Source organism: Akebia trifoliata, chromosome 4 (assembly GCF_017979445.1).
Source record: "Akebia trifoliata isolate Shusen 1 chromosome 4, ASM1797944v1, whole genome shotgun sequence".
NCBI lineage: Eukaryota > Viridiplantae > Streptophyta > Magnoliopsida > Ranunculales > Lardizabalaceae > Akebia > Akebia trifoliata.
In genome coordinates, this window is record NC_141378.1 from 26,682,633 (window position 1) to 26,754,721 (window position 72,089).

The following is a 72,089-nucleotide window of genomic DNA, read 5'->3' on the forward strand; positions in this document are numbered from 1 at the left end:
GTATGGGTTTGTCTAGAATCAAAATATCCAAGTATCCACGAAATCAGAAATCCTTAATTACTTTTTATTTTAAATTTCTTCATTATTCTGAGTTTTATATATGTTTAACTGAAAATTTTATAATCCTTATGTGTTTAATTCGAAGAAACGGGTTCGAATGGAAATTCCTATGTGTGTTTTTTTTTTTATTTTATGATTGTTCATGTTCGGATCGGACACCAATTCAACTAAGAAATTCTTGAACAGATAGTGTTGTTTTTAGCCATTGTTTTGCTTGGGTTGTTTCTCAATCTTTGTTTTCCATTATTTATTATGTGGTCATGTTCATCTATTAGGATTGCTTTTTTTCTTCTAAGATATCTGTCAATGATGTATAAAACTATGCACGTATTATCAGATTAACTATGATGATATGTTATTGTCACTACCACTGAGGCATATCTGCAATGAAATGGAGATTCACCCCTTAAAAAAATAAGTTATCATTGAGAATAAGTGAAAATTGAGGTGCCAATAGAAATACACTCTCAAATTTTTTGTTTTGTTTTAGATTTGTATTTGTTAGATTTAAGATTTTATATGGGCCTAATCCTAATTGTAAATAACTGTTGAAGTTATTTCAATGTGTTATAACACTTTGTAATGTTGAGAATAGGTAAAAGTTGGGGTGCCAATAGAAACACACTCTCTCATTATTTATTAGATTTAGGATTTTATATAAGCCTAATCCTAATTGTGAACGACTGCTAAAGTTGTTTCAATGTGTTATGACGCTTTGTAATGTTGAAATAATTAGTTGAACCAAACTTTTGTAATGTTTGGATTGTGTGTTTTAATATTTAACTAGGATGTGATAAATTATATATGAAATTGGGGATGTAATAAGTCAATGTAGATCACTTACTCATTCATTACAAGTGGCCTTAGAGATTTGGTCATACTTTCTAAGGCTTTTTGGGGTAAGTTAACTAGCTATTTGACACACATGCCACTAATCCTTTTGAGGATTTTAGAAATGGCTTTCCATTTATTCTTTTAAATAGCTTCGAGTATTATTGATTTGAATGTAAGAAATATGAGTTGGCAACTCCTTTTGTATTATTATTTAGATGTTGAATAAATATAAATTTCAATATATTTAGTTAACCTCAACTGGGACTTTGTTAATTTGTTTTAGATAATTCTTCATGGATGCGATTGACATTTATAAGTGTGAAAGTGTGCATGTGAATGAAAATGTGGGATCATCTTCGATTATGGAAGTAGATATTGGGGAACGTGTTGATTGCCTCAGTCCTAACAAAGATGTTCGAAAGTTAAATGCACCATATGTTGGGATGGTTTTTGATCAAGTGAGGAAGCAAAAAAATACTATGAAGAATACGGACGTCAGGAAGGGTTTTGCATTCGTGTACGCAGTAGTTTAAGGACGATAAGAGGTTCAAATGCGGTGACTGGGATAAGATATGTTTGCATACATGAAGGCAAACATACATTGAGGATGAAAGAAGATGTGATAACAGATGAGAATGAAAAGGGGAAGAAGAGAATTGTAAGAAATTGTTCTACTTTTAAATGTGGATGTGAAGCAAACATGCGTATTGTATTCGACCAACGTGTAGTAAAATGGAGAGTGTCGGTTTTCAACGATGATCATAATCATAAGGTTGTCACGCCATCGAGGAGAATGAAAATGAAGTCGAATCGAAATATGCCAAGCGTAGCTAAGGATCTAACAAAAACATTTCGTAATCAAAACATTCAAATTAATAAAGTTCCATCAATTCTTCGTGGAGATATGATCAGTTTTGATGATAGAGACTGTGACAATCACCTTCGAAATGTTAGGCGACAGGATTTGGAAAGAGGTGATGCACAATGTGTACTTGAGTACTTTATTAAAAAATAGAATGAAAATCCACAATTTTTCTATGGGATACAATGTGATGAAGATGGGAGAGCAGTTAATTTTTTTTGGGTGGATGCGAGGTCAAGATTGTCATATAAATATTTCGGTGATGTGGTTACATTTGACACAACTTATAGGACAAATAAGTACAAGATGCCATTCGCCCCGTTTACTGGAGTCAATCATCATTTTCAATCTATCCAATTTGGATGCGCTCTTCTAGGAGATGAGACAAAGACTACTTTTGTATGATTGTTCGAGATGTGGCTTAAAGCTATGAAGGGAAAACATCCAATTTCAATAATCACAGACCAGGACTTGGCAATGAGGAATGCAATTGCCAAAGTTTTCCCAATAGCCGTTATCGTCTATGTATTTGACACATTCAGAAGAAATTTGCGGAGAAATTATCTCATAAATACTTTGAAAATTCTACTTTCAGAAGTAAAATAGAAAAATGTATTTGGTCGACATATTCTGGGGAAGAGTTCGAAAAACAGTGGCATAATGTGATTCAGGAAAATGGATTAGAAGAAAATGAATGGTTGCAACACCTGTTTGAAATACAGGAATCTTAGGTCCCTACGTATAATCGAACAACTTTTTTTGCTGGTATGAATACCACTGGGCGTAGCGAAAGCATCAATGCATTTTTTTGATGGATTTGTTAATTTGACAACAAGTCTCAGAGAATTTGTTGTGAAGTATGAAGAAGTTTTGAAGAATATTTTGAAAAAGGAGAGTGATGAAGATTATGAGACAGAGCACAAGTTTCGATATGTCAATGACAACGACTTGCTTTTGAAACATGCTGCAACAGTTTATACAAGAAGTATATTTGAAAAATTAAAGGAAGAATGGGTCCAAGTTTTCCGATATAAAGTTGAAAGAAGGAAGATAGAAGAAGGAATTCAGACGTTTTTTGTGAAAACAAAGTTTGGAGAGCCTGATGACTTTATTTTAAAAATAAATGTGGATACCTACGAGGGTACACGCGGGTGTAAAAAATTTGAGTTTCTTGGAATTGTTTGTCGGCATTTTTTAAAGGTGTTCACATATCTTGACATTGATATTATACCATCACACTTTATTATTGAGAGATGGAGACAAGGGGCCAATAAATTTAGGGTGATGGATGTACAAGTAACAATCGATGGTTATGAACCTTCCGAAGCATTGAGATATGGTAATATGTGTAAACAGGCTACTACATTAGCCAGTTATGCATCATCTTCAATGAAAGCATACGCATTTTTCACGAATACCGTAAATGATTTGTCGAAACAAATTTATGCAATTAAAATGGAAGAAATGATAGAAATTGTTGCTCAACCAAATGAAGAGGCACTTGAAAAAGGAAAATGTAACCTATCTCAGTTACTTTTAGACCCGAATGTCACGCAAACAAAGGGTAGAAAGAAGGATGACAAGGGAAAAGAAAAAGTTGATACTACGGGTAGGTTGAAAAGCAGTATTGAGTTGAGCCAACAAAAGAAGAAAAGAAAATGTGCATTCTGTCATAACCTTAGATACGATAAGCGAATATGTCCTGTGAATCCAAATAGAAAGAAAAAAGATTGTATTCAAGGTAATTATAAGTATCTTTATAAACTAATGACTTGATTTAATGCATTTAATTGAATAAATTTTAAATAATGTCTTATTTATTTATTTATGAATTTTTCCTCAGAAATTAATGATATACAAGAATTGGGCAAAGACATGGAGAGCGATCATGAGGCCTTTCATTTGGAATGAGGGTATGTTATGTTTAAATATATTCTCACTTACTGATTTTCTTAGTCTGTTGGAATATAACATATTCTCACTTACTGATTTTCTTAAGTTGCTCTTTTTGGTAATTCCTGAAAGTATGGTTAGTGTTTTTTAGTTGTTTATTGATTGATTTGATTAATAAATTTGTAGAATGTTATAATTGACCAGATACTAGAACCTGAAATACGGGTAACTGTTGCTATGGGTACTAAGATGCGTTATACCAAGATGCTGACATATATCTTTTCGATGATCCTTTTAGTGTTGTGGATGCTCACACGGGAACGTATTTGTTTAAGGTAACTGTTCTTTTTTTTACTTCTAATTCCTTGTTTTTTCGTTGAATAAGATTCTGAGTTGTTGTTCACTAGTAACTGAGATTTTGGTTTTTTCATTTTCTTTTGAAATCTATGTAGGTTTAGCTCATTGGGTATCCTTTCAAAGAGACTATAGCTTTTTATTTTACTTTTTTTTTCCCCACTGTTCTGGTTAAATAAGCATTTAATTATCAAGGGATTCTTATTTGTACAAAAGATATGTCTAGCTTGGAACGAGCATGAAGAAATGAATGATACTTCTTTAATTTTGGGTTTTTCTAATGAATGATTCTTATTTGTACAAAAGATAATTCTTCATTTTTTTTGTTTGCAAGTATAATTGAGGTCCATTTGATGAATTTAAAAAATACTAGTAACAAACCATAGAAGGTGCTTGTCTTGTTGAGTTTGCATTTAAGTGATGAGGTACAAAGTTCTCAAACAATGTTGTTGGGGTTTGTATTGTATCCTGAAATTAAAATGAGGAATAGTTGTTTCAGATCATCTTGTGTTGTATATTTGGTATATGCTGGTGCTTTAAGCTTTGTTCATTGGTTTCTTTATGTATAGTTCCCCCCAAGGCCAAATCACTCTCATTATTACAAATGGTGTAGAACTACTAACATGAAGGTGGTAAAGTATGTGTTAATACCATAGACCTAGGATCGAAAACCTGACTGCATTCTTAAACTTGTCATCAATAAAAGAAAACTAACCACTTCTGTTTCATAAGATGACATTTGCACACGCAATGGATTGGATTAGGATCGGGTCAGTTTCAATCTGGAATCAAATTGATAATAATTGCATTGGATCCAGAATGGCTCTGATACTTTGGATCAAATTCTTATACAATCTCCGTTTTAGGACCCAAATCTACTCTAATGACAATTTGTTAAGATCCAGGTCCAATCAATCCAATTTAATATATGAAATATGGATACACATCATATTTGGATATTGAAATCAAGGATATTAGTCATATAAAACTCAGTTTTCTTTCCTCATGGAAATGCCAACTTAACTAAGTTTGTAAGACACCTGTTTCCATATAATTCTTAGTTCTATAAATTTCTCTTTTTCCATATAATTCTATTAGAATTGGAGCATTTAAGATTTTAACATATTGGATACAGGTTGGAAAAGCATATTTTGAGCTAGTAGATTACTTAGAAGCTGATCTGATTCAACCAAAAAGAAAAAGCGAATCGAATATTGTAGCTACAAGCCTACGTGGGACTTCCTTGATTCGTTAGGTGCACCTTCAACTGCTCCAGCACCCATTAATAATAATAGTGAAAAATGCTCGCTCTCACAGTGGGTTCTGCTTCTGCCCCACCAACAGGAACAAGGACGAAATGCAGATGTTTTAAGAGGTGTAGAGGGGTTGCAGCAGATGGGTTCCCGTCATTTCTTCCGAAGCAAGTGGAGAGAATCAGAGACCCATTTGCTCGAAAGTTGGCTAAAAGGATTGAAAGACTTCCTGTTAAAGGGTGTCATTTAATATGTATATATTTTCCCCTTCTTTGATGTTTTCTTTTGTTCTGAACTTTTTGTTATAATGGGTTTCCTTCAATTGTTTGTTTGATGAAATTATAGTTGTGTGTGTGGGTGAGTGTGGCCTTTTTTTCTCATTGTAAGTGATAATTAGTAAATTTTCTTACGTTTTTGAGTTAGTTGGATTGATTTGAGAAATGGGAATTGAATTACCTTCATTTTAAGTTTTCCTCAAGAAATTTAATATTTTTTTGTAGGAAAAAAAATTCATTAAAGGAGTTTGAGATGGAGATGACTAACCAAAGCTAAATACAAGCCAGACTAACCAAAAGACCCATAACAAAGGAAACTACTTAGCTCTAATGTACAAAATACAAACCCAAATGCCCCAGCGAATTATGCTTTGGAGGGGTCTATTGCTATTGCTCGTGCAGCAGTTCAATGGTTGAGGGACAGTCTTGGAATAATTCAGAGTGCGAGTGAGATTGAAGAGTTGGTGGAAAAGGTGGAGAATTCTGGAGGGGTGTACTTTGTGCCAGCTTTCAATGGACTATTTGCACCGTGGTGGTGTGATGATGCACGTGGGGTGTGTATTGGGATCACAAGGTTTACGAACAAGGCACACATTGCACGAGTTGTTCTTGAGAGTATGTGTTTTCAAGTGAAGGATGTGTTGGACTCAATGCACAAGATGCAAGTGAGAAGGGAGAGTTCTTGCGTAGGGTGGATGGTGGAGCAACTGTTAACAATCTTTTGATTCAGACTCAGGTTTTGTTTCATTGATCCATTCTTGTTTTGGTTTTTGTTAGTTATACTTATGTTATCCAAATTGGCCCTAAGATTAACCCACCAAATCATGGGTTCAAAACTTGGACTAGTTTGATTCAGCTTGGGAAAGTCATCTCAGATTCCCAAGCTGTATTGGATACTCGATACTTGCATGCTTCTAAATTTTTTGTGGGTATCACATTCATGTTGAGCGGAGAAGTTTTCTGATTTAGATACCTTCAGTTCATTGAGGTTAAATAACTAAATTTTCTTGATTTTCAGGCATACTTGTCCCTTCCAGAGGGAACAGCAACTGTAGTTGGACTAATAGCAATGATGACTGATCACTACAATATCATGGTGAGTTAGCTATTGATTTATAAACAAAAAATTTTGATGGTCTGTTTTCCTTCGATAAGTAAATCAATGGTGAAAGAGAACTATAATTATAAGTTATAACTACAAAACTAACTAAAATGCTTAGTTAATTGAAAAAGGTCTTTAGCACTAGTATTTTGCATATTGCCGATAAACACTAGACTTTCTATTAAAATGTTTGTGCAAACTCTATAAGCATTACTCCATCATTAGTGCTAAAGTCACTAGAACCTCTTAAATGACATGTTCTCTCCCTTCTTGTTAGCGTTCCTAAATTAATAATGATCAAATAGAGAACCTTTGAGGCTTAACTTCCATGCATGATGCTCTTTGATCTTTTTTAGGTAGTCGATTTCATGCTTTTGGAAAAAGGACTCCTCGCTTCCCTGTTGACTGGGAAAAGGATGTTTCACCAAGTAAACAAGGTCCAAAATCAGATATAGATTTTGATGAAGTTGCTCATGGGGGCAGCATTAGCACTGGCAGAGGCTTTACAAAGAGGAGGATCTTCCCAAGTATTTCAAACACCAAACAGAAGAATGGAGGGCACGAGACCCTCCCCTGTTTGGAATGGTGAAGAGATGGTATGCTCTTTCAAGTTTTTTTTTTTTTTTTGGGTGCTCTCGCCAATAATGTTTCAAATAGATTAATTAACTTATTTATTTCCTATCCACAAATTTAGCACCCTGAGTCTGAGATGGTTAGTACTAAGCTTATTGGTACTGCAATGAATGAGGGTTGTTGGAAAAGTTGTTTAGGAAGCAGGGAAGCTGAAAATGGAGATTTTTCCAGAGATACAAATGGCCTTGGTACAGTGCAAGATCATGTAAAGGAGAAGAAGTTTCATGGAAACAAGCAAGAAATTTAAAACCTTGAAAGTGATCATATTGACAATGTTGGGGAAGGGGCTAGTGGTACTGGACTCAATTTGATTTCTGTCAAAGAAAAAGTAGAAACTGAAGTTACAAATACTAAGAATGAGTTATTCTCTCATCAGGGTCCAAGGAAGAAAAGTAGGCAACTTTTTGTTGAAGGTAAATCAACTATTGCCTATAAGTTTCTCACTCAGTGTGTTTATGTTTATTATATGTTTTTAACTTTTTTTTTATTTTTTTTTATATATTTGCTTACCTTTTTTTTTTTGGTTTAAAATTAAACCTTTGTTCTATTTGTCAACAGATTAAAACTAGTTTTTCTACCTTGAAAAAACTAACTCGCATGTACTTGTTTTAGCATTTTTTTTCTTCATTTACATAATGTTTATGCAAAAGTTCAGCAATAGAACTATACTGAACTGTCACCATCGTCTTTCTTAACTTTTTCTTCATGTGCAGCCTCTCATTCTAATGCTCTTAATCATGGATTAATCTTTGTTTTTTCATTCTGATTTGTAGGCGGATTTGTTGGGAAGTCTTGTGGTGAGACCCGCTGACATTGAAACAACAGCCCTCAGTGCAGCTTATGCTAATGGATTAGCTGTTGGAATTTGGATTAAAAATTATATTTTTGTTGCCCAAGGGAAAGCCGAGAAAGACACCACTTTCCGACCCAAATTAGATGAGGAACAGAGGAAGAAGAAACTAGAGTCTTGGTGCAAGGCCGTCTCGAGAACTTTTGATTTGGCTGATCTTTCCCTCTAACTTATCTACTCAATGCTTGTACTTAAATCCTTTTCAACTTTCAATTTGATTTTGAATAAAGAATCAAGTGTTTGTGAATGATAAATACTTTCCTTGATCATGTTTCTTTATTTTTTATATTTTATTTTATAGTTTTGCAAATCTTAATTGGTTTCGATTTTAGTCATGATGGGATATGAAAACAGCCATGCCATTCAGATAGATGGATAGTCATGGTGAATTGCTAGGCAATTGAGGCAAGCTGTGAATTGAACCATAAACTGGCCAAGATTTTATAGAATCTTGTAAACCGATTTGCAAGACATTTAAGGTTTTGAAAACCATTTAAGAGTGACTCTGATTGTTAAGAAATGTAGCGTAGAATATATAACTAATAAGACCCTAAAAGAGGTGATCAATGGTATTCATTCTGGATTATGTGTCAAGGACGTAGGCAATTTGCCGAATCACATAAAATCTTATGGGTTCATTTTTCATTTTTCCATATAACAAAATCCTCTTGAAACATGAGAATCTGTACAAGGATTGGGGAAGAAAAAACAATGGCATTTAAAGTCATTTTCGATTAGTATTGCAAAGAACAAAACTCAAGTTGTTCAGGACTTGAGAGGATTTTTAACCAATAAAGAAGATAAAATATCAACTCAAGCATTGTTTAAATTAAAATGAATAACTAATTCATTTAAAAAATAAAATAAAAAGAATCTCCATTTCAAAGCTCAACACAACACTACAACACACCCCACCCACCACAACATAACTTGATAATTTACACATAACCAACAATCCCTAGCAGTAGTTCAAGAGAGAAAAACAAAGAAAATACAAAACAAACTTAGAAGAAAAAAAAATCCATATTTGTTGATGATAGAGAGGGAGGTGTTCTTTTAAGATCTGACCTTGAAAGGGATGGCCCTAATGACAATTTGGTGGTACACTGCAGCAAGAGCAGCTCCAATGAAGGGTCCCACCCAGAATATCCACTGAACCCAAACAAACAAACAAACATTAGTTCCTATTAATAGAATTATGGAAAAATATTTATGTAATATAAAGTATGATAAGAGGGGTGTAGACATACATGGTCATCCCAATCTTAAGATTTTAATGAACATAACCTGAATATGCAGATTTCCATCGATCTATATTGAGATGTTTTAAAGGACAGATATTATGACCCTTTGTTGAGGAGGAGACTATTTTCTATGCCCTAATAGACTTGGGTAGGCTCAAATTAGCTAACAGAAAAGAAAATGATGATCCATCAAGAGGATTACACTGTCATTTTCTTTTTCTTTTTCTTTTTCTTTTTCTTTTTCTTTTTCTTTATTCTTTTTTTTCTTTCCAATGTCTAAATATAGAATAAAAATAGGGAAAATATTACAATTAATGGCATGGTCAAGAAGAAAAACATTTATTGTAAAAAATCTGAGATTTTTCTCAAATGATATGTCATTCATCTATACAAAAGAAGAAAAATCCAGAAGTCATTGAACATATAAGAAAGCAGAAGTTACTATTTTTATCATTCACCAACAGTCCCAAATTCAACAAACCTTATAAGAAATTTATGAAAATTGAGTATTATTTATTTTCAAAAATGTTGAGGGAAACAAAATTGATCTTTTTTTTTTCTTCTTTTGTTCACTTTGTTACTTAAATGGCCAAATTAGTAAAACACAACATTTTATTGGTATCCCCCTCTTTTAACTGTTATGTTTGATGAAAACTTTAACCATTGCACATACATCTAATATCAAAGAGAAAACATGTATATTCAGTAAGGAAAAGATAAAACTTACATCAGATTTTGTTTGCAGGGGGGCAAGTGTCGCAACAAGTTTCTTTGGATGGGGCCTTTCCCGAGGTTCATATTGCAAGCATTGAGAGGCAAAGTCAACAACCACAGTTGATTCTTTTGTTGAAAAGTTTCCCTCTAAATGTGAATCCATTAAGAGAGGGATATTCTTGCCACGTATCATATCAAGAGCCTACATAGATACATAGAAAGATCAATCAAATGAATGGGTGCTCAAATTTTTATTTCAAACTGGAGCGCACATCAGGAAAAATTCTAACTAAACCAAAATTTTCATTCTAGGTAATTGTCATTTTAAACAGATACAATGGAGTACTCAAAGACTAAGATGAAATAACATTTAGGTTCAATGAAGAATTTGGTCTTATAAATACTTCAAAGCTCCTATGTGCAAAGTTTCAAATGAAACAATAGCTTAAAAACCAAAACATTCCATGACTAAATGTTGATATTCAACAATCTCTTCCCTATTATGCAATCTCCTGGAGCTTTTCAAGAAGGTAATTAGAAATCGATCTAGTATAGAGAATCAAATGAAACAATAGCTTTAAAACTAAAACATTCCAAGATTATATGATGTCATTCAACAATCTCATCCCTTTTATGCAAACTCCTTAGAGATTGTCAAGAAGGAATATAAATTGATCTAGAACAAAGATAACAATCCCATATATCATAGCACTCAGTCGAGCCAATCCTAAAGCCAGATGGCACTAATGTGATTGTATAATATAAAATGGCCACACTGAAGGAATTTCAACATAGAGAAGAGAACATTGGACCCATTATTGAATAAGAAATCTTCACAAACTAAGAATGGTCCTCTCATCTGCACTGACTACTTTCCCATGTACTATTCAAAGTACTTAGTCAAACCAATCCTAAAGCAAGAAAGCACCAACAAAAGAATTTGTGCAACTTCGGATATTTGGGTAAATCTCTACAACCTCAGTTATCCAGTTGTAGAAAAATCTAAGAATAGAGGATCAAAGAATAGAGGTTGAAAGCCCTAAGTCACCACCAAATCCTTCAAAATGTCTGTCATATCGATGTCGTGGATACTTGGATATTTTGATTTTAATCCGATGTCGTGCTGCCAAGGGCTTATTCTAGACAAACCCATACGTATAATATACCATCGGAAGGGAAGCGATGCAATTAACTCAATATCCATAGACCATTGATTAATGAAAAATGAAACACACAACAATAACTCAATATCAGTGAAACAAAGCAGCTTTCAAAACAAAATTTGTCGATGATTCGTCATAATCGATACATAAAAAAAAAACAAATGAAATAAAAATATGAAAAAAAAAATTTAAGGGTTTACCTTAGGGTTTCTGTTGGAGAGAGAGAGAGAGAGAGGGAAAGAGATGGGATGAAGCCGAGTTGGTGGAAGAAGAAAGGATTGATCTAAATATTATCTTGATTTGATTCTACTTTCTATTTTTCAATAATATCAAGTTGGTTTCTCTCTTACCCACTGTGAATACAACATGTTGAGCCAAATCTCTATCATGTAAAACTTGTTCAACTTAGATTGAGAAAATCATACAGATTTTATGAAATCGCGTGCTTAATTTAGATTGAGAAAGAAAGAAGAGGAAGAAAAAGACGAAGATCGATCTCGATCTGTCGAAGAGGAAGAGAGTGAAGAAGAAGACGAAGATCGAGCTCTTCGTTTCTTCGCAACGAGTTAGAGAGAGAGAGATGAAGAAGACGACGATGGGTCACAGATGTGAGAAGAAAGAGGACGAAGAAGACGAAGAGGAAGAGAGTTTCTGATTTTTGTTTTTGTTTACGGGGAGGCGTTTGTAAATAACGAATTTTCATTATTTTACAATCGAATGGTTGATCTGGATCGTAGATGCTGTGCGAATCGAACGGCTGACATTGGGTGTCGCGATGGGGGTCGTAGGAACGTCACCAATTGAAAACGCCCTCTATCCGCGGGGTGCGCGGATCCGCTTTTGACCCTTGAGGTTTGGGAGTCGCCACCTAGTTATTACAGTCTAGGAACCAAATTTTGACTCTAAAAGGCAAATAAACAATCTACGAAGAAAAACTGAATCCGGGGATCACATTACGGGGTTGGAAGGTGTTAGGCACCAACCCCGCCCGGCCAATGCCGGTCTTTACTTACCCCAAATAACTCTACATTGCTAACAAAAACCTAGATAGAAAAAGAAAGAAAAAAATAAAATAAAATAAAAGAAACTTCACCTTTGAACGCAACGGTTATATTCCCTCAGATTCAATAAAACTGCTCCTTGTACCGTTCTCCTTACTACGTTCTATCTCCAGATCTGATTTCGGATCTCCGAGGCAAGGTATCTCTTCCTTAGATTTGAATTCTTCAAATTTTATTATCGATTTTGGGGTGTTTTTGAATGGCTTCTAAGTATTTTTAAGGCTAAAATCGAAGTATGGGTGTTAGGTAAGGAGTTAGAACTTCAAAATTAGGGTTTATGAGAGGCTAGGGAGGTTTTTTGACCTACTTTTCTTAGGGTTTTTGATTTGATACGAAAATAGGGTGTGAGAACCTCTATTTATAGATGTTTTTAGGGTTGATTTGGATAGAGTTAGTGTTTAATTAGAGCTCTTTTAATTAGAGTTGTGTTTTAGTTAGAATTGTTTTAGGTAGAATTGTGTTTTATTAGAATTATTTTAGGTAGAATTATTTTTTAGTTAGAAATTTATTAGATAGAGTTATTATTTAATTAGAATTCTATTATGATTTTGAATTTTGATCTTATTTGATTGACTTTTAATATTTTGACTTTAGTCTTACTTGATTGATTTTTAATATTTTGACTTCAGTCTTGCTTGATTGACTTTAATTTTGACTTTAGTCTCATTTGATTGACTTTAATACCTTGACTTTAGTCTTTCTTGATTTACTTTTAATTTTTGGAGACCCCTCCTCCATTATTTCTTTAATTCTTTAAACTCCCAAATGGAGGGGTCCTTAAAGAAATATCCCACGAACCCTCAACAATTTTACTTGAAAGTCCGATTGATCGATTTTTTTAATTCAAAATTTTAAATTAATTTCATCAATGTTTCACTTTAATTATTTAATATTTTATTTATTAATTTCGAAATTTTTAATTATGAGAATTGTGAAATTACTGTTTTACCCCCGGAGAGGACTTTTCACATTTCAAGTCGGTTTTTAATGTTCTACGATGTTTTAGAATCGATTTTTCGTAAGGAATTCAATGGAAATATTATTTTGTGTCATTTATGGAATTTTTTGTGTGAAATGGTTGTGAACTTTATGAGGGACATTTTCGTAATTTTGTCAAATTCTATTAAAATTGGCGAAATGATTTATTTGGTTTCGATTTGTTGTTTTATGTGTTTGAGAGAATTTTCCTAAGCGTAATGTAGGCTCTAGGGTTGTTTTGAGGTTAGGGGTATTTTGGTAATTTAGTAGTTTTTTAGTGATTTTTATCGTGAAGTTTCTTTCTGATCTGCAAGATGATGATTTCTATGTTTCTGGGGTCGTATTTTCCTAGCGTAGCGTGGTTTCTGAGGTTTTGTCAGTTCAAGATACATCATCCGGATTTCTGAAACATATCTGGTAACAAAATAAAGTAATAGAATACACATCCATCATTGGGAATCATTGCGATCGGGTTGACGAGTTGATTAATCAGGCGGATGCAAAAATAGGGTGTCTACAGATACCCCTCTTTGGCAAAGGGTTGAAGCAAACTAGATAGCAAATCTATTTTGCTAGATAGTGCGATATCCGAATGCCAAAGCTAGTGACAGTTCATTTTGCATCCTGATTTAACAATTCATCGAGGTGTTTGGATCCTTGAGCGTAAACTGTCCCTGAACTAAAAGAAAATGTCAGGTCCTTGAGCGCAAGCTCTCACTGGCAGTGTTAGATCCTTGAATTTAAAAAATTCTCCTTGACTGATATAACAACTGTGCAAGTGTGTGATTTAAAATCTGAGATAAATTTGAGTAAAATCTGAGTATAATTTGAGTATAATCTAAGCATAAACTGAGCATAATTCCGAGAAAACTTTCGGCGAAAACTGAGCAAAATCCAAGATAATCCTTGGCGGCATCTGAGCAAAATCCAAGATAACCCTTGGCGAAAATTAAGCAAAATCCAAGATAACCCTTGGCGGCATCTGAGCAAAATCCAAGATAACCCTTGGCGGCAACTGAGCAAAATCCAAGATAACCCTTAGCGGCGACTGAGCAAAATCCAAGATAACCCTTGGCGGCAATTGAGCAAAATCCAAGTTAACCCTTGGCGGTAACTGAGCAAAATCCAAGATAACCCTTGGCGCTAACTGAGCAAAATCCAAGATAACCCTTGGCGACATCTAAGCAAAATCCAAGATAACCCTTGGCGGCAACTGAGCAAAATCCAAGTTAACCCTTGGTGGTAACTGAGCAAAATTCCGAGAAAACCCTCGGCGGCATCTGAGTAAAATCCAAGTTAACCCTTGGCGACAACTGAGCAAAATCCAAGTTAACCCTTGGTAGTAACTGAGCAAAATCCAAGATAACCCTTAGCGGCAACTGAGTAAAACTAGCAGAGGAATGAAGGAATTTTGGGAAAGAATAAATGAATTTTGAGAAGACTGATTGGAATGAATCAGGAAGAGAAATGATCGATTCTAAGAATGATTGAATCTAGAAAAGAATCTGGAGAACGAAAGAATGTCATATCTCCTATGTGAGATCCAAAATGCTTTTGTTTGAACCTCAAGGATTTATAAAAAAGTTTTATGAATTTAAAACCTGAGTTTTTATTTCTTTTGATCCTCAAGAGTTTTTCGAAAAACTGTTATCAAGAAGGTAACCTTAAGTTTGGGGTTCTCATTATCTTTTAGGATTAACATTGCTCAAAAACAAAATACCCCTAGTTTGACAATGTACGTGGCATTGAAGATAATTGAACACATCATGCAAAAATTAAAAAAAATGCCCCTAGTATAAGGGGGAAAAGTTACATTAAAGAAGAAAGAAAATGCCCCTTGTACGAAGGTTTGAAATAATCGATTACCACAAGTGCAATAAAGACTCAACTTTTAATTTTGATTAATTTTATTGAAGGTTTTGAGTCAGGCTTAAGAGTACAAAATTATTTCCTTTCGAGACTCATCATAGAATTCACCCTTATCTCCCTTGGTTCACTTGGGGAAGTAAAAATTTTCAGATCGATCGTAGACAAGATACTTGTGGCTTCTGAGTCTATCCTTGGTTTAAGCGAAGTATTGAACTTGATTATTCCGACTTCTGATGTTTCAGCTCGGACCGCTCTCAGCTTGGGATTTTCTTCTATTTTTCTTTATTGCTCTAATTTTTGCCTAGATCGCCTTTTCAGGTTTTCAATCTATCGAACTTGCTCTAGCTTTTGCCTAGATCGCCTTTTTCAGATTTTCGATCTAACGAGCTTTTTCTTCTTTTTTTTCAGCTCTGATTGTTGCCAAAGTTGTCCTTTCAAATTTTCAACCTTGCGAGCTTGCCTTAATTTTTGCCTAAGTCGCCCTTTTCTAGTTTTCAACTTAGTAGGCTTTATCATTCTTTTTCTCCTCTGAACTTCTAGAGTTACTGTCTGATCATGCTTTGCTATCTTCCTTGACTTTTCGCACGGTACTTAGGAGGACTTTAATGGGTGGGCTTAGGACTAGGTATAAAAAGAAAGGGATTTTGAGGCTCAAAAACTCAAATGCCCCTTGTGTGGCATTTCCTTTTAAATTATTTCTTTTTCTTTAAATTTTCTTTCCCATTTTGGATTTCTTTTTCTTCTTTTTTTTTTGAATTTTTTTTCTTTTTAGATTTTTTTTTTGTCGGGGAATCTATTCTTTTATTGTGATGTCGTCGGGCCTGAAATAACTTCTCAGGTTGCCTACGTATCCCAGAATTTTGGGATCAGAACAAAACGTAGTTCAAATTTTTTCCTCCCCTAGGTTAGGTGAACGGGTTGAGAAAGAAAAAGGCATCATTTTTTTTTGAAAAGGCTGCAGGGGCTAAGAACGGAGATATTGAACTGGGTAGCAATAAAATTGATTCGGTCAAAGATGGCCTCCTTAAATATAGTACCATTTGATCTGGTCAAGGTTGGTTGACTCTAGTAATTTGATTTCATCATGATCTTGAAGTCTGACAGTTTTTTTCGGGTATATTTCATTGACGATGAACAGATCCCCCCAATTTGGTTTGAACTTCCCTCTAGGGTCAAAGATAGGTGCTCGATTCTCTTTGAGTACAAAATCCCTGACTTGTAAGTGACGGGTCTTGATCTTTTTGTTGAACGCACGAGCAACTCTTCTTTGATAAGCTTGCATGTGATACAAAGTTCTTAGTCATTTTTCTTCGATTAAACTTAATTCTTCATACCGTTGACGAACCCAATCTACTTCTGACAATTGACTTTCCTTGAAGGCCTTGAGATACGGGATTTACATTTCAACAGGTAAGATTGCCTCCATATCATACACTAGAAAGTAGGAAATAGCTCCAGTGGAAGACTGTATTGAAGTATGATGTGCCCCTAGTGTGAATGGTAACTTCTCTAACTAATCCTGGTGTGATTGACACATTTCCTTGATGATTGTTTTGAGATATTTTATTGGTTGCTTCAACCTTTTCATTAATCTGAGGACGGTAGAAAGATAATGTGATGTCGAATCTCGAACTTTGAACACAAAGTGATAACCTAAGCTTTGATGTACGACCCATTATTAAAGATCAATACCGCTTCAACTGTTTCATTAATCTAATAATGGTAATCTATTTTGGGAGCTCTACCATGTTGAGAAGTCTAGCACTGTAGCACTGATACATTTTGTAAGATCTTTTTTGATATCATTTTATCAATTCAATATCTAATCCGTGTAAGACAACACCCAAGCTTGCACCTAACATATCCTCATAGGCCCACGCGAACAAGTCTTTTGAAATTTCTGAGAAAATTCATTATCCCCTTGTGTTCCTCTAGAGATAAGATGGTTTCTATTTGAATCTTTTTAGGAATTTATTTCTGTTCCGAGGTCAATGACCTTTGCTTTCTTGAGCCCGACTCTTATCTTCTTGCTCAGGAGAAAAATCTATCCTTGAAGTCAGATTAGTAGTTAATTCGTTAATGCACTCGAGGTATTCCAAAATTTCCTTTATCCAATCAAATTCAGAAGGGGCGATAGACACCTCTATAGACGAATAACTTGACTCAATAGGAAATAGTAGACTCAATCTAAGGAAGACATGACCTTGCTGGAAAAAAGGACTCGAGCTAACTCAAATGACTCATGAAAACTTAAGACAAGTACCCACACGAGTTTGATTAGGACTGAGGACTGAGATATTGCTTACAACCGGTAGGATTGAAGCACTATGGTCTTGAAAGAACAACTGGACGATGTTGAAAAATTTTGAGGTCATTTCTTACTGTTGACTTGATATTGACGTTTGTTCTAATTGACCGGATTTACAATCCTAGCTAGACGATGGACGATTGAGCTTAGGTACAATGATAACCTTTAAACCTCTTTGAAGGTGAATTTAACCAATTTCAGTGTCACCCCCCTTGATAACATTTTAAATAAACCCTGAGATTTTATTGAATTTTGTTCACCAATCCATTAAAAAATTCATCCATTCAATGATTATTCAGAAGGAAAATAATTTTATTGCACTCTTGAAAATAATGTTTTTATTGAATAATAATTTTCACAATTTTGATTATTTTTTGCAATCATTTTCTTTTTAAAAATATATATTTTGATAATTTTACAAAGTCCATGCAAAAAATAAATTTTTAGTAAAAAACATATTTCAAAAATTTTCCATGCAAAAATAGATCTTTTGTAAATCATTTTTCCTTCATTTTCTTTTCTTTCAAAAAACATTTTCTTCTGAAAAATATTTTTTCTCTGAAAAATAGTTTGTTATTTGGAAAATATTTTGTCTTAGAAAATCTTGTTCTTATGGAAAATATTTTTTGGAAAACACTTTTTCTTAGAAAACATTATTTTCTAGAGAATAACACTTTTTCTGGAAAACACTTATTCTAGAAAATACTTTCCCTTCGTAAACCATTTTTCTTCTTTGAAAATTTGATTTCTATTTCAATTTAAATGGCCCAGCCCACCATGATTATTGGATCGGGATGGACTGGGTCATTATTGTAAAAGAATGGATTCTTTATTGGGTCGGTGCACCCATTTTAATTTTCAAAAATAACATTTTTGATCCTTGAGGACAACTATATACTTTGATCTCATCATTCACAGCACTCACATATATTCATCAATCCAAAGGTTCCATTCAATAAACAACCCGGGAACACCCACGATAAGTTCGAGTTGTGACCTACAGGGAAGGTTTCTAGACTCTAAGCTTACTACGTGCAATGCATTTTTATCTGGCCACCCATGCCCAAGCACACCTATATACCTTTCGATACGTGGTGACTTGGTTTGATATACCGTATAGGTGATAATCTAAAATCTCAACTCACTTCTCTGAAGCCAAAAACAGCCAGTTCGATCTCCAGTTGAGAGGTGGCGCACAATACTGAGAAAGGGCCCACTTAAATACCTCTCGTCTAGAATAGATGTAGTCTATCCCCCTCGTACAGTAGGGTACAACGGGGCAAGATCTTGCTTAGGCACCGATTTTGACCAAGAAGTGCAATTGATATACTTAGATTATCTTTTACACCTACGGGTACGAGTTAAGAGTTGTAGCTTTCATAAATGGTTTGACATCCCACGAGGGGACCGACCACGTACTAGTACTACGTTGGCAATCGGGACATGTGACTATGTGGTTCACAATAGGTAAAAGGCTCAGGTCGCTCCAGCCTGGGTGCATCAATACATCTCTCAGAATCACCTGATTAGACGGTATTGATGCCCCAGTTTGATATACCCTAAGGTACGTGACTGGAGTTGTGGCTTTCATGAATGACGTCGCATCTCCGAAGAGATCGGGTCACGCACTAGTGCCACGTTGGCTATATAGGACGTGTAAGTGTGCAAAACAGTAAATGTGCATGTGGTGTGTGCAAAACAGGGTGGGGTATGCCCGGGGCCTTTTTCAAACACATGAGCCCATGGGCCAGATTATGTCATCACATATGGATATCAAATGAATATTGATCAAGAAAATAATACAAAACCCATCACATAGAAATTAAGATGAAAGCAAACACATCACAAATATATCTGTAGAGATCATGGCACATTATATGGGCATGTAACACAAATAATAATTAATCTGATCCAACATTAAAAAGGCCCACAAATTTGTTGTCTATGGTCTAATCAAGGGTTACTTTTTGGTGATCCAAAATAAATTGAGATTCCAATAGATGTTACGTTGATGATAGAATGATAATGGTTGAGATGAGCTCACTCTCAGGAACATTAATTGTGCTAACATTAGATAAATTCGGATTTTCTGTGAATTTGGAAAATACAATCCGAACTTACATTGATGATATCTAAGGCTCCCGATAACGAAATTGAGTGAACTCAAGTTCTAAATTAATCTACTCGATGAGATCTACATTTTATTAAAAGTGCTTAAACTTAATTCTCACCAGAATGTTCTATAAAAACGTTTTAACGTTGCTGTCCCAACCTTCATTCAGAAACAATTCCAAATTTACAAATTGAACTTGCATCGAGGATATCTAAGGTTTCTGATAACGAAATTGAGTGAACTCAGGTTCTAAATTAATCTACTCGATGAGATCTACATTTTACTAAAGGTTCCCAGACTTAATTCTCACTAGAATATTCTGTGAAAACGTTTTAACATTGCTATCCCAACCTTCATTCAGCAACAATTCCAGATTTACAGATTGAACTTGCATCGATGATATCTAAGGCTTCCGATAATGAAATTGAGTGAACACAGGTTCTAAATTAATCTACTCGATGACATTTACGTTTTATTAATAGGTTTCCAGACTTAATTCTCAGTAAAATATTCTGTAAAAAAGTTTTAACATTGCTGTCCCAACTTTCATTCAACAACAATTCCAGATTTACAGATTGAACTTGCATCGATGATATCTAAGGCTTCCGATAACGAAATTGAGTGAACTCAAGTTCTAAATTAATCTACTCGATGAGATCTACGTTTTATTAAGAAGTTCCCAGACTTCTCACTAGAATGTTTTGTAAAAATGTTTGAACATTACTGTCCCAACCTTCATCATTCCATCATTTTCATATGTCAATTTGAATCTTTCATTATTTAGGGGTCATCAAAAAGTGATCCTTAATTGGAAAAAAAAAATGCAATACCCAAAATCATCTACAATCAAGACAAAAAAAATAAATAAATAGAAAAAATAAATAAAATAAATCCAACTAAATAATAAAAAAAAAACTAGGTCATCTTGACAATGCTCCCATACTTGGGGTTTTTCAAGTTTGATCCTCAATAATCCCCAACAAGTCGTCACTGAAAGCGCCCTCGATCCGCGGGGTGCGCGGATCCGCTTTTGACCCTTGAGGTTTGGGAGTTGCCATCTAGTTATTACAGTCTAAGAACCAAATTTTGACTCTAAAAGGCAAATAAACTAATCTACGAAGAAAAACTGAATCCGGGGATCACATTACGGGGTTGGAAGGTGTTAGGCACCAACCCCGCCCGGCTAATACCGGTTTTTACTTAACCAAAATAAGTCTACATTGCTAACAAAAACCTAGATAGAAAAAGAAAGAAAAAAAATAAATAAAATAAAAGAAACGTCACCTTTGAACGCAACGGTTCTTTTCCCTCAGATTCAATAAAACTGCTCCTTGTATCGTTCTCCTTACTTCGTTCTGTCTCCAGATCTGATTTCGGATCTCCGAGGCAAGGTATCTCTTCCTTAGATTTGGATTCTTCAAATTTTGTTATCGATTTTGGGGTGTTTTTGAAGGACTTCTAGATATTTTTAAGGCTAAAATCGAAGTATGGGTGTTAGGTAAGGAGTTGGAACTTCAAAATTAGGGTTTATGGGAGGCTAGGGAGGTTTTTTGACCTACTTTTCTTAGGATTTTTGATTTGATACGAAAATAGGGTGTGAGCACCTCTATTTATAGATGTTTTTAGGGGTTGATTTGGATAGAGTTAGTGTTTAATTAGAGTTCTTTTAATTAGAGTTGTGTTTTAGTTAGAATTGTTTTAGGTAGAATTGTGTTTTAATTAGAATTGTTTTAGGTAGAATTATTTTTTAGTTAGAACTCTATTAGATAGAGTTATTATTTAATTAGAATTCTATTATGATTTTGAATTTTGGTCTTATTTGATTGACTTTTAATATTTTGACTTTAGTCTTACTTGATTGACTTTTAATATTTTGACTTCAGTCTTGCTTGATTGACTTTAATTTTGACTTTAGTATCATTTGATTGACTTTAATACCTTGAATTTAGTCTTGCTTGATTTACTTTTAATTTTTGGAGACCCCTCCTCCATTATTTCTTTAATTCTTTAAACCCCTAAATGGAGGGGTCCTTAAAGAAATATCCCACGAACCCTCAACAATTTTACTTGAAAGCCCGATTGATCGATTTTTTTAATTCAAAATTTTAAATTAATTTCATCAATGTTTCACTTTAATTATTTAATATTTTATTTATTAATTTCGAAAATTTTAATTATGAGAATTGTGAAATTACCGTTTTACCCCCGGAGAGGACTTTTCACGTTTCAAGTCGATTTTTAATGTTCTACGATGTTTTAGAATCGATTTTTCGTAAGGAATTCAATGGAAATATTAGTTTGTGTCATTTATGAAATTTTTTGTGTGAAATGGTTGTGAACTTTATGAGGGACATTTTCGTAATTTTGTCAAATTCTATTAAAATTGGCAAAATGATTTATTTGGTTTCGATTTGTTGTTTTATGTGTTTGAGAGAGTTTTCCTAAGCGTAATGTAGGAGGCTCTAGGGTTGTTTTGAGGTTAGGGGTATTTTGATAATTTGATAGTTTTTTAGTGATTTTTATCGTGAAGTTTCTTTCTGATCTGCAAGATGATGATTTCTATGTTTCTGGGGTCGTATTTTCCTAGCGTAGCGTGGTTTCTAAGGTTTTGTCAGTTCAAGATACCTCATCCGGATTTTGAAACATATCTGGTAACAAAATAAAGCAATGGAATACACATCCATCATTGAGAATCATTGCGATCGGGTTGACGAGTTGATTAATCAGGCGGATGTAAAAATGGGGTGTCTACACTCATATATATGTATATATATATGGGTGGGGTCTTGTAGACATATAAAGCTACTCATAAAGCTACAATGTTTTTGTCTTAAATGGGAAAAAATGTTTGGAATGGACTGATTTTTTGTGAGGATGATCTCTGTGGTGAGGGGATCATCTTTACAAAAAATCATTCAATTCCAAAACTTCTAACCCCATCAAAATTGATTTACAAAAATTGGATGGTCTAAAATTTTTCAACTTGTAAACATGAGACTAGAAGTTTCATAATGGGTTGATTTTTGGCAAGGATGATCTCCTCACCATAGAGATCATCCTCACAAAATATCAGCCCATGCCAAACATTTTTGTCCATATAAGACAAAACTTTTCAATTAATTTATTTTCTTTCGAATATAATTTTTTTATAATAGAAGTTGCATCAGTCCTCACCAAACGCCATTTACATCTCTAATGATCAGTTATTCTGAAAAAAAACATGATTACCAAATGGACCTTAAATTGGTTTGACTTGATCGAATTGGACTCTTAACGGTACCGATCCGAGACTTAATATAATAAAAAGGAAAATGCTGAACTAACTAACTTCCATCGATACTGACCTCAGCACTTTCCTGACGTGGCAGTGTTTAGAGAATCATAGATTCTCTACAATGTATCTCGAGGAAAAAGCTATGACGTCAGCGTAGTGTTGAGGTAAGTCAGTTTAGAAAACTCATTAGATAAATAAACGGGAATTAAAATCAGAATATATATGGGTTTGGATCCGCTTAAGAGTCACCTTTTTCTGTCTTTGGGTGAGCTGAGAAGTAAAATAACAGATCTAGATCCCGCAACAAGAACTCCAGATCTCGAACGCAATCTCTAATCTCTCGTAATTTTCTACCTTTTTTTTTCTTCTTTCAATCTTTGATCGATCGAGTGTCCTCTTTGATACCTAATCGATTAATGGTTATTCCTGTTTCCTCATCTATGTTTGCATGCTTAGATCTCTGTGAATAAGGATTTCTTCTTGATTATGTCTTTAATATCTGTTGTTTTAAAATATGATATACATTTTAATGATAAAGAATTTACAATAAAATGTGCGGATCTGTTTCTGTTACAGTGTGATTGAATTACTCGTAAAATCTTTCCTCTCTTTGTTTCTTGCTCTGTTTCATAAATTTTTTCTTGGATATTAGTTAAGTATTGTTGATGTTAGAAAAATTTTGGACTTGTTTTCATCTCTTGTTTTCTCGTATTTTTCGGTTTTGTAATCCATTTGGCTTCGAGGCATTTTTTCAACAATTTACTCATTTAATTTTCAATTTCAATTTTTTTTTCTTAATTTTAAATGGTAGCAGATTGAAGCTGAAGTTTTAGTTGAGTTATTTTTCTCTTCTACCAATTAATGTTTTCTGTTTTGTTTTTTTTTTTTCAAAAAAAAAATAATAATTTCCAGTATAAAGTATTGTAGGACCATCCATCTTTAGATCAGTAACAATGTCAAGGAGGCCAGTGAATCCTACTCGACGCCTTGCGGATGGTGGAAGTGTTCCATTTGGTGGTTCATTGCATCCGAAATCACGGTCTTCACCTTTACTAACGGTTTGTCTGGTCCTAGTGGTATGTCTCATTTCTCCATTATTCTTTTCTTCATCATATTATAAATGAATAATAGGACTCGACTATAATTTATTTAGTATGATAAGGGATTGGCATTTCCTTTAAGTTCAAATACTAATGACATTTTTTTTTTCTTTTTGAAATTTCAGGGTGCAATCCTTCTTATTGGCTATTCTTATAGTGGCTCAGGTTTGTGCCGGTCTGGAAAAATGCATTTCATCACTAAATACAACTGATAATGTAGGGTTTATAGAAAATAATTTCTATTTTCTGTTCTGTGTTTGTTTAGCAGTACAAAGGTTACTTCTTTTTGAATTTAGTAGGTTTATTATTCCTTATGTCATGCAATGGACTGAACTTTTGAACTTCACATTACAGGTGGATTTGGTGGTGATAAAGAAGTTGTAAGTAAGGTTGAAGGTAAGTTGTGTTGTGATTATTTTTCTTCCCACTTGTTATTATGGGTTTCATGCCTTCAGTTTTATCTCTGTTTGAAATATGTAGATTGCAATGTTGTTTATTGCCTTATTTGATTAATGATACTAATTACTTCTATCGATAATGGTAACTAATAACATAAGATCTTCATTGTTTCCTGATGGGCGTGCTAGTTGCTCATCTTTACTAACACCCTAACAACTTATTGTTACTTTCTGTGCCACAAGGTTGTTAAAAGCGCTAGGTGGGGCCTAGGAAGTTCTCCCTTTGGTCCTAGGTGGGGTCTAGATGGGCTTAAGCAGCCCAAAAAATTATTCTTTCTTAATCTCCTCCTTTTTTTTTCTTCTACCATGGGATGCGTGCTTAGTTCCTTAGAAGCTTTTGCTTGTTGGTTTACAACATTTTGGTTAAGTCTTTTTAGCCTCAAAAAGATTTCCAGGATGTGTGACGCCATTCAAAGTTTGTATACATGGAAGGAAAGGAATTTGTGGAGAAATTGATGTGTCAATATTTGGGTATATCTAGTGGTGTAAGATCTTCAAAGATTTTACAGTATTCTTTGATGATTCTGAGGTAGGTGGAAATGGGGGTTTGTAATATTATATGTGAGGAGTAAGTTGCCTTCGATTATTGGGATATTGGGGTTACTTTTTCTCTTTTCTAAGTGGTCATCTTGACCTCTAGTTTTGAATGAAATTTTACTTATAAAAAAGGTCATGAGAAAAAGAGAGAGAAGAACTAATATAAATATGCTAATACCCGGATTATACCAACTACTAAGCAAGCTAGTAAGTCAATACAAGTACAACTAACATGTTGGTAAAATAGAAATCATGTAGCTGCCAATATGCACACCCCCCCCCCCCCCCCCCCTCTCCTCAAATGTTTTTTAATTTTAAACCTTCAATTCCAAGTTTGAGTGAATATTTGAGACAGTCATTATGTTCTAAAATCGATTAAATACCCCTTAGACCACAATTTTTATGAAAATATCACATAAAATTATCATTTTGGTCCCATCTCTTGAAACCTTGCTTAAACCAGGTAGGAGTTGCCTAGGCACTTGAATGGTCTAGGCAGCCAAAGTAGGGTCTAGGCTTAACTTTTGATAATACTTCTAGATCTCTTGATTAGCCTCCTATTTGCCTAGTGTAACATTACTCCTTTGTAACTTTGTAACCTAACCTTCTAAGCTGTTTCTCATATCCCAATTAATCCTAAGAAAATTAGTGCATTTTTTGAACATCCTTATATCCCTTAGAAAGATGTTGTTTTAGTCTAATCACCTTACCACCCTTATTCATTAAGCCTCAAACAATTACTTGGAACATTTTTTCCATCCTCCTGTCAAATATCACATGCATGTAACATGTTGCACTAGATGGGTGATCTGATATGAAAAAATAATGCACTCAAGCATCCTACTAATTGTTGAAATTAGTATATGCAACTCAAAAATAATGCCCTCATAATCTCTCTCTCTCTCTCTCTCTCTCTCTCTCTTTCTCACACACACACACACACACACACATGCACACACACACACACACACTCTAGTTCGTCCCAACAGCTCAACACTGCTATCTTTCCTTTTGGTTTGTAGAAAGATGATGATCTTCTATTTCTTAGATAGACAATACATTGTTTTTTTTTATTCATTTAAAACTTTCTTTTTCAAGGGTTCAACGCTGTCTTTGGTGAGTTGATATGAGACATTCCTGAATGCGAACATTTCTCTTTGTTTTTTCTGAAACAAATAGTGCTGGAATGGATTTTGACTGTACCAATATGTCTTGGTATGTCTCATGAGACAAAACTATATATATGTATGTATATATGAATGCTAACGTCCAATGCTTCATTTAGACGTTAGCATCCTCCACAATTTTCATTTTCCAAAAATTCCCTTTATTATTGTGTCTTCTTGTAAAAAGTAAGGGTATTTTGGTATTTGTATAGTGGCACTCTTGTAAATATAAAAATCTCAGCAGGATCTTTTAAATGGATTTATAGCATTTCTTGTTTAAGAATTTATTCTAATTACATTTTTTCTAAAAGCATTTAATGCCCAAAGGCTAAAAATGCCCTTACTTTTTTTATATTCAATGACAACATATTAAATGCAAATCAAGGGTAGTTTTGGAAAATGAAAGTTTTGGGGGATGCTAGCATCACAATGAAGCATTGCGACTCTTTATGTATTTATTCTTCTTCCAAAACATTGCCAAAAAAAAAAACAAAAAAACTACGCATGTGACCTATTACATCAGTTCATTTCAGTACCTCAAAAAACCATGATATCTTGGCTGATGAACAAGGGACTAATAATTTAGGGTGGTATATGGTGGATCTGATGCTGTCCTATGGGACTTCAAAAGAGGCATTTATTTCAAAATGGGCATTGGTGACAATATGCTCTTTTGTGATGAGGTGTGTGTGGCATGTTAGTATTTCTCTTCATGTTGCATTTCGCTGGAAAGGATGTTCTTTTGTGAGAACTTGATATGTGATGAGAATGGGATTTCTTGGTACTTAAAATTTTAAATCGTTGTAGAATTTTAATAATTGGGAGATTGATGCCATCATCACTCTTCTCAATTTGTCCAAGTTGGAGATGTGTCTTGCAATGGACAGGAGATACTGAAAAGTGGATCTCTAAAGAGATCCTTCCACGAGGAGTTTTCTACATTAAACAGGCCTAATGAGGATATCAGGGTCGCTGAACATCAGATTGATGATTTTGGACTCTGCCCTTTCCATCTAAATTGCATTCTTGATGTGGGTGTCCATGCCATATTGCATCGTGACGGTTGAACACCGAAGAAGTAGAGGATTTGTCATCCTGAATAGTTGCTGCCTTTTCCTTAGCAAGTGAAGAACCAATGGAGCAGTCTCCCTTTCCTATTTCTAGAGAGATTAAGAACTGCTTCTTAGGCTTTTCTGGAATTAGCTGGGGTTATTTGGAATGAGGTTCTAGCCTTAGTCCAAGGTTGACAGTCCAAGGCATTTTCTTCTGCAGTCCGAACCTTTCTTTAGAGATTATATCTTCCTCCTCCCCCCCCCCTCATAATCTCTCTCTCTCACACCGAAGAAGTAGAGGATTTGTCATCCTGAATAGTTGCTGCCTTTTCCTTAGCAAGTGAAGAACGAATGGAAAAGTCTCCCTTTCCTATTTCTAGAGAGATTAGGAACTGCTTCTTAGGCTTTTCTGGAATTAGCTGGGGTTATTTTGAATGAGGTTCTAGCCTTAGTCCAAGGTTGACAGTCCAAGGCATTTTCTTCTGCAGTCCGAACCTTTCTTTAGAGATATACCTTCCTCCTCCCCCCCCCCCCCCCTCTCATAATCTCTCTCTCTCTCACACACACTTGCTCTCTAGTTCGTCCCAACAGCTCAACACTGCTATCTTTCCATTTGGTTTGTAGAAGATGTTGATCTTCAATTTCTTAGATAGACAAAACATTGTTTTTTTATTCATTTAAAACTTTCTTTTTCAGGGGTTCAACATTGTCTTTGGTGAGTAGATATGAGACATTTCTGATTGCAAACATTTCTCTGGGTTTTTTCTGAAACAAATAGTGATGATATGGATTTTGACTGTACCAATATGTCTTGCTATGTCTCATGAGACAAAACTATATATATGTATGTATATATGAATGCTAACGTCCAATGCTTCATTGAGACGTTAGCATCCTCCACAATTTTCATTTTCCAAAAATTCCCTTTATTATTGTGTCTTCTTGTAAAAAAGTAAGTGTATTTTGGTATTCGTATAGTGGCACTCTTGTAAATATAAAAATCTCAGCGGGATCTTTTAAAAGGATTTATAGCATTTCTTGTTTAAGAATTTATTCTAATTACATTTTTTCTAAAAGCATTTAATGTCCAAAGGCAAAAAATGCCATTACTTTTTTATATTCAATGACAAAATATTAAATGCAAATCAAGGGTAGTTTTGGAAAATGAAAGTTTTGGGGGATGCTAGCATCACAATGAAGCATTGCGACTCTTTATGTATTTATTCTTCTTCCAAATCATTGCAAAGAAAAAAAAAAAAAAACAACGCATGTAACCCATTACATCAGTTCATTTCAGTACCTAAAAAAACCATGATATCTTGGCTGATGAATATGGGACTAACAATTTAGGGTGGTATATGGTGGATCTGATGCTGTCATATGGGACTTCGAAACAGGCATTTATTTCCAAATGGGCATTGGTGACAATATGCTCTTTTGTGATGAGGTGTGTGTGGCATGGTAGTATTTCTCTTCGTGTTGCTTTTCCCTGGAAAGGATGTTCTTTTGTGAGAACTTGATATGTGATGAGAATGGGATTTCTTGGTACTTACAATTTTAAATTGTAGTAGAATTTTAATAATTGGGAGATTGATTCCATCATCTCTCTTCTCAATTTGTCCAAGTTGGAGATGTGTCTTGCAATGGATAGGAGATGTTGGAAAGTGGACCTCTAAAGAGATCCTTCCACGAGGAGTTTTCTACATTAAACAGGCCTAATGAGGATATCAGGGTTGCTGAACATCAGATCGATGATTTTGGACTCAGCCCATTCCATCTAAATTGCATTCTTCATGTGGGTGTACATGCCATATTGCATTGTGACGGTTGAACACTGAAGAAGTAGAGGATTTGTCATCCTGAATAGGTGCTGCCTTTTCTTTATCAGGTGAAGAACCAATGGAACACTGTCTCCCTTTTTTACCTATTTCTAGAGAGATTAGGAACCACTTCTTCGGCTTTTCTGGAATTAGCTGGGGTTATTTGGAATGAGGTTCTAGCCTTAGTCCAAGTTTGACACCCCAAGGCATTTTCTTCTGCAGTCCGAACCTTTCTTTAGAGATTATATCTTCCTCCCCCCCCCGCTTCATTTTGTAGTGTCTTAAATAACTGAATGCATGGATTTTTTTAGGCAACGAGACTTCTACTGGTGACAGCATCATGAACTTGAAGGTGACAGTTTCCTATTGGGTCTTTAGTTCTCGTGATAGAAGGGGGCATTTGTTTCTAAGACCATTTCAATTGGACTTAGATTGTTTATTAATTTTTCTAGTTCATTGTCATTTTGTTTGCCTCAATGAGATTCTCTTACTGCTGCTGCTGCTTTTCTTTGTATTCTCTTCCATTTTTTAATTAGAGTTCTTTTTGTTTTTACTAATGAAAAAAAAAAAAAAAAACAATTTATGGAGAGTTTGTATCCAAAGTAGCTGTAAAGAGAACACATTTCTATGAATCTTTATCTGCTTCATGCACCTTAATACTTTCCAAAAAAAAGGAGTGCACATTATTCAGGATAAGAGGCTAGGAATTTCCTGCTTATAGGAGCCTCTTATTTTCTTTATACAATCTATCTAGGTGAACCAAGACGAAATAATACCTTCAATTCAAGTCTTGCATGGATAAAGGAACTACATGTGCTCATTTTAGGAGAAATTTTTGGGCCTACACTAGTTTTTTCTCCCTTTTTACCCATCAAATCTTTACTATAATGTGAAGATGTCAACATATGCCCTATAATGCAGGTGATCTTTCATGCACATCAGAAGTTAAGAGAGCAATGCCTATTCTGAAGAAAGCATATGGTGACAACATGCATAAAGTTCTGCATGTAGGCCCTGACACTTGTTCTGTGGTCTCTAAATTGTTAAAAGAAGAGGACACTGAAGCTTGGGGTGTGGAACCATACGACATAGAGGATGCAGATGCTTACTGCAAGAATCTCGTGCGCAAGGGCATCGTGCGTGTGGCTGATATCAAGTTTCCTCTGCCCTACAGAGAAAAATCATTTAATCTGGTTATTGTGTCTGATGCATTGGATTACTTGTCTCCAAAATACCTTAACAAGACTCTTCCAGACCTGGCAAGGGTTTCTATGGATGGTCTTGTTATTTTCGCTGGTAATTCCCTAAACAACTTTACAACATTTCGAATTATAGATCTATGTGCTACTATAAGAATTTTTTTACAAGTGATGCTTTTTACAACCGACAACTTAACTGGTCGCTCAATGAATATTTCCAAAGTATCAAACATAAATCAGTCTTTTTATATCTTTAATATGTCAAGCAACTTCTAGCTGTCAAGAATGAACCGCACTCGCTTGATATTTTTTATGGAATTTTTCATTTGTATTCTTAATGTGGGCCTCTTTATGTGGTTCATTAGTGTTAGAAGCGAAACCCAAAGAGTCGTGATCCAGAATGGTGTCCCCTTCGTAAAGCAAAATAAGGTGTCTATGTGGCACATGTTTGTTGGGAAACAAACACATTGGGCTGCGTGTCATGCCAAAAATCGCTTAGTTTGGAGCCCAGTGCTCTTAAATTCGTACTAAAACACGCCACGTAGACACCGTTTTGGATCCTAACTCAACCCAAAATACCTCTGAATAAGTTTCCATATCCAATATAATGACGAATGCCTCTGTATGGATCTTATTTGGTTTGTGGATTGTACTAGTTATTCAAAACGAATTAATTGATTTCTGAAAACTTTATGCACAAGAGTCAAGCATTTAATTTTATGTTACTGTTGCTAAGATTTATTTGGTATTTTTTTTTCTCTCCATAAAAGATCATCAGTGTTCCTGTGTTTTCATTGGTTTTCCATTTTCATTTGAAGGTTATCCAGGTCAGCAGAGAGCTAAAGTTGCAGAGCTGTCCAGATTCGGGAGACCGGTAAGTGGCTACTGCTTTGGGATTTCAATTGGATTGTGTTATTTCTTGAAAATGTGATCTTGGATGTAAATAGACTGCTGAATAATTAAATTTGTATCTTTACTCTATTATAATGAGATAAGGCCAAGTAGAAGTGGTTCGACACCAAGATTTGAGAGGCCATAATTGCCTTCCTTTTTTATTTAAAATTTAATATAATTAGGGTCATTTTGGTCAAAAAACCAAGAAAATTGGAACTCACTGCCTCATAAATTAATCATGTCCCTTAATTTTCAAAATTACAAAATTACAAAAAGATCCTTTTTTATTATGTAATCTTCAAAATCTCTTTAATCAACATTTTAAGTTGCAACCTAGTCCTTTTGATATGTGTGCGTTTGCACGTGCCACTTTCTAGTGAACATTCTATGTCCTAGTTTGTTGTGTATTGTGTTCTTGCCTTCACAGGTCTTATGTGACTTAACGTAACCATGCACTGATCTTGAGTATGAGACTGACAGTTAAGAATATTTTCGTTTTCAAGGCGAAATTGCGTAGTGCATCTTGGTGGATACGGTATTTTGTGCAAACTGGCTTAGAAGAGAACGAAGCTGCCATCAAGAAGTTTGAACAGGCCGCAAGCAAGAGGTCTTACAAGCCGAGCTGCCAAATTTTCCACCTCAGCTCATATCATTGATACTCAACAGAACGCCGTCACATTCTTGGGGCCTTTCACTACAACAAAGTCAAAGCGAAGGGTGTTGCCAGCTCTCATCTGAAACATATTCTTCAGTTGTGATTACATTATGTCGTGTTCCAACCATAATTATATATTTTCTGATTGAGTTTTTTTTTTTTTTCCAGGAATTTAGCATGAATTGGTTTCCGTATTAAGCATAAATTAGCTTTCCTTTGTCCGCTCTGTTGTAAATGCCAGGAACATTAGTTGTCTTGTTATTTTTTTATCTTTCCTAGGTTGTTTTCCCATAAAAAAGTATGTCGATAAAAACGGTGTTTCTAGATACATTTCGTAAGGAATGTCTTTGCCTACATTCATTTATATTTTGTGGAGATCTGCAATTGTGTTTTTGAATTTTTGTTTTTCAGGTTCAATGTTCCACTGACATGTGATATCGAGTTTCCTTTGTGGTGTTCTCAATGTTCTTGAGAGCTCATTCAGAAACAAATCAAATAGTAACGTTCAACTGTTTTAACCAATTCGAGAAAACTTCCAGTTTCATATCCATATACTTGTGTGAAACTTCTCTTAATCATGGAGTTTGTGATCGTTTCTCAATCATGTCATTGGTTGTTATGTTAGAGTTGGGGCAAAGTAGGAAGTTGCACCAGGTCCAAAGTCTGATTAGGTACTTTGAAATAGACTCCTTAGGCTCTTCTTCCTTTGTGGAGTTTGTGAACATTTCTCTATCATGTCAGTGGTAGTCACGTCAGAGTTGGGCAAAGTAGGAAGTTGCACCAGGTCCAAAGTATGATTAGATACTTTGAAATAGACTATTTAGAAATGGTGTGTAGTTCGTAGAGCGATTGAGGATTGAATTATAAGTGAATTCAGCCTATGCAAGTATCAAGACCCATTGCCTCGATTTGTTATTGGAAAGACACTGAATCAAGTTGCCAAAGAGTATGGTTCACAAATTTCATTTGTCCGTCCGTTTGGGGATGTGCGGTGCTTGAAAACTCAAGTTCAGTTTTCAGTCTAGTCCATAAAATTTTCCAAAACCAACTCAAAAACTTAGAATCATAATTCAAAGTGATGGTCTTAGGATGCTATGTAGACGTACGACTTCAAGAAAGAATAGGTTGGTTATATTCACCACATTGTGAGTCTTGTAGCAATGGGTTCTTAGAAAAGCGATCAACCACGATGAAGGTTGCATCATTGCCTCATTGTGTTTGAGGTAATACAAACACAAAATATATTAAAAGATCTTCCCAAGGGGCATTAGGGACTAGTAAAGGTGTGTACAAACTATATAAGACTGCGACAAACAAAATCTTCAACATCTTTCTAGAGGGACTTCCAAATGGTCTTGTCCCGTCTAAAATATCCTTAGAATCCTCATCCATGTAACACTTTGATGAGATGTTCACGAATAGAATAATTGGGAATGCATAACCTTATTCTCTTGAAGAGGAAACCATCTTGAACTGCAAAATCTATTGTACCTAGCTGTTGACGTTTTTAATTTTTTTATTTTTATGAGATATGCTTTAATTGAGAGTTTTAGTGGGGAATATTTGTTAGGTTTAAATAAATTTTGTTCGGTTTTTTTTTGGCATCTGAATTCAAAACTTAAAAGGGAGGATTTTCCCCCCCTTTTAAAGCTACACCTTCTAATTAAATTCCCATTTTTTTTTTTTTTTTGGTTTTTTGAATGATAATAGGGAGGATGATTTCTCTATAGAAGAAGGTGTAATGTACATCTTGGAATTAATTCACCAAATATCTTATCTGACTAACAATTCAACCAGCTCTCCATGGGATAGATCCTTCACCCTTAACGTATTGAAACCTAACCTTAGTGTTAGAACAGATTCTTATTTTCAAGAATCCAAGATTCTTTTGCCATTTCAAGACCTTTCCTTAACGCCACAAGTGCATGTTTGAGAGTAGATAATTTAGTCGTATAGCTTAGCATAAGCCACGGTAGGCTCTCCCATGCTATCTCCAATAATGGCCGGTTGCCCACCTCTGTTATCTCTTGAAGATCCATCAGTCTTTAGTTGCACAAGGCTCCTAGGGAACGAGTCCATTGGCAACTGATTGGAGACCTAGGGAAAAACTTAACTTGGATGACCGAAGATTGAAAGAAGTTCTTAAAAAAAAAGTAGCTATTATTTGGGACTGATTTCATGATATAATGTATGGGTGTTTGGGACTGATTCTAACATTTAATGTGGTCGATTAGGACTGTTTTCATGTGTAAATTTTGCAAGATTTGAGGTTTTAGGAAAATTTGTATTGGCATTGTTCTATTTCCAAAAACACGTGTCTAGTCATCTAGTTTGTTGGAGATTCAAGGTTGAACGTCCAAGCGCGATGAGGAGAATCAAACCATTTGATTTTATGAATTAGATGATATGTGACGTAGAGACCAATGTTTCCCTAGGTGATTAAAAATAAATTAATTATGAAAGTCAAAATGAGATTTAAATTTTCAACATATAAAAGTCATTTTTTTCAATACACTTTTTGATGGACTCATGTGGTCCGACCAATCAATTGCTGCTAAAGATCTATCAATTATTGGAGTATACCTGATCAATCTACAAGTGCTAAAAACTGATCAATCGACATGTTAGGTTTGATCGATCGTTGAATAGTGTTTTAATTGAATTAAAATTCTGATATTTTATTTTTTATAAAAGTCCTTGCATTCTAGGGTTTTAGACAGACTATTACAGAGAAATTGAGCATGATTTCACATCTAGTTTCTTCTTTGAAACCCTAGCCAATCTCTTAGTCATCAGAAATCAATTATCTATTCATGAGTGATTGAGAGATCATATCATACAGCCATACCTAAACTTTTTTCAAAGCTTGCTTGGGGAATCTAGTGTTGTGTGGTGCGATTTGTGGATTTGGCTTGTGTAATGATCGAGTCTATAAGGGCATTTTGAAAAATCAGATTGTGGAGTTGCAAAGGGCATATTGAAGCAAGAAAGTTGTAGATCATGGATTTGAGTGTATTAGTCATCTTGTGTGTGGTAACCTTTGTAAACTCATAATTCTATAGTGGATCTTTCTGGACATGAGTCCCGTTGTTTTTTCTCAAAAGAGTTTTCCACATAAAAATCTTGTGTCGTGGTTGCTTGAATTGATTGATTGTGTCTATGATTGATTTCCGCTACGTAGATTAATTTATTTAGTTAATCAGATTCCGCAAACACTGAGTAAATAGAGAATTTCATGAAGTGCTTCAATTTGATTGAATTGTATTGACAAAATCTAAGTTTTCAAGTGTAGACATGAAAATGTTCGTTTTCGAACCTTGATGCTACATTGTTTGGAGTCACCACAATTCTTTTTTGGAAATGGGTATGAATGGACATCCAAATCGATTTTTTGAAAATCATTTTTTTTTCATGGCATTGTAGTGACTCTCATGTGTTGGAAAGGACAAGGTCTACCTAAGATCTAGATAATGAGGTTCGGTTAGAGGATGGGGAAGGTATTAGGCACCCCATCCTCTCCACCAAAGGTGATTACCTTGCTTGCCTATTTTAAAAAAAAAAAAGCTTAAAAACATAGATAGAAAATGCATGAAAATGTATGTTAAGATGATGTGTGTATTGAGTGAAAATATCCCCTTAGAAAAGAGTTTTGATTTTAATGTGAACTTAGGGATATCCTATGGAGAAGGATGACCCATGTAGCCACATTATTATTATGGATATGAATGTTAGTTTTAAACTATTAGAGAGACTTCATGATGGAGTTCCCTTGAGGCTACAACTTTGATGCATGTATGTATGGCTAGAAACTTAGTATTTTACCTCATCAAGATGGTGATACATTTCTTCATCATTGTCATGCACATGTGAGTGTGTGCATTGTGTACAATATGTGCATGAGATTGAGGTGAAAATGGCTTCAACCCATCCTTTCAATCGAACCTTAATCCAATCTACTGGGAATGGGAGAGGGTGTGCATTACATCTTAGAGATTTCTAAAATAAAAAGAAAATGAGAGGGTTAGAAGAAGAGAATACAAGCTTAAAATAGATAAACTACATCTTAAACCCCACCTTGTCCTTTGATGAACTTAAACCTTGAGAGTAGACTTGAGAATTGAGTGAGATGGTTGAGGGTTGAGTGAGTTGAAATTAGAAGATAAGAGATTGAGTATGGATTTTTGTAGAATTTTAGGTTGAAAGATTGGGACTTGAGAACATGAATTATTCATACAAAATGAAGGTATTTATAGAGTTTTTTGAGAACTTTTGAGAATAAAGTGGTCCAACTCTAAAAATAAAGAGAATGGAGATGAGGTTTATTTCATTTCTTTTTGATTTTTTTATTTTTATGAGGGTAAAGGTGACATTTGTGAAGAAATCCAAAAAATATTATTTGATCTTTGATTTTTTGGTAAATAAAGATGAGAGAACAAAAAGTACTTTTTGCAGGATGAGTAGGAGAATGACATGTGTAAAAGTGAACTAGTAGGTGAAAAGTAGACCTTGTTTCATTTGTAAATAACTCATAAAGTAAGGGTGGATATATATTTTTGAAATGAACTAATGTGAGAACAAAAGTACTTTTGGGAGGGTGAGTAGGAGAATGACATGTGTAAAGGTGAAGTGGTATGTGAAAAGTAGACCTTGGTTCATTTGTAAATAACTCATAAAGTAAGGGTGTAAGTATATTTTTGAAATGGGCTACTGGGAGAGCTCCATGTATGTACTTGAAAATTCCCACCTTTTGAGGGTATGATTAGAAGTTCTCTCAACTTTATATATTATTTCCAAAGACCTTAAACTTTTTTGGTTTGACCAACTTTTTTAGGAAGAGTATTATTGAATTTTCACAAGGGGGAGTTGACTATCTAATTAGATAATGCATTGGGTATTGAGGGCTTATGGGAGATCAACATGTGTCACTTTTTGAGGGGATATGAGAGAATATGCTTGGTGTTGGGCTTAGAATGGACTTGGTTTATGACTTAGAGAATGGACTTTGTCTTGGGCTTAGGTTGGACTAGGAAATGGATTTGGGTTATGGGTTTAGAATGGCATTAGGTTTAGGACTTAGAGAATGGAATTTGTCTTGGGCTTAAGTTGGACTAGGAAATGGATTTGGGTTATGGGTTTAGAATGACATTGGGTTTAGGACTTAGAGAATGGACTTGAATTTAGGTTAAAAGGTAGATTTCATCTTAGGCTTAGATTTGGTTAAGAAGTGAACTATGGTGAAGGTATGGGTGATGAATTGGTAAATGGAGAATGAATACGAATTTGGAGTGGGTTAGGGATAAGGTTGAGTATGCAAAACTATATGACATGATGCGTGTATGCATGAAAATGCGGGCCCGTTGAGGGACTTGAGTTTTTAGTTGAAATGAATTCGAGAAAATTTAGATTTTCCTAACAGGTTTGTGCAAATTGGGGTGTCTATAGCTGCCCCTCTTTGTAGGAGTTGTTTGCAAAGAACTGCAAAGAATAAATTAGACCCTTTATTTGTACGAATCTGAAATAATTTATTGCTTGATGATTAAAAACGTCGGATGGATTGAAGATTTATTTTTTTTGTAGAATGTGGCTACCCAAGTACATGGTCTGACAAGGTTAACCTTTTTGAAACCCTTGACTTCGTGGCATGGAGCTCGTTTGCAATCTTAGATAGAATTTTTGATGATTTTTGAAGGTGATTGACGTTTTAAACCATGCAATGCAATTTTGAGATATTTTTCTTTTTTCTTGTTAATTCCAAATTTTGAACTTCCTTCTTCCCTTTTCATGGCAGTTATGGGATCATCTGGAAAATATTTGGTGTAGTGCGACCATTCTTAAGAGAGACTTACTTGACGACATGATATGTTGAATCCTTGGTGAGTCATCATGCCTCAGATGAGGAGAGAATCATCATTAACCAGGGTGCTCAAATCAAAGTCCTAGAGGATAGGCTTGATATCTACATGCTTCCTAAGAAAATGTTTGAGTGGCTCTTTGCCCATTGTTCCTTTTTGTACCTTGGTTTAAGAAGAACAATGTAGTACTATTTGAAATGAATGAAATATGTTTTTTACGAAGTGGCCTCAGATATATCTATTGCTTTCGAAAACTCTTGATTTTAAAAAGAGTCTTAGATACTTCATCATAGGCCAAAAATACTAATTTTGATGATGCATTTTTTTGTTTGTTTTCGATTTTGAAAGACTGCTTTTGTTGAATAATCTATGACAAACTAATGTTTGACACCTCTAAACTTCGACGATTATGGTATTTTTGTTAAATGTTGAGGATGCAAGTGTCAGCTAATTCTTAGCATCTTTAGAGTCATTCTTGAGACTAAGAATTTTGACTGAGTTACCTTCGTCGTATCTGTTTGAGCATTAAGGACTTCGAGATTTTTGCCGTTCACAGTTTATACTCTTGCGAGTTAGGAGTTTTTTTGTTTTTTTGTTTTATTTTCATTTTTGCCCCTAGTGCCAGTTACGATTTTCTCTAGACCTGATTTCCACATTTTCCCGCATCGACGTTCTTTTTAGGTTTTCATCGTGGCAGTGGTTTTGATCTTGCCATAGATTGATTCTTTTACTCACAACGCCCTTGCGGGTTTTTACCGTGCCTTTTCAGTCTATGCTCATTTTATGGATTTTTACTTTGAACTCCTCGTCGATTTCTTTATGCCCCTCGTGGCTTGGTGACTCAAGTTGAGCTGCGAGATCGAATACTCTACTCTTCTAGTGGAGCTCTTTCTTGAGTAACAAATTTGGACTCCCTTCTCGAGTTCCTCCGACGATTTTCATGGTGCAGTGACTCAAGTTGAGCTTCGAGATCAATGACTCTACCCTTCGAGTCACTATTTTTTTCAAACATTCGACCTGACCTCCCCTCTTAGGTCTTCTAACGACTTTGGCAGTTTGTAATCTGAAATTAAGTAGCAATATTGACTACACTTGACGATATTTCTTATGACATGTTTACACTGTGATTGAACTGCCTTAAACCATTCCCTGATCTAAGAGAACTTTAAATAGGACGAAACGTAAGCTTAGGTTAGGGTTGTGGAAGGATAAGAAATGTTGAATCTAGATTTATTGAGGTAAATAATGGACACGGGGTTTGTCTATTTTTATTTCGAAAATATGATCTATGTTTCCTTTCAACGTCTTACAAACTTGTTTAGGTAGGAGATTTGGGTCAAGCTTAAGATCAAATATTCGAGATTTTTGACTTTTTTTTTCTACTTTTAGTTGTTCACAGTTTATCCTCATGTGAGACAGGAGTATACTTTGGCATTTTCTTTTGACTTTAGATTTTTTTTTTTGCTTTTCTTGATAACAGTGACCTACCCCGATTTTGGGTTAAGAAATGAAAGTGATGGCTCAAAAAGGGTTAACTAAGGGTAGATAATTGTTTAGGTAGTAGGAAGATGGTTTCTTTTCATTTCAAGGAACGACTTTAGGTGTAATATTTTTTTACAGTGTCAGTATTGATCGATTGTGGAATGACTTCCCCGTCCACTTTTGTGAGAATCAACGCTCCCCCAAACAATACCTTTTGGACGACTAATAGCCCTTCGTAATTTGGGCAAAACTTCTCTCTTGCATCTTCTTGTATTAGTAGAATCTTCTTCAGAATTAGGTCTCTAGGTACGAACTCTCGAGGTCGAACCTTCTTGTTATAAGTACGTGCTATTCTCCGTTGTTAAGTTTACCTATGATAGATTGCTGAAAGTCATTTCTCCTCTATTAAGTTCAACTGATCGAATCGGGCTTGGACCCATTTTGCCTCATCCAATTTGACTTCTTTTAAGATCCGAAGGGAGAGAATCTCTACCTCAACGGGTAAGACTGCTTCCATTCCGTAGACCAGTGAATAAGGTATTGTCCCAATTGAAATTCAGATTGACGTTCGATAAGCATGTAGAGCAAATGGTAACATCTCATGCCAATTTTTATAAGTGACAACCATTTTCTCGATGATCTTTTTGATATTTTTGTTAGCGGCTTCGACTACTCTATTCATCTTTGGTCTATAAATGACTGAGTTGTGATGGGTGATTTGAAAATTCTTGCACATCTTGGATATGTCTTTATTCTTGAGATTCTTGGCATTATTAGTTACTATTCCGCTTGAAAGGCCGTATCGACATATGATGTTGTTCTTTACAAACTTCAAGACGCTGCCCATTGTAACATTGGCTTCGGATTGGCTTCTACCTGTTTTGTAAAGTAGTCGATGGCAACCAAGATGAAATGATGTCCATTGGAAGCTTGAGGATTGATCTGTCCGATGACATCCATGCCCTAGAATGAGAAGGGTCAGGAAGAAGTCATGTTGTGCAATTCTGAAGGTGGCACATTGATCTTGTTGGCATAGATTTGACACAAGTGACACTTCCGAACATGTTGGTACCCATCGCTCTCCATAGTCATCCAGTAGTAACCCATTTTCATAATCTTCTTTGCCAGTATATGTCCATTCATGTGAGGTCCACAAACTCCCCCATGCATGGTCTCGATTAAACGTTGAACTTATGTTTCTTTTACACATCCGAGGAGGACCTCGTGGTGTGATTTCTTATATAAGACTCCACTACTCAAGAAGAGCTGTCCTACCAATCTTTGAATAGTCTTTCGGTCAGTTGTTGTGGCATCGGGTGGGAAAGTTCGATCCTCTAAGAATGCCTTGATGTCTGTATACCATGGTTTTTCCTCAGGTTCTTCGATCTCCACAGGTAAGCAATATGCTGGCTCGTCTTGAATACCAATCTCAAAAGGGTCGACTATGGTACCTCAGAGATGCTAATCATTGAGGCTAGAATAACCAATGCGTCTACAAACTGGTTCTTAGCCCTCGGCATATAAGTGAATGAGATCCGGGAAAAGTTTGAGCTTAGATCCTTGAGATACTCATGATAATGAACTAGTCTCTGCTCTTGGGTCTTCCATTATCCAGTTGTCTAGTAGACTACCAGACTTGAGTCTCCAAATACATCTAGTTTGTCTACTTCGAGGTCAATCACTGCTTTCAACCCCATAATGCATGCTTTATACTCGACTTTGTTATTTGAACATTGGAACCTTAGTCTGACTGCAATGGGGATATGAGTTCTGTCTGACTTAACCAGAACTGCCCTAATTCCGTTTTCTTTTTGATTTACTTCTCCATCGAAGTACATTTTCCAACTAGGTTCTTCATTATCGCTCTCGACTTCAGCAAACAAAATGGTTTCATTAGGAAAATTTGCCTTTAATGGCTTATAGTATGGCAGAGAGTGTTCCGCTAAGTGGTTAGCAATGGTTTGTCCTTTAATAGTTTTTTGAGTAACATAGGTGATGTCGAACTCGGATAATAGTAGTTGTCATTTTGCAATGAATCCCGTTAGTGTCGGCTTCTCAAAGAGATACTTCAAAGGATCTATTCGAATAATGAGCATAGTCGAATAAGTAAACAAGTAATGGCGTAGTCGTTGTGATGCCCAGACGAGAGCACAACATGTCTTTTCAAGGGTCGAATAGTTCACCTCGTAACTTGTGACTTCTTGTTAAGGTGATAGATGACTCGCTCTTTTCGGCCAGTTTCATCATGTTGTCCCAGTACACAGTCCATGGAGTTTTCTTGCACAGAGAGATACATTAGTAGAGGTCAACCTAGTATAAGTGGAACCAAGACTGGTGGATTAAACAGGTATCTCTTAATCTTGTCGAAAGCTTCTTCCAATTTTATTCCATTCTTTCGGCTCATTCTTCTTCAGTAGTTTGAATACTGGTTCACAAATCGGCGTTAGTTATGCGATGAACCAACTAATGTACTGAATTCTCCCTAGGAATCCCCTGACCTCTTTCTTTGATTTGAGTCGTTCCATATTTATAATATATTTTATTTTAATCGGATCGATCTCGATGCCTCTTCTACTAACAATGAACCTCAACAGCTTCCCTGATGTTGCCCCGGATACACATTTTGTTGGATTAAATCTTAAGATGTACTTTCTTAATCGATCAAACAATTTCTTTAAATTTACGAGATGATCTTCGTCGAGATTTGATTTAGCTATCATGTCGTCCACGTAAACTTTTATCTCTTTGTGAATCATGTCATAAAACAAAATAGTCATAGCTCGTTGATAAGTTGCCCTAAGGTGTAATGAACGTAGTCTTTTCTTGATCTTCTTCCGTCATTTTTATCTGATTATAACCCGAGAAGTCATACATGAAGGAGAACATACCGTGCCCCGCTGTAATATTGACCAAAGTATCGATGTGTGATAATGAAAAGTCATTTTTAGGATTGACTTTATTTAGATCACTGTAGTCCACACACATGCGTATCTTTCCATCTTTCTTTGGTACAAGAACAACATTAGCGAGCCATTCAGGGTAGGTGGATACTGTGAAAAATCCCGCCTGCAATTGCTTCATTACTTTGTCATTAACTTTAAGTTTCCATTCTGATTTTAATATTCGTAATTTCTACTTGACTGGTTTGCTTCCCGATTTGATAGATAACCAGTGGATGACTAGATTTGTATCTAAACCAAGCATGTCTTGATAGGACTATGTGAAGACATCTTGGTACTATTGTAAAAATTTTGTCATCTTTTTTTTTGCTCAATTGTCAATAGAGCTCCAATTTTGACGATTCGTGGGTCATCTTCGGTGCCTAAGTTCACTGAGTTTGTGTCTTCTATATTTGGCTAAACACCCTTCTCGTGGTACTTTATGAGTTCTTTGATTTCTTTTGGAGGGTATTCAACCTCTTCTTATGACTCTTCTTCGATCCCCATGAGATCAAAGTTGAGCTCGAGGTCAAAGTCATATTCATCTCTTTTCATACTCCGCTAATGGCATTTTTTTGGAGCCCATAAGGATTTTGGACCCCATGACGGCCTCATAAGTGGTTGGGTACTCCTCTCAATTTTTGAAGACTTTCCTCTATTTTGAAAGGTAGATAAGTTGGGAGAGTGGCTTCCTTGATGGTTTAGATATGACCATCACTTCTGGGTGACTGTCAAATCCGAGTATAAGCATTTATAGGGTAGGTGGAATTACAACAGATCCCCAATCAATTTGAAAGGGGAACAATGATTTTTTTTCTTCACATATTGTGACTTTCACCTTGGAGGGCTCTCTTTCTTTTTCCTCTTGACCCCATTCAAATTTTCCTTTAAACAGGATGTCCATACTATCCATGAAGGACTGCAAGTACTCAACAAATGAGTCTTCTTGTACTTGAATAGGCTCAATACTTACAACACTTGGTTCTCCTATGTAGTTTGTTGGTGGTAGTTCTGACAAGTCATCTGACCTCTTTAATGATCGTAGGAAGCTGACGTTGATGTGTGGCACCTTTCCCAAGTTTCACACATTAGGCTCACGATTTTGTCTTCGTGCGAGTCGAAGCCCCCTCTTCTTATCAATCATGTCCGAGATGTCTGTTTTCATAGGCTAGAACCCAAACCCAAAGTAAGGGTGTGCTTTTGGGCATTGATTAGGGTGGCCCTGCCTTTTCCTTTAGAGCCTAGCCCTTATTTTAGACGATACCTTGCCTTCTTCATTACTTGCCCAATAATCAAATTTGTTTCTAATACTCTGCCCTTGTCTTCTCTTTCCCTCTTGGGATTTCATTGACAAATGTGAACTGACAGGAATGGTACCCTTCGTTTTCTTTGGTCATTTCCACATCAATATAAGGTACATCTAACGATTGATCAACGGGTATGAGATTCTTTGCGAGGACGGAGATCACCCTTTGTCCCATAATGAATTTGACACGTTGATGGCAAGATTGATTGTGTGTCACATTGGGTAGATCAATTTCAATAGGTAGAGTGTAGGCGAACTTTGTTTAGATCAAATACAAAGTGGCAAGGGGTGGGCCCTACGTTTAATGATAAAAATGGTTTATTTAACAATTTTTAAGTCTTAAAACTCAAAAGAAAAATAAAGTCCAAGAGAAAAGTTGTCAAAATTGATGTAAGAGACGAAATGAGCAAAAATTTATTTATTTATTTATTATTTTTTAAGGTCTGTTTTTAATGCACGGACCAGAAACTTAAATTTTTTGTTTTTTTTTTGCACATGGCCTCTAGTTTTTGGCTTGGGCCACAATTTTTTTTTTAATTTTTATGATGCTAAATATAAAAGTAAAGTAGATTTCCCCGTTTACCAAGGAGAACATGTATGAAAATAAAAAGGAAAGAAAACCTAAAGTTATACAACTTTGCCTTTTTGGACATTACAACTTTGTCTTTAAGGGTTACAAGAAGGAAATTACAAAATTCTCAAGGGTTGATACATCTTGACATTTGTTTCCTATGTCCCTAATCGTATTGATGCATGCGGCTATAGGTAGTTTGAGGTTACTCAATCTTCAAACCTCCATGTACATTGAAATGTACACTTCTTAGGTTGGTGATTGAGATGGATATTCTCCTCCCCGCCCTCCAAATGAACAATCTAAGGGGTTGAGAGTATCGGTATCCGAGGTTAGATTTTAAAATAGGAAAAAATGGTTTGTGCAATGAGATATGAATCGAATGTGCACAAGTGCATTATAAATGTGTATCAACCCTAACAAATTTGAATCACAATAAGATAAGAAAATAAATATTATATGCATTCCCACAAAGACAAGAAAATTATAAACACAACAAAGTGAATCAACTAACAAATATGTTAGCAACAAAAATAAAACTAAGAAAGAAAGTTGAATATTTTTTTGAAAGAAAAAAAAAAAGGAAAAGAAAATTACCAAGTAAAATCGGTTTGGACCCACTAGTATCCCTAGTGGAGTCGCCAAGTTGTAGACATGAAAATATTCATTTTCAAACCTCGATGCTACATTGTTTGGAGTTGCCACCATTCTTTTTTGGAAATGGGTCTGAATGGGCAACCGAATCAATTTTTTGAAAATCATTTTTTTAATGACATTGTAGTGACTTTCATGTGTTGGAAAGGGCAAGATCTACCTAAGATCTAGATAAGGAGGTCCAGTTAGAGGATGGGAAAAGTGTTAGGCCCCCATCCTCTCCACCAAAGGTGGTTACCTTGCTTGGCCATTTAAAAAAAAAACTTAAGAACATAGATAGAAAATGTATGAAGATACAAGCTAAGGTGGTGTGTGTATTGAGTGAAAATATCTCCTTAGAAAAGGGTTTTGATTTCAATGTTAACTTAGGGACATCTTATGGAGAAGGATGACCTATGTAGCCACATGATTGTTATGGATATGAATGTTGGGTTTAAACTATTAAAGAGACTCCATGATGGAGTTCCCTTGATGCTACAACCTTGATACATGTATGCATGTTTAGAAACTTAGTATTTTACCTCATTAAGAAGGTGACACATTTCTTCATCATTGCCATGCACATGTAAATGTATGCATTGTGTACAATATGATGCATGAGATTGAGGTGAAAAGGGCTTCAACTCCTATCATTTCGATCGAATCTTAAACCAATCTACCGAAGATGAAAGAGGGTGTGCATTACATCTTAGAGATTTCTAAAATAAAAAGAAAATGAGAAGGTTAGAAGAAGAGAATGCAAGCTTAAAATAGATAAACTACATCTTAAACCCCACCTTATCCCTTGATGAACTTGAACCTTGAGAGGTAGATTTAAGAGTTGAATGAGATGGTTGAGGGTTGAGTGAGTTGAAATTAGAAGATGAGAGATTGAGCATGGATTTTGAAAAATTTTTAGGTTGAGAGATAGGGACTTGAGAGCATGAATTATTTGTAAAAAATGAAGGTATTTGTAGAGTTTTTGGAGAACTTTTGAGGATAAAGTAGTCCAATCCTAAAAATAAAGAAAATGGACATGAAGTTTAGGTCATTTCTTTTTGGATTTTTTATTTTTATGAGGGCAAATGTGACATTTGTGAAGAAATTCAAAAATTATTATTTGATCTTTTATTTTTAGGTAAATAAAGATGAGAGAACAAAAAGTACTTTTAGGAGGATAAATAGGAGAATGACATGTGTAAAGGTGAAGTGATAGGTGAAAAGTAGACATTGGTTCATTTGTAAATAACTCATAAATTAAGGGTGGATGTATGTTTTTGAAAATGACCAATGGGAGAACAAAAGTACTTTTGGGAGGGTGAGTAGGAGAATGACATGTGTAAAGGTGAAGTGGTAGGTAAAAAGTAGACCTTAATTCATTTATAAATAACTCATAAAGCAAGGGTGTAAGTATATTTTTGAAATTGAGTAATGGGAGAATTTCATGTATGGACTTGAAGATTCCCACCTTTTGAGGGTATGAATGGAAGTTCTCTCAACTTTATAGATTATTTTTAAAGACTCAAGAACCTTTTTGGTTTGACCAACCCTTTTAGGAAGGGCATTCTTGGATTTTCACAAGAGGGAGTTGACTCTCCAATTAAATAATGCATTAGGTATTGAGAGCTTATGGGAGATCAACATGTGTTTTTGAGGGGATGTGAGGGAATGGGCTTGGTGTTGAGCTTAGAGTAAATTTGGTTTAGGATTTAGAGAATGGACTTTGTCTTAGATTTAGGTTGGACTGGGAAATGAATTTGGGTTATGGGTTTAGAATGGCATTGGGTTTAGGACTTAGAGAATGGACTTTGTCTTAGGCTTAGGTTGGGCTAGGAAATGGATTTGGGTTATGGGTTTAGAATGGACATTGGATTTAGGACTTAGAGAATGAGCTTGAATTTATGTTAAAAGGTGGACTTTGTCTTGGGCTTAAATTTAATTAAGAAGTGGACTATGGTGAGGGTATGGGTGATGGATCAGTTAATGGAGAATGAATACTAAATTGGAGTGGGTTAGGGACAAGGTTGAGTGTGCAAAGCTATATGACATGATGCATGTATGTATGAAAATGATGCCACGTGGCAATGCGGGCACGTTGAGGGACTTGAATTTTTAGTTGAAATCAATTCGAGAAAATTTGGATTTTCCTAACGGGTTCATGCAAATTGGGGTGTCTACATCAAGAATATGAGATTTTTGTGAGATTTGCTTTCAAGATTACCTTTTTAATCTACTTGATGACTCAATTGTGGTGAATGGTTGAATGTTTTTTAAATAGTCTAGTTGAATTGATAAGACAAAGCAAAGCCACAAAGTTGGAGTACAGGTTTAAAACGACAAGGAAAAACTTTAGAAAAAATGATAAAAATAAAAAATAAAAAATATATTAGAAGTTATAAATATATATAATGAAAATTCATAAAATCAAGTTATTATCATCAAATCTCATAATTTTACAATTATGAATAAATTCTATTATGTATCAAATCCCACATTAAAAAAAAAAAAAAAACAAGAAAGTGCTAAATTTTTTCCCCCTGTGGAAAAAAAAAAAGGGAATAGAACAATATTCTTTTTTGTTATAAATGAAAAAAGTTACATTTTTTAATCGCGAAAGATGCAAGACACGTTTATTTTTATTATTATAAAAAATGCCATTTTTTGTTACTATGAGACAAAGATCTTGGATTTGTTGAGCCCCCTTATAAATGAGGTGATGAGACCATTACCCTTAATCTAGCATTTTGACTTTTATCCATTTAGGTTGACTTTAGTAGTTGATAGTAGTAGAGACTGATTTTTATGGGGTGGAACCGGTGCTTGATTACTTCTGGATTTTGTCACAAGATCCTTATCCATGTTCTTTATCGACTCGAATCCATATTTGAAGTCAAATTTATGTTTCTAGACGTAGAATTAAGTGGTGACTCCATACAAGTAGCAAAACGAGTCAATCCCAAAGAAGATTTGCATAATTGTACGTGGATCGAGATATTTTCAATTATGAAAAATAATTCATTTAGAAGTTAGAAACTTTATGCAAAAATATGTTTCTAATTTTTTTTCATATTTATACATTTATTTTTTTAACATTATTAATTTAATTATTCAAGTTTTTTTTTCATTGAAAAATTGTTTGTAATTTCTTTGTCTTTTGCTTAATTTCATATTTAATTTATCAGTTTTTATTTACCTTGCAGTTGTATTTTCTTTCCCTCCTTTTCTTTTTATTTATTTTCATCATTCCTTAAGTCCCATAGGTTTGATCGTGTGGAATCAGGGGTAGAGCTAAGTAGGGCCGAGTAAAGTATGGCTATAGCCCTACTGAATTTCTTGAAGATCAAAAAAAAAAAAAAAAAAACAGTAACTTAACCCCCTTATATTGTAATCTATATTAGAGTTAACCCTCTGTTTTTGTGGAAAAGCTATAAACACTGATTTCACCCTTGATGGATAGTCTAAGCTGATGGCATACATCCCCATTAAACTTTATTTAAAAGATAATAAGTAAAAAAAGAAAAAAAAAAAAAAAGAAGAAAAACAACATGATTTAACTCCACACATTTTAATCGATATTAGAGCTTTTTCAAACCAACGAAAGTGCATCCTAGGCCTTGATCTTCCCAAATTTGTTCCTATTCAAAATTTTCTGATATTTTCCAAAATTTTGTAAAATTCTCATATTAGGGACTTGCTAATTAAATCAGCAAATAAATACTTAATCAATGATTTATCAATTTTAATTGAATATGGTTAAAAAAAATTGTTTCTTACTATTTTCTTCAACATTCAAATCTAAAAATAAAATAGGTTTTTGAGGGAGGTTGTTGATAATGTGTTTTGTATCAATAAAAAAAATGATAGTGTGTTTTGTTAAGAAATCCGAAAATGTCATTTGTATTATTTTTCATTTTTAAATAAATTTTTTCTAAACTTATCTGAATTAACCAAATTGAAACCCTACCAAATGATTAGCTATTCTAAATATTGTTACTAGGATTGGTGGGAAATGACGTAAGGACCCTTACCTTCAACCTCTATCCAAATTTTTAGAAAAAAATAAAAAATAAAAATTGGTTGTTAACCAACCATCTCTATTCAACTTTTTAGAAAAACAATGGTATTTTACCAGCCATGTTTTGAACGATATTAAAGATAAACTTTTGTTTACATCCCTTGCAAGGATACCACTGAATTTCAAATAAAAAAGTTAGTGATTTAAACCCCCATGTTTTTATGGATATTTGAGATATAGCCCGTGTTTTCAAATTAACGGCATACATTCATTGACCTCGACCTCCCCAAAATAATGAAAAATGAGTAAAGGGTCCTCACTTTCTACTGCTATTCATTCTCAAGAATCATAGTAAACAAAGTTGGAAAATTTTTGGGGATTATAGAAATCATCTTTTTGAGTTTCTTGCCAACATCCATTATCAATTTTTTCAAAATCATGGAATTAACATCAGGTTGAAGAAAGTGTTGAGTAATTGTCTTGTGTTCTATTTTTTAGGGTTACTAAAAGGAAATCATGTAATATTTTCTTTTGGATTTTTTTTAATTTTGGGATTTTCTATTTTTGGGGAGATAGACATGTTTTAATAATTCCCGGTTTATAAATATATGAATAATGCTGAAGTGACCTCAGGCTGGAAGCTCATATCGCACTTCTAGATGTGAAAGTGTAGGGGAATCATAGATACCTCTCATTAAGATACAAGTGAAAAAGCATCTATGGTTCCTATCCACTTTTTCGTCAAGAAGTGTGATATAAGGTTCTAGCTTGAGATCACTCCAACCCAACTCTAATTACATATCTCTAAGGTTGTAAAAATTACAAGTGATTTTCTTCTTCTATGATTTGAGAAAGAAAGGGAGGAGTGTTTAAGGGTTTAGAGGCTTTGAGTTTGAGATTAAAACTTTGGGTGTTTTTATTATAATGTTCTCTTCAATTTCTTAGTCATGAAGAAGATTAGTTTTTTGACGTAGGCAAATTGCTAGACCATGTAAATCCTTGTGTTTTTCTTGTGTGATTTTTTTTTTTGTTCTCTTTACTATTTCATTGTTTCACAGAAAGTCCTTTGATTAATAATTTATTGCCTTTAATTGTACTAAAATAGAGAATGTAAATCAGCATAATCTTAGAATAGGGATTTTATTAATATACTAAAATTCTCTTGGAGAGCTTATGCTGCCATACCAACCTTTACTATGATACACCAACCAATGAAATTCCTTTGCATTTCCTTTTCTCCAAAGATCTTTGATTTGAGTTTTTTTACATAAGTGAGAAAACACTCTTCAACAGATTGGTGTTGAAATTGTTGATTGGTGTCATTATATACCTACTTTGTCATCAGTTTCTCTTTTCTTCGCCGTCATTTTTTTTTCAATTTCCTTATTTTTAGAATTATTAATATTTAAAAATATTTATTAATATAATAATTGTTAAAATTTAATTTTTATTAATTTTTTACAAGAAAATCTCGTCCATATCTTCATTTTCCTTATTTTTAACAATATTAATATTTAATTCTTTTTTATTAATATAATAATTATAAAAATATAATATTTAATAAAATTTTTAAAGGAAAATAACGTCCATATCTTCAATTTCCTTATGTTTAGACCCATTAATATTTAAAAATATTTGTTAATATAATAATTATTAAAATTTAATTTTTAATTAATTTTTAAAGGAAAATCACCTCCATAACTTTATTTTCTTACTTTTAGCAATATTAATATTTAAGCTTTTGTGTTAATATAATAATCGTTAAAATTTAATATTTAATAAAATTTTCAAAGGAAAATCACGTTCATATTTTCAATTTCCTTATTTAAAAAAATATTTATATTAAAAAATATTTATAAATATAATAATTATTTTAATTAATTTTTAAAGGAAAATCACGTCAAAATCTTCATTTTCCTTACTTTTTTTTGTTAATATAATAATAAAACTTTTAAAAGGAAAATCACTTCCATATATCTCCAATTTCCTTATTTTTGGCAACATTAATATTTAAAAATATTTGTTATAGTAATTATTGTTAAAATTTAATTTTTAATTAATTTTTTAAAGGAAAATTAGTTCTATATGTTCATTTTCTTTAGTTTTAGCACTATTAATATTTAATTTTTTTTTGAAAATATAATAATATTCAAATTTATTATTTAATAAAATTTTCAAATGAAAATCACTTCTATATCTTAAATTTTCTTATTTTTAGCAACACTGCTATTAAAAATATTTGTTAGTATTTAATTGTTAAAAATTTAATTTTTAATTATTTTTTTATTAATTGAAAATGTAAAAAGGGATGTGATTCTTTCTTAAACATTAGATTTAAATAATTAGTATATTAAAAAAAAAAATTTAATATTAATGTTTGTTAAAAGTAAGAAAAATGAAGATACAGATGTGATTTTCCTTTAAAAATTAATTAAAATTAAATTTTAACAATTATTATATTAAAAAATTATTTTTAAATATTAATGTTGCTAAAAATAAGGAAATTGAAAATATTGACGTGATTTTCCTTTAATGAATTAATTATAAATTAAATTAAAACAATTACTACGTTTTCTTTTGAAATAAGAAATTATTATTAAAAAAATAAAAACTTCGCCATTTAAAGTATCGAAAATTTAGATTAAAAAAAAATCTTCGAGCATTTAAGTGATGAAAATTTGGATAAAAAGAAAAATCGGTGGTTTAAGTGCCAAAATAGGTTCCTCTCCATAAATTTACAAATATTTTTTACTTTTGTGATAGAAAATCAGTGGTTTAAGTGCTGACAAATTTTTTTTAATAATTTCCATATTTTTTTTATATTATTAGAATTAAGATTGAAGACGGAGGCCTTGTGGGTCGTGTGAGGTATGGTCATGGTCAGTCCTTCACTAAGTGCTGGTCGGGTTGCCCGCACAAATTATGGAATAAGCGGTGGTAAATACTATTTTGATTGTAAGATAATTTTTGTGTTGTTAGTGGAGGATGAAAACACCCATATCGGGATTCATCACGTATGCACTATTTATATATCTTAAGGGGATGAGATCGTGGGGTAACCCAGAGAAGTTTTGGATTCGAGGGAAGGGGGAAATTTGGGAACGAAGGGGGTTTCATTAATTATGGTGAGCAGTTTAGAATTGAAAACACGATAAAATTTTTAATAGTTATTAAAATTTAATTTTTAATAAAATTTTTAAAGAAAAATCACGTCTATATCTTCAATTTCTTTATTTTAAGCAATATTACTATTTAAAAATATTTGTTAATATTTAATTGGTAAAAAATTAATTTTTAATTACTTTTTAAGTAATAAAAAAGGGTTTGATTTTCTTTTTAAAATTTTATTAAATATTAAATATTAACAATTATTATATTAACAAAAAAAATTAAATATTAATGTTGCTAAAAGTAACGAAAATCAAGATATGGACATAATTTTTCTTTAAAAAATTAATTAAAAGTTAAATTTTAATAGTTATCATATTAATAAATATTTCTAAATATTAATGTTATCAAAAGTAAGGAAATTAGAGATATTGACGTGATTTTCCTTTAAAAAAGTAATTATAAATTAAATTGTACCAATTATTACGCTTTTATTTGAAATAATAAATAATTATTAAAAAAAAAAACTTCGCACTTAAGTGTCGAAAATTTGGATTAAAAAATTCTTCAACGATTTTAGTGTTGAAAATTTGGGTTAAAAACAAAAATTTCTATAAATTTACAAAAATTATTACATTTTTTATATATAAATAATATTTAAATGAGATTTTTTCATAATTACCTCTTTAATTTATACCTAGTAAAATAAAATGAAAAGATGGCCGATGGAGCTAACTCCTTAAAAGGGATCTGACCCTTTAACCATATCACGAGGTGGTTCGCCCTCCCTTAAAATTGCCGCCTTCAACCTTCAAACCACATGGTGGCTTGGCTCCTTATGTAGTCGACCCCTTCAATCCCTTTCGGGTCACATGGTGATTTTTGTGATAAAAAATCAATGGTGTAAGTGTTGACAATTTTTTTTTATATTTATAATTATCCCTTATTTTTTTCTTATTAGATTTAAGATTGAAGATAAAAGCCTTGTGGGTCGTGTGTGCTATCATCAGTTCTTCGCTTAATACTGGTCAGTGCCCGCACAAATTTTGGAATAAGTGGTGGTAAATATTATTTTGATTGTAAGATAGAGCGGTTTTTGAGACGAGGAAAGGGGGAATTTTGGAGTCAAGGGGATTCATTAATTATGGTGAGAAGTTTGGAATTGAAAACATGATAGTGTGTGCCGTAGATTTAAAAAGTATGCCCTCGTCAATAGACTTCTCAAAGAACAAAAAATAGCTGGGTATAGCAAAAGTTTTTTGACGTTGGTGTAAATGACATAAATGTAGTTGGATCACCTGTTAGAGAATGGAGGTAGAAATCAGCATTGTTTCTACATGTATTGTGAAAAAAAATTTCAATAAAGATACTTTTCAGCAGGCACGATGTGCTGATACCACTTGATGGTTATAAAACTTAGATCGTCCATGCTGAAAAACATCTTTATTAAAAAAATAGATACATTTTGTTAGAAGCAAAGCCATCTTTTGATAAAATGAAGGTATCTTTTATATTAATTTATGTTAAAGTCAATTCTTTTTTTCATTTAATTTAGGGGAATTATTAAAAAAAAAACATAATTTAAATATTATTTATTAAAAAAGTAATAATTTTTTAAAATATATCGAAATGAACCTGTTTCGGCACTTAAACCACCAAATTTGTTTTAGTCCAAATCGGTACTTAAACAGCCATTTTTTATTTTTTCTTTTTTACTTTTTAATAAAGTTAATTTTTAAATAATAATTTATTATTTCTAAAAGAAAACGTAATAATGGTTACAATTTAATTTATAATTAATTTTTTTAAATGAAATCACATCAATATCTTCAATTTCCTTATTTTTAACAACATTAATATTTGTTTATATAATAATTATTCAAATTTAATTTTTAATTAATTTTTTAAAGGAAAATCACGTCCATATCTTCATTTTCCTTACTTTTAGCATTATTAATATTTAATTTTTTTGTTAATATAATAATTATTAAAAATTAGTATTTGATAAAATTTTAAAAGGAAAATCATGTCCATATCTTCATTTTTTTATATTTTTAATAATATTAATATTTAAAAATATTTTTAATATAATAATTATTAAAAATATTTTTTAATATAATAATTATTAAAAATAATTTTTAATTAATTTTATGAAGGAAAATCACGTCCATATCTTAATTTTTCTTACTTTTAGCAACATTAATATTTAAATTTTTTTTATTAATATAATAATTATTAAAATTTAAAATTTAATAAAATTTTAAAGGAAAATCACATTCATATCTTCAATTTCCATATTTTTTTTAAGCATTAATATTTAAAATAATTTTAAATATAATAATTGTTAAAATTTAATTTTTGATTATTTTTTAAAGGAGAGTCACGTTCATATCTTTGTTTTCCTTACTTTTAGCAACATTAATGTTTAAATTTTTTTTGTTAATATAGTAGTTATTAAAATTTAATTTTTAATAGAATTTTCAAATAAAAATCACGTCCATATCTTCAATTTATTTCTTTTTAGCAATATTACTATTTAAAAATATTTGTTAATATTAAATTGTTAAAATTTTAATTTTTCATTACTTTTTAATTAATAGAAAAATGTAAAAAGGGGTTTCATTTTCTTTTTAGAATTTTATTAAATATTAAATTTTAATAATTATTATATTAAAAAAATTAAAATATTAATGTTGCTAAAAGTAAGGAAAATGAAGATATGAACATAATTTTCTTTTGAAAATTAAATTTTAAAAATTATTATATTAACAAATATTTTTAAATATTAATGTTGTAAGAAAATAAGGAAATTATAGATATAGACATGATTTTCATTTAAAAAATTAAGTATAAATTAAATTTTAACAATTATTATGTTTTTTTAAATAATAAATAATTATTAAAAATAACTTTTGCACTTATAGTTTCGAAAATTTGGAATAAAAAAAATCTTCGGAGATTTAAGTGTCGAAAATTTTGGTTAAAAAGAAATTTCAACAGTTTAAGTACAAAAATAGGTTCCTTTTGATAAATTTATGAAAATTATTACTTTTTTTTTATAAATAATATTTTTTTGATAACTACCCCTTTAATTTATACCTAGTAAAATAACATGAAAAGATGGCTTGGCCCATAATGAAGCTAACTCCTTAAAAGGGATCTGACCCTTTAACTATTTCACGAAGTGGTTCACCCTCCCTTAATGCCGACCCCTTCAACCTTCGGACTGCATGGTGGTTTGGTCCTTAATGGAGCCGACCCCTTTAATCCGTTTCGATCCCAAGGTGGTTCGGCCACCATTGGAGCCAATTCCTTCAACTTTCCAACCTCAAGGTGGTTCAGTCCGTATTGGTGTCGACCCCTTCAAAACCCTTTTCAATCTCAGGTGGTTTGGCCTCACTTTGAGTCGACCCTTTCAATCCCTCTCAATCATAGAGTGGTTCGGCCTTTACAAAAGCCAACCCCTTCAACCTTTGTAACTCCAAAGAGGTTCAACATCTATAAGAGTCGACCCCTTTAACTTTTTTAACCACAAGGTGGTTCAGCCTCTATAAGAATCCACAATTCATCTATTCAGCAATAAGGTGGTTCGACCACCCTTAGGAGCCAATCCCTTCACTCGCTATCATTAAGTGGTTTGGCTTCATTGGAGCCAACCTTTTCATTCATTATCTCATAAACAATGTAGCCTTATGAAGGTGCAAACCCTTCGACTACAACAACATAATATAATTCGATCTCCTCATGGAGTCAACCCTATAGTGCAATATCTTCACAATGATCAATCCATTTAAAGAGTCAATCACTTTACTAACACTTTAACTCTAAGCTAACCCGAGTAGTATTAGAAGGAAGAATTATAATAATGGTAAAATGAATCTCAGATGCATAACACGACTGAGTTAACTCGAAAAACTGAATCATTACCAAGTTGAATCGGCTGAAGAGTAAAAGCTACTTCACTTGTTAGGTACAAAAGCCAAGAGAGTGGAATTTAAGGTCATTATGAGCCTAAATAGTGGTGTTTTAAAGCCATTATTAGACAATAGGGGGACTTTAAGTTCATAATGATATCAGGAGTCATTAATGATAGACATCATATGTGGCGTCCCGCTAAACGTTAACATAAATCCCCATGTCAGATCTCGAGGTACTAGGTGGCACCTCAAAATTTCGACATGGTCTCATCTGTTTATGTTAGCATTCCAAGGCGTTCAACCTGCACCTAATAAATAACATACAATCCTGCATACATACATACAAAATATAATACTAACGGAAGCCTATATATATTCAATAACGTACGATAGATCAGAGTGTGAAGAAGGAATTAATATATAAGATTATACAAAACTCCTCATTCTAACAAAAGTCCTAATGCTTAGGATGAAATCCATAAGACTATCTGGATGAGCTGACACCACTAGGGGGGTTATAGCCCCAATACTCACTAGGTAACAGACTCTGACTGTCTATCTGACCAACCAGATGATTTTCACTCGTTTTCTACATCTGTCTCGTCAAACTCTGAATCTGAAACTAAAAAATAGAGAAGGAAAGGGTGAGTAACAATGGTTACCCAGTAAGGAAGAAAACAATTTCTGCCAAAAATCTCTTCTAACATTACCGAATAAGCATACTAAATCATTTTAAAATCTGTAAAATTTTACAAAAGAAACTACAACTAACTGGTACATATAGTAAGGGATGAGCAACTAAACATTTTAAAACTCACATTACATCGATCAACAGTACTCACTATAACATTCTCTTTTTTATACAAATCTAATTGATCAAATGAAAATAATAAACATGCATTTCATTTTATATATCAAAATAAAGTAACAAATACATAATACACAATGGTGGAGTAGTGGAATTAGAGAGTTGGGATTCACGACGGGATCGCTCCCAATCGGGACATGATGTTTCATAATAAAGTAGTAGATCCTGATTTTGTGGTTGGTCGCTGTTTACCACACTAGCGGGACCATTTATCCGGTTCAGGCTGGCCGTTTGACGTGACCATAAGCAATGGGTCTTTTTTCGATGTATCAGAACACTCGACTACTATAGATTGTTAGTGATCACTGACTAATCATCTTCGTCTATGCCTATTAGGTGTGCATTTGATTCCTAATATACAAACCATTCGTATACGACCACTTTTAAATTACAAGTTCACTAGTAAAGAAAGAGAGGAATAACCCGGATTCTAGTTGTGACTCCACTCTCATACGCGTCCCATACCACGTATGAGCTTGGTGGTCCCTACCGTTACATCCCAGGATAGTACACCACTCTAGATGATATGACGCACTATCCCTTTAGGCATTCACAAACTTTTTAACAACTCACAAAATAGCTATATATATATATATATATTATTTTCATTTGAAAGCAAAAGAGAAATTAATAATACAAGGTTGAGAATGAATATCCAGTTTCTTACCATACAAGTGTAGCCATCCGGCCTAAAATAAATAACAGAACAGAAAAGTAAACAGCGCCTCGCACTAACAGAAAGTAAATAAACATACAACCAGTTACATTATCCCTGGATATCCGTTTACCAATCTACACACAACACAACAATGTAAAATACAGACATCACCCCTCGGGTGTGACTCTAACATTTTACCGTTTCATACCCTTTTTCCCATTTTTCAATTTTTTTATAATTTTCAATCTCTTAAATAAAATATCCACTTTCTGATATTCATCAACTCAAAAGAGTTCATTGAATATTAAATCATTTTTTTAACTATAAAATTCATTTTTATCAATAACATTGAAAAAGTACAAAACTTAAACCAAAACGGGGTCCGAGCGATGCATAGGACCCAACTGACGGAAATAACTTGGTGAAATATCCTACCCACGTATAATTTGTTATAAAATACAATTAAACATATCAAACATACAAGTTTTGATTTGAATTTGAAATAACCAATTGAATTTTATATTTTTGGAAACTCACTACAAATTTTTAATAAAATCCTAAATGCAATTTTCACAATTTACGATTACTAATAGAAATTGAAAGTTCCTTACAATCTCTAGGCGATGGAATTGAATCACGTGTGTGAAAATCAAGGTGATCAGCATGAAAATCGAGGTAACTAGTACTTCGAGGTTGCTAATTTTCAAAATCGGTTCGGTGGTTTCGAAGACCTCGATGTCGTCGTCCTTTCTCCCTTCTACGATGGAAGACGGTTTGACCCCGAAACGGATGAAATCCGAGGTCGAAGTTACGAAACTCCCGTATATATATATACGACTATTTTTTTAGGATACGTGATGAAAAAGATGAGGAAAATGAAGGAATTTGGGTGGGTTTTGTAGAGAACGAGGTTGCGAACGTTTCTCCCTTCTGCATCAGACGTCGACGGTGAACGGTTGCCACTAATCGGAGTTGGAACGTTGAGAAAAAAATGAATTTAAAAAAAAATGTTGGCTGTTTTGGACGGGTTGGAGAAGACGAAGAATAAAAAAAAAATTAAAATTTTATTTATATAAATTTTGGGATGAAATCGATATTTTGCCTATTGTTTCAATCGACGATAACTTGACCGTTCGAATTCAAAAATTGATGAATGAATACTCTATTTCATCTAATTTTTCATTTTGGGTCTAATGGTGTGGTCAATTTCTATAAATTCTATCTCTAACAAAAATTTACATTTTTAGCTTGAGGTGACCCCTAAAATTGACGTCATTTTCGTTTTTTACGATAATTTGACTTTCTGTGCTCCAAAAATGACAATTAAATAGTTCATGTTTAATAATTTTTTGTTACGAACCTAATGGTATAATCGAATCTTAATAATTCTTGTTCTAGTAAAAAGTCACTATTTTAGCATAGTCTGACTCGGTAATCGAGGATTTTGCAACTTTTATATTCATACTTGTATTTGAACGTGCTTACAGGCTAAAGTATATTTTTCGATAATTTTAAATCTAATGGTGAGGTCAGATTCCATTAAAAATGATTAAAAAAATCCTAAAGTTTTACCCTTAAGTCCCACTTTCAAGATTTTTTTAAAATTCCACTATTTATTTTTCCTCGAGATATGAATTAAAAATTCGGGATTTTATATTCTGCCCCCCTTAATAAAAATTTCATCCTCGAAATTAAAATCATACCTTATCGAGCTTTGTCATGATTCCACTGACACGACATGTATAATAAACAACACCTATTTTCGATTACCATTTATTCTTAATCCCAAGCCAATCTAATTTATAACTCGTAGACTTATGTTTTCAATATTCCGTCAACCCAATACATTGATTAATTAATCACTCTAATTCAAACTTATACTCCAACTAATCTATTATTTATTTAACCCTAAGATAACAATCAATTCACCTTATACCACTTCCCCACCAATATCTATCAACCACAATCCTTTCACATCTTCTTTATTCTTCATCTTTAATTCTTTCACCAGTTACACCGTCTATTATGTTTTACTCATACTTGTTAGGAATATTACTCCTCAATGCATTGTCTTACCGCAAACACACCACTATCTTTATATTCAATTCAATATTATATTTTCTACTTATTGTGATATTTCTTCAAAATCTTTGTTATAACCTTTATAAGTCAAAATCTTACTCGAGGGGATAAATCCTATATCTATTTTCTCCCAATTGCATTAAGTCATCATTAATGCAACATTGTCACAAGATTATTCTTTCTCAAATTTTACATTGACCCACCTCCTAACTTATACTCTACTAAATCTCTTTTCTTTTACATATCACATGTTCTTTCAAAATTGTACGATACATTTTTCAAATTTCACTAGTTCCTCAACTCAACCATATATAGTATTAGTTATTACCATACCTTCACTAGCTATATAGTCACATTACTAGTATTATAAATCGCACTCTCCTTCTCACACTTTACAACCATCCTTACACCTAAAACATACATATCAATTATCAAAACGCAGTCTAGTTGGTTCACGGTTAGCTTTTAATTTTTAATTTTATTTATTATTATTTTGTTTATAAGCTTGCATCTTTTCATTTTAGTTTCAAATTAGTTTCATTCCTTCACCCCCTTACTATTAGTTGAGAAGTTTCTACTCCGCCTACTTCCAGAAGCTTCGCAGTTCCAAATTATAATAAATATCAAATCGCTAGAAAAAATGTGAGGTAAAGATGAGGATGGGATGATAACATAGAAAGTGGAAAGCAGTAGGAGAAAGGTTGGTTGTTTAGTTCGCTCCAAATATTATACTAGAATAATGAATAGTGGGAAGAACAGCTCTGGCAAGTAAGCAAACTTTCAGCATAATTATATGATCTAGAAGAACCAGTATTGAATATAACTCCAATTTCTGACATTATAATTAGAAATCATACTTTCCAAAACTTCGTCGGAGACAGGTACTTTCTTTTAGGTCATAACCCTTGTTCGCGCCTGTGATAGAGGACATTCTCTCTTGATATGTCCCACCTGATCACAAACGTAACATGTCAACGATCTTGTCTTCGTATATCTCTGTGGAGTAAGCAGTTGGTAGACTGGGGTCTGTAGGCTCTGAACCTGTCTTGTTGGTTCTTTTGGCCCTATTGGCATCATTGGAGCTCCAACTGCTCTATAACTTAGTGATGGGGGAACTCTACAACTCGGTAGTAGATGAGTTTTATATTGTGGGTTCGTTGATTTGGGGGAGATTGGTCACGAATACATCAATCTCTTGTCTGGATCTGATTTGGGAGAAAAAGAAGTCTAAAGTCAACTAATTTACCCCTTAGAGGTCTGTAACTCCATCTCCCCTAGCTCTATCCTCTAAGCTCGACTCCCCATATCTCTATAATTGGTAGCCTCAATCATCGACCTTCTGGCCCTTAGGTAAGGTTATAGTCCTCTAAAGAATCTACAAGCCTTCTACAGATATGTCAGAATAAGCTCGAACACAAATCGTGATAACCTAGTGAACATCATATCATAGTCAGTAATCGATAGGTTACTTTGTACGAATTTCAAAAACTCCTCGTACTTAATTTCTCGAGCAGTCTTTGATATAAATCCATCAACAAACATCCTTCGGAAGTTTACCCACTCAAACGATTCATTTCTCAATTCATTCCTCTCAAAATGTTACTAATAACTGGCATCCTTGTCCAATTGGAATGTAGTTACCGTCACCCACTAATCTCTCAGGTACTACATGGCACTCAAAATCTCTCAAGTCTTCAAAACCCACTTATTGACCTCAATCAGATCGAAAAAAACCCTCAATTCTTGGTGGATGTAATCGTTAGAAATTTTACAACTACATCCCTGAATTTACCTGTCCTTTAGGCTGGGAAATTCTATTATTTTTCAAAGGCACGACCTATTGTAGTGGTCCCTGAGGTGGAATAGCATAAGCCTCTTGCGAAGAAGTCTAGCGCTTCCTCATTTCTTTGATTTAGTAGTGCATCTTGCAATTGTGGTAAGTCTTGTATCATTTCTCGTTTTCATTCGCTAGTCTTGTTTGTTTGGGGTAGTATGAGTACGTTATCAATTTTATTAAAATCAGGTGGCTTTTATTGTTCTCTGAATTGGTTCGTCTAGCATATTTCTGAGCCACGCATCCTTAATCAGTTGACATTGACTCGAACATTGCTTTCTTTTATGTCCCGATTTGCCACATTCATAACATACCACAACTCTTTCTTCTGACTGATTTAGTAGTATATGTAGTCATTTTTTTATTAAATTCTTTCATTCATTGAGTTGGTATGACTATAATATCACTCCTCACGTATTGTTATTTTTCCTAAGAATTTGTTAGTTTCGTAATGGTTTGTCTCTTATTAGATACTAATTGCCTTCCTTCAATTTGGCTTCGAGGTGGTGGTGGTTGTATTATTCATATTTCCTCTCTAAACTTGACATGAGACTTAGTCATCTATCTCATGAATAAATTAGTTGTGCTATCGGGTCAATAGTCTAATCTAGAACCTATCTCGTCTCTTTTGCGTTTTGGCTTTTGCTTCGTCCACTCCTCTAACTTGTGCTTATCCGTAACAATGAACTTATCAGAATAAGGCCAAAACTGCTCTTATACAACTATGAATTGCTACTGTAGCCTGGAACTTAGTAATGGACTCCATTTCCATTACTAACAGGACAAATCTAGAATCCTATCTTAGGCTTACTAAGTTTTATAGACTTCTAGACACGGAAGAATTCGTAATTCCAATATGGAACTACTAATGAGCTCGGATACCGAATTCCTAGTGACACTCTATGATTATCGCTCTAATATCTGTGGTATTAGCCAACTCTTCAAAACATAGCAGATCTGTATCCCATACGGTTCTAATGATATGCTCTAAGAGTATTTGTGGCGTCCCGCCAAACGCTAATATAAATCCCTATGTTAGATCTCGAGGTACTAGGTGGTACCTTGAAATTTCAGCATGGTCTTCTCTATTTATGTTAGCATTCCAAGGCATTCAACCTGCACCTGATAAATAACATATAATCCTACATACATACATACAAAATATAATACTAGCGGAAGCCTATATATATCCAATAACGTACGCTAGATCAGAGTGCGGAATAATGAATTAATATATAAGATTATACAAAACTCCTCACTCTAACAAAAATCCTAACGCTCAGGATGAAATCCATAAGACTAACTGGATAAACTGACACCACTAGGGGGGTATAACCCCAATACTCACTAGGTAACAGACTCTGGCTGTCTATCTGACCCATCAGATGATTTTTACTCATTTTCTATACCTGCTTCGCCAAGCTCTGAATCTGAAACTAAAAATTGGGGAAGAAATGATAAGTAACAATGGTTACCCAGTAAGGAAGAAAATAATTTCTACCAATAAATTCTTCTAACATGAACGAATAAACATACTAAATCATTTTAAAATTTACAAAATTTTACAAAAGAAACTATGACTAACTGGTACATATAGTCAGGGATGAGTAACTAATCATTTTAAAACTCAAATTACATCAATCAGCAATACTCACTATAACATTCTCTTTTTATACAAAACTAATTGATCAAATGGAAACATTAAACATACCTTTCATTTTATATATCAAAATAAAGTAACAAATACATAATACACAATGGTGGAGTAGTAGAATTAGAGAGTTGGAATTCACGATAGGATCGCTCTCAGTCGGGACATGATGTTTCATAATAAAGTAGTAGTTCCTAATTTTGTGACTGGTCGCTGTTTACTACACTTGTGGGACCATTTATCTGGCTCAAGCTGGCCGTTTGACGTGACCGTAAGAAATAGGTCTCTTTTCGATGTTTCAGAACGTTCAACTACTATAGATTGTTAGTGATCACTAACTAATCATCTTCGTCTATGCCTATCAGGTGTGCATGTGATTCCCAGTATACAAACAATTCGTATACGACCACCTTTAAATTAAAAGTTCATTGGTAAAGAAAGAGAGGAATAACCCGGTTTCTAGTTGTGACTCCACTCTCATACGCGTCCCATATCACCTATGAGCTTGGTGGTCCCTACTGTACATCCCAAGATAGTACACTACTCTGGATGATATGACGCACTATCCCTTCAGGCATTCACAAACTTTTTAACAACTCACAAAATAACTACATATATATTATTTTCATTTGAAAACAAAAGAGAAATTAATAATAAAAGGTTGAGAATGGATATCCAGTTTCCTACCATATAAGTGTAGCCATCTGGCCTAAAATAAATAACAGAACAGAAAAGTAAACAGTGCCTCGCGCTAACAGAAAGTAAATAAACATACAACCAGTTACATTATCCCTGGATTTTCGTTTACCAATCTACACACAACACAACAATGTAAAATGTAGACATCACCCCTGGGTGTGACTTTGACATTTTACCGTTTAATACCCTTTTTTCTTTTTTTTTTTAAATTTTTTACAGTTTTCAATCTCTCAAATAAAATAACCACTTTTTGATATTCATCAACTCAATAAGAGTTCATTGTATATTAAATTATTTTTCCAACTATAAAATTCATTTTTATCAATAACATTGAAAAAGTACAAAACTTAAACCAAAACGTGGTCCGAGCGATGTATAGGACCCAACTAATGGAAATAACCCGGTGAAATATCCTAACCACATATAATTTGTTATAAAATACATTTAAACATATCAAACATGCAAGTTCTGACTTGAATTTGAAATAACCAATTGAATTCTATATTTTTGAAAACTCACCACAAATTTTTAATAAAATCCTAAATGCAATTTTCACAATTTACGATTATTAATAAAAATTGAAAGTTCCTTACAATCTGTAGGCTACGGAATTGAATTACGTGTGCAAAAATCGAGATGATTGACATGAAAATCGAGGTGACTTGTACTTGTAGGCGGTTGATTTTCAAAACTGGTCCGGTGGTTTCGAAGATCTCGATGTCGTCGTCCTTTCTCCCTTCCGCGGTGGAGGACGGTTTGACCCCTAAACGGATGAAATCCGAGGTCGAAGTTACGGAACCCCCGTATATATATACAACTATTTTTTGACGATAAGGGATGAAAAAGATGAGAAAATGGAAGGAATTTGGGTGGATTTTGTAGAGAACGAGGTTTCAGACGTTTATCCATTTTGCGTCAGACGTCGACGGTGAACAGTTCGCGACGAATCGAAGTTGGAACGTTGAGAAAAAAATAAATTTTTTAGAAAAAAAAAACGTTAGCTGTTTTGGACGGGTTGGAAAAGACGAAGAATAAAAAAAATTAAAAATTTTATTTATATCAATTTGTAGACAAAATCGGTATTTCGCCTATTGTTTCAATAAACGATAACTTGACCGTTCGGATTCTAAAAGTGACGAATAAATTCTCCATTTCATCTAATTTTTTATTCTAGATCTAATGGTGTGATCAATTTTTATAAATTTTATTTCTAACAAAAATTTACATTTTTAGCCTGAGGTGACCCCTAAAATTGATGTTATTTTCGTTTTTGACGATAATTTGACTTTCTGTGCCCCAAAAATGATAATTAAATAGTCCATGTTTAATAATTTTTCGTTATGAACCCAATGGTATAATCGAATCTTAATAATTCTTGCTCTACCAAAAAGTCATTATTTTAGTTTGGGCAAACTTAGTAATAGAGGATTTTTCAACTTTTATATTTGGACTCGCATTTAAGCGTGCTTACAAGCTAAAATATATTTTTCGATCATTTTGAATCTAATGGTGAGGTTAGATTCCATTAAAAATGATCAGAAACATCCTAAAGTTTTACCCCTAAGTCCCACTTTCAAGATTTTCTTAAAATTCTACTATTTATTTTTTCTCGAGATACGAATTGAAAATTCGAGACTTTACATTGTGGGAAGATGTTATATGCTTTGAGTTAATGAGTCAATTTTATAAATAGGGAGACTTTTTTCACTTCAAGGTAAGTCATAATAGACTACAATTCTCCGCTTTAAAACTTCTTCTCTTTGCTTTGTATTTTCTATCAAGCACTAATTTTATCATCGGAGATTCTTTGGTCGGTACCACATCGATGTCTTTTCAGGTGAGATGAATGGAGAAGATGATCAAAAAATAGAGTTCAATCGAAAAAGAAGATCAGAGAGAGTGAAAATTTATGTAACTCAGTAGTCTTGGTTCAGACTTGTATTTATTTTAAGATAAGTTCTAAGTTTAGCATGTCTTTTGCAAGCATGGATAATGATCTCAACAAAATCAAATATACAATCATACTTGATTGATCAAAGAACAACCTTTACTTAACAATTCTTTATAAATATTAGATCTAACTCCTATTTAAAAATCAGAATTTGTTAAAAGCTCCATATGTTTTTTAGGCCTTATTTGTCATTTGTTTATTGAAAATTAGTTTTTTGTAGACACCCCAATTTTGCACGAACCCGTTAAAAAAATCCGAATTTCCTCGAATTGATTTCGATTTAGAACTCGAACTTCTCAACAGGCCCGCATTGCCACTTGGTAACATTAGTCATGTAAACATGCATCATCTCCTATTATTTTTGCATACCCATACCTTGTCCCTAATCCAAGCCAATTCTACTTACTTCCATGATCCGATCCGAACTTATATCCATTCTCCAACCTAACCCATGTCCATATCCTAAACTCAAACCCAAGTCCATATCCTAAACCCAAAACCAAGTCCATTCTAAGCCTAACACCAAGTCCATTGTAAGTTCATTCTCTCACACCTACTAAACGATGACACATGTTGATCTCTTATAAGCCCTCAATACCCAATGTATTATCTAATTGGAGAGTCAACTTTTCTTTGTGAAAATCCAAGAATGCCCTTTCCAAAAAGGTTAGTCAAATCAAAAAGATACTTTGGTCTTTGGTAATAATCCATAAACTTGAGAGAACTTCCAATCATACCCTCAAAATGTGTGAATCTTCAAGTACATACATGGAACTCCCCCATTGGTCCATTTTAAAATTATACTTCCACCCTTGCTTTATGAGTTATTTACAAATGAACCAAGATCTACTTTTCACCTACCATTTCACCTTTACACATGTATTCTCCTACTCATCCTCCCAAAAGTACTTTTATTCTCCCATTGGTCAATTTCAAAAATATACTTCCACCCTTGCTTTATAAGTTATTTACAAATGAACCAAGGTCTACTTTTCACCTACTATTTCACCTTTATACATGTCATTCTTCTGCTCATCCTCCCAAAAGTACTTTTATTCTCCCATTGGTCAATTTCAAAAATATACTTCCACCCTTGCTTTATAAGTTATTTACAAATGAATCAAGGCCTACTTTTTACCTACTACTCCACCTTTACACATGTCACTCCCTTATTCACCCTCCCAAAAGTATTTTTTGTTCTCTCACCTCTATTTACCAAAAAACTAAAGATCAAAGAATGCTTTTAGGATTTCTTCACAAATGTCATCTTTACCCTCATACAAATGAAAAATCCAAAAAGAAATAACATAAATATCATGTCCATTTTCTTTATTTTTTAGGGTTGGACCACTTTATCCCTAAAAGTTCTCCAAAAATTTTATAAATACCCTCATTTTCTAAGAACAATTCATGCTCTCAAGCCCCCTTCTCTCAACCTAAAACTCTATCAAAATCTCTACTCATCTCTCATCTCTCAACCTTCAACTCTCTTAACCCTTAACTATATCCTTCAACTCTCAAGTTCATCTCTTAAGCTCAAGTTCATTCAAGACTTCCAAGGGGACAAGGTGGGATAATATTTGTTTATTTATTTTTATTTTTTAACTTGCATCTTCTTCTTCTATCCCTCTCTTTTTCTTTTTAGAAACCTTTAGGATGTGATGGAAAACCCTCTTTCATTTCAAGTAGATTGAACATCAACCTTGGGCATGGAATGCTTGAGGCAGTTTGGTCAAAAGGATGGAGGTTGAAACCCTTTTTAACCCATTCTCATATCATGCATCATAATGTACACTATGCACACACCTCACACATGTTTGGCTATGATGAAAATATGTGTAACTCTTTTGATGGGGTTAAAACACTAAGTTTCTAGCTAAACATGCATGCATTAAGGTTATGGATCTAAGGGTACTCCATCCATGGAATTTCTCTAAAATCCTAAACCAACATCTCAACTCATGCAAAAGTATGTTGACTCCATAGAATATCCTCTTCATAGGATATTTCTTATGTCAACACTAACATCAAATCTTCTTTCAAAGAGGTACATATTCACTAAGTGCACACACCCACTTCATGCATTTCATGCAATTTTGTTATGTTAATCTTTTCAAAAAGTGACCAAATCTCAATGTAACCACCTTACGTAGAGAGAATGGGGTGCTTAACACCTTCCCCATTCTCTAACCGAATCCACTTATCTAGATCTTAGGTAGACCATACCTTTTCCATGATTGAGAGTCACTACAATGCCATGAAAAAATTATTTTCAAAAGAATCGATTCGGGTGCCCATTCACACCCATTTCCAAAAAAGAATCACGACTTCAAACAACGTAGCATTGAGGTTCAAGGATGAACATTCTCATGTCTACATTCTTAATTAAAATTAGGTACTTTTAACTTTCATTTTATAATTCTTATATTGTTGTTTAGAGGAAGAAATCACATTTTTGAGTAATTGAAGGCCTTCCTACCTCCGTCTCTCATTCTCACTCAATCTTGAATATATGTGTTGTTTATATGCCAACTTCATGTTTCTATAGCTATATCATCTCTAAGATTTCGTTATAGTTCTTAAATGCTACAGTTGGGTTCAGTTGATTTCGATGGCTTAAACCATTCAAGAATTTTTTATTTTTTCATCTAAATTTTCATTGTACAAAACTTTTTTTTGCTAATTATTTATTATTTCAAAAGAAAATCTAATACTTGTTACAATTTAATTTATAATTAATTTTTTAAAAGAAAATCACATCAATATATTCAATTTCCTTACTTTTAGTAACATTAATATTTAATTTTTTATTATTAATATAATAATTATTAATATTTAATATTTAAGAAAAAATTAATGAAAAATAGCGTCCCTTTTACATTTTTGATTAATAAAAAAGTAATTAAAAATTAAATTTTCAACAATTAAATTTTAACAAATATTTTCAAATAGTGATGTTGCTAAAAGTAAATAATTGAAGATATAGACGTGATTTTTCTTTGAAAATTTTATTAAATATTAAATTTTGATAATTATTATATTTACAAAAAAAAATTAAAATATTAATATTACTAAAATCAAGGAAATTGAAGATATTGATGTGATTTTCCTTTAAAAAATTAATTATAAATTAAATTGTAACAAGTATTAGGTTTTCTTTTGAAATAATAAATAATTATAAAAAAAAAAACTTCATTACTTAAAGTGATAAAAATTTAGATTAAAAAATAAAAAAATAAATCTTTGACAGTTTAAGCCACCGAGATCAGTTGAACCCATATGTTGCTCTATATGCTTGTATAGACCTTATTTCTCATTAGTTTATTGAAAACTAGTTCTGAATTAAAATTAGGAGCTTTTAACTTTCATTTTATAATTCTTATGTTGTTGTTTAGAGGAAGTCACATTTTTGAGTAATTGAAGGCCTCCTTACCTCCGTCTCTCACTCTCACTCAACTTTGAATAGATATGTTGTTTTTATGCCAACTTCATGTTTCTGTAGTTATTCCATCTCAAAGATTTTTCTTTTAATCTAAATTTTCGTCCTTTAAGTAACAAAGTTTTTATTTTTTATAATAATTATTAATTATTTTAAAAGAAAACCTAATACTTGTTACAGTTTAATTTATAATTAATTTTTTAAAGGAAAATCACTTCAATATTTTCAATTTCCTTACTTATATAAATATAAATTTTATAAATTTTTTTGTAAATATAATAATTATTAAAATTTAATATTTAATAAAATTTTCAAAGAAAAATCACGTCCATATCTTCAATTCTTTATTTTTAGCAACATTACTATTTAAAAATATTTGTTAAAATTTAATTTTTAATTATTTTTTAATTAAATAGGGACATGATTTTCCTTTAAAATTTTTATTAAATTTTATTTGGAACATTATAAAATAAAAAAGTATATGTAGGTCTATTGTTTACATTGCAACATTGGGGTTGTTTAGGTGAAGAAGATAGAAGTGTAGTTGAGAATTTGTGGCAATAACTGTTGTTGTTTTCTTATTAGATAAATCAATCCAACTTTCGGGTTTCTTTTTTTAAATAGTTAGAAAAATGAATAGTGGAGATGAAGGTTTTTCTTTGTTAGGGAAATCTAATAACTAGCCCACCAAATGATAACACGTTTAAGAGAGAGAGTGTGTCAGAAACTATTTGAATTTGAAATTCTAAAACGATATCGACCAATGTATGGTTCATAAAATTTGCACTTGAGAAAATGATAGTGTGACAATCTAGGCAAGATGAAACCGTAGGATTCGCATTCTGATTATTGAATGACGTTCAATCATCTGGCCCTTGAAATGAGAGCTGACCTCATAACTAAATCGACTGGTTTTGAATCTTGATTTAGGCAATATGTGGGCACATCTTTTAGGCTAATTAATTTTTGGGGCCACCTATTGTTGGTTCTAAGCAACAAAAAATTGGCTTAGCTATAGATCCAAGCCCCCAACAGAAATTAAAAAACTCCAATGGCTTGAAATCATTATTGAAAATGATCAAACCCAATGAAATCATGGACTTAATAACCCTAGAAAAGTATGCCACGTGCTATTTAGATAGGAAGACAATGAGCGATTCGTTACAATTCAAGTGCTTTGAAACAAAATGACAAGAAGAGTGGTCATGTTCATCTTGTACCAGTTTATGCACAGAAATATAACAAATTATGGTTTTTTAGCTTCTAGATTTTCTCTAATATTTACTTGTTGCAAGTTTAACATCTATTGTATAGAACTTGAGCTAATTTTTTTGCATGCAATCAACGCAAAAGTGCTATTTATCTTCTTTACATAAAATTTAACAGGTTGTACACTAGATGGTTCATTCCTCATTTTTTGTAGAAGTTAGAAATGATTAATCTAAGGAACTTATAGTAGTCCTTTTATTGAATGGGTTTTAATAAGATGATTAAACTAGATATAACCAATGCAATCAATAGGAATGTTAGTTTTTATTTATTCATTTATGTGATTGAGTCATCTAATTTATGGTTTTGTAGTTTAGGACATCTGAATTTTGGTTTTATTGAAAAACATGATAAATTTAGACTTATACCTAAATGTAATGTTTCTAATGCCTTATATAAGTGTAGAATTTGGTTTTTCATTCTTTTAAAGTCTCATTTACTTTGATGATGAATGAACCGATTAGAACTTTTAGTGTCCAAAGTACAAAATATAGCCGTGTGAGTAGATCATTTACCCTTCTTTGCATTAGTTTCCTATGACTACTTAACAATATATTTGAATTGATTGTCTGTTTTTAACCCAAGGATAACTTCTGATTCTATGAATTTATATACTCACCATTTTGGTTCTTCGTTAAAGTGGTCATCAATTACAAGTGAGGAATACAAAAAAGCTATATTGTAGGCTAAAGAACATATCTTAGCTGGAGATATATTCTAGGTTGTGTCATTACAAAAACTAGGGATTTTAGAGGCTCTTATTTTGGGAGGTTTGGTTGAAGCGTCGAGATAAGCCAATGAAAGGGGTTTTGGAGGCAATTTCGTCGGAAACGCGGTGGAAGAATGAAGAACATCTTCGACGGAGATTGATTGGAGACATTTACACATCGACAGTTCTAGAAAAATGCCTCAAATTTCAGACCAATGGGGACGTTTTTCAAAAAACACCGCACAAGCCAAATCACGAGGGCATTTTTTTTTAAACGGCTCAAAATCCAGATCAACGGGGCATTTGTTGAGGAAATATTTTGGCGTGATTCTTTTCAATCTGCCCTCTCTCTTAAAATTGCGCCCTTTCTCGATCTGTTCAAGCTAAAGGTTCATCAGGTTTGCTTCTATTTTTATTTTTTTATTTTTTCAAGCTCTCGATCTGTTCTAGTGTTAGACCTATCTATCTAACTCAGTGATATTGGATTTTTTATTTATTATTTCTTCAGATTTGTGCGTTTGAACAATTGGTCTCTATCCATCTCTCTCTCTATATAATCTTTGGTTGTTTTGGTACTAGGTTCATCAGGTTTTGATTTTTTTTTTTGTTATTGAAACTTTAATCAGGTTTGATAATCTATTTTTGGTTTAATTTCAAATCGAAACCCTAATTTCTATAGTATTGATTCAATTTTTGGTTCGATTTTAAACCATAATCCTAATTTCTATAGTTTTAATTCTATCTTTGGTTTAGTTTCAAAGCAAAACCCTAATATCTCATTTTTATGGCCAGGATTTTAATAAAAGAATGTCGTACTTTTGATTACAGTGTGGCAATGGATCCTTGAACACTAGATTTCATTTTCTAGATTTTTAATATTGAGAGAAGATCATCTTATTTGAACTTCCTGCACCGACAAACAGGTTTTTTAAGGCTTCTATTGGGAAGGAAAAGGTTTGATTTCTTTAATTTTACTTTTCTTTGCTTCGATTTATGTTTTTCATTCTATTTCATAAGTTTTATTTTTTATTGAAGCAAATGTAGTGCTTTTAAGGCGGTATTTTTATCCTTGCATCTTCATTATGGGTTGAAGTTGAATAACATAGCTAAGAAGATAAAGTCTTGAGGTACATTTTTATTCGCAGTTTCATTTATAGTCGTCGTTATAATTTTTTTTTTATTTATTTGGTTTCACATGAAACATGCAAGTCCTAGAAAAAGATTTGTCAAAAAATTTGGTCTTTGGCATTTCTGAAGTATTAATAAAGGGTGTGTTAACACATGAATATGTAGCTTAAATGTTTATTGAACAATTTGGGTAAAATATTTAAGAAAAAATAATATATAACCATGAACATTGAGAATCCTAGGCAAATTAAACACAA

General features: G+C 33.3%; 1 protein-coding gene and 1 non-coding gene across 4 annotated transcripts; both read left to right on the forward strand.

The window, feature by feature from the left end:
• The first annotated feature begins 361 nt into the window (after window positions 1-361).
• On the forward strand, window positions 362-438 carry LOC147404617 (small nucleolar RNA snoR122). Its single transcript, XR_015178152.1, has one exon. It is a non-coding gene; the product is annotated as a small nucleolar RNA snoR122 (small nucleolar RNA).
• Window positions 439-23,027: 22,589 nt separating this feature from the next.
• On the forward strand, window positions 23,028-32,100 carry LOC147404618 (putative pectin methylesterase CGR2). Of its 3 annotated transcripts, none has more exons than XM_086440643.1 (7): window positions 23,028-23,182; window positions 23,753-23,916; window positions 24,066-24,105; window positions 24,295-24,336; window positions 29,895-30,269; window positions 30,991-31,046; window positions 31,570-32,100. In XM_086440643.1, exons 2-7 carry the CDS (start codon window positions 23,794-23,796, stop codon window positions 31,720-31,722), a joined length of 789 nt encoding a protein of 262 aa, XP_086296769.1. In that variant the 5' UTR covers window positions 23,028-23,182; window positions 23,753-23,793; the 3' UTR covers window positions 31,723-32,100. The 3 variants fall into 3 exon arrangements, with proteins under 3 accessions (XP_086296769.1, XP_086296770.1, XP_086296771.1); XM_086440644.1 differs by having other exon boundaries at window positions 23,031-23,182; window positions 23,760-23,916; XM_086440645.1 differs by having other exon boundaries at window positions 23,037-23,182; window positions 23,768-23,916.
• The last annotated feature ends 39,989 nt before the right edge of the window (window positions 32,101-72,089 follow it).

What these genes read in the sequence shown, in the direction of transcription:
- LOC147404618 (XM_086440643.1), top strand. Translation starts at nt 23,794, where the DNA reads ATGTCAAGGAGGCCAGTGAATCCTACTCGACGCCTTGCGGATGGTGGA. An exon ending in CTATTCTTATAGTGGCTCAG is followed by an intron (nt 24,106 to 24,294) that starts GTTTGTGCCGGT and finishes TTCACATTACAG; the next exon opens with GTGGATTTGGTGGTGATAAA. An exon ending in TGTCCAGATTCGGGAGACCG is followed by an intron (nt 31,047 to 31,569) that starts GTAAGTGGCTAC and finishes TTCGTTTTCAAG; the next exon opens with GCGAAATTGCGTAGTGCATC.